Source organism: Leptodactylus fuscus, chromosome 5 (genome assembly GCF_031893055.1).
Source record: "Leptodactylus fuscus isolate aLepFus1 chromosome 5, aLepFus1.hap2, whole genome shotgun sequence".
Classification (NCBI taxonomy): Eukaryota; Metazoa; Chordata; class Amphibia; order Anura; family Leptodactylidae; genus Leptodactylus; species Leptodactylus fuscus.
This window is the reverse complement of record NC_134269.1, coordinates 199,825,674-199,897,762: the sequence shown is the minus strand read 5'-3', so window position 1 is coordinate 199,897,762 and position 72,089 is coordinate 199,825,674. Positions and strand designations below refer to the sequence as shown.

General features: G+C 44.4%; 1 protein-coding gene across 1 annotated transcript; it reads right to left on the bottom strand.

The window, feature by feature from the left end:
• Positions 1-38,518: 38,518 nt before the first annotated feature.
• ETF1 (eukaryotic translation termination factor 1) lies at positions 38,519-61,427 on the bottom strand. Its single transcript, XM_075275031.1, has 11 exons — positions 61,271-61,427; positions 61,049-61,165; positions 52,551-52,726; positions 51,609-51,748; positions 48,498-48,636; positions 46,936-47,126; positions 46,112-46,241; positions 45,603-45,758; positions 45,426-45,490; positions 43,217-43,364; positions 38,519-39,952 (listed from the first exon to the last, which is right to left on the bottom strand). Exons 2-11 carry the CDS (start codon positions 61,132-61,134, stop codon positions 39,870-39,872), a joined length of 1,314 nt encoding a protein of 437 aa, XP_075131132.1. The 5' UTR covers positions 61,135-61,165; positions 61,271-61,427; the 3' UTR covers positions 38,519-39,869.
• Positions 61,428-72,089: the final 10,662 nt, after the last annotated feature.

Sequence of the window (72,089 nt, the reverse complement as noted above, 5' to 3'; positions counted from 1 at the left end):
AAACATTTTTGAAAATTGCTAGGTATATTTTTAGATGAATTTTGAGTGTCTTAAATCTTATGTTTCTGGATGTTTGAAGGTCTCCGGTTGCTATTCAGTAGTATAAAAGGAACTCCTAATAGATTTTTACATAGAAGATGAAATGAGATGATAAAACTTCAGTCTAAATATCAAAACATACCCAGAACATCATGTGTCTTCCCTGGATAGCTATTAAAATTAGATCAAAGGTAAACAGTCCACACTTTGAAGATTTACGTTATTTCTTTTCAAGTGTTTATTTGTCAGTATGCCGTATTCCTCACGGAGCCACTAATAAGTGCCCAATGACAAACATGAGATGTACTTTGCTTATACAAGAGACTCACAGAGAAGGGAGCCGTGTAGAGTATGGGAGATGGTGGCCGCCATATAGGCGCTCATCGCCAACACCCACTGGGGTCAGTTATGTTACAGAAAGCCAACCTACCCATCAGTATATTTTCGGCATATTTATGTGACTTTGCCATTTGACCTACAAATGTGAGGTCACTTCCTGAGAAGAAGACAAAAATAGAGAGAGAGGCACCGAGCTGGCCAATGTGTAGTACTTATCAGTAATGGGGTGAGGTAAGCAAAGGTAATGGCCGCTCACCTGATTGGGTTGTGTGGAACACAACAACCTTAATGGTAAATACACAATAGAAGGTACTGGTTAGTGGGGCAGCGGCTGGAACCACGTCAGGAAGACGTCAAGACAACAGAATTAGGATGGTCCGCCTCTCTCGGGAAGAGGACAGAAGAAAAAACAGCACTCGACCAGAAGAGAACAGAACAGAACGCGTCGTGCAAATAAAAGTTGAGTTTGATCATCCATCTGGGCGAGCGCGTTTTTTTCTTCTGTTCTCTTCCCTCGAGAGACGCTCCATCCTAAGTCTGCTTCCTGAGAAGAAGGCCTCCATGTTTTTGAATCCTGCACAACCCCTTTGATATATAGATTTTGTATTAAATAAAGTTAAAACTTTAAGTCATCATGCCAGTGAAAACTGAGGCCTCTTTCACATCTGCGTTGGTATTCCATCTGGGGGAGTCCATATGAGGACCCCCCGAACAAAATACTGAACGCAACTGCAAGCGGTGTCCAAGTGAAAGAACATGGACCCCATTGACCATAATGGGGTCCATGTGCTTGCCGCCAGATCTCATGCGGACAGGAAAGTAGTTTGCAATCTACTTTTCTATCCACATGATTCATGCAGGCAGCGCACAGCAAGCACACGGACCCCATTATAGTCTATGGGGTCCATGTGCTTTCACTGCACACCGCTTGCAGTTGCATTCGGTAGTCCATGCCTGCGGACTCCCCGAACGGAATACCGAATGCAGATGTGAACGAAGGGTAAGTCTAAAAGCTGTAGATTTCTTATTGTTCAGCTACCAAAATCCAATTCCTTTATGCCATCACCACTCCTACGAAAGAGAATCTAATTTATAAAACATAATATCTAAACCTTCCATAGGACCAATATAAATTGTAAATATAAGCGAAAATGCAACACCTCTTTCATCGGGCATAAAGATTAGCGGAGGTGATTGATTGGGCGGAATTTTACAAGGTCACAAAAGAAATTGTTTTGTGTTCTTGTTAGTGAGGGATATAGAATACATTAGACTGGTGCATGCATTTGCAGTTCTTATTAATCTAGCCCAAACAGTATGCAGGGAATAGGACTATACAACACAAACTAGCTCCTTAAATTTTCATTAAACATGTCATTGAGATAATAAATGCTCCCAACCTCATAAATAACCCCAGGAAAAGTGTTTCTTTTGTATACTTTCCAGCTGCTGTCTCCATAGTAAGAAGCAAGTTTGCGCTCCTTCTTAAGTCAAAACCACTGTCAGGGGACAATGTAATTGATTTATGCTCCGCAGCAGGTGTGCTGTATTAGTTAATCATGTGTACTTTTTCAGAAGTAACAAATTATATTCATTAAGAAAAAAAACTCCAACAGTTCCATAATCACAAGCAAAAGAAGTGAAGGCTTGGCATGGCAGCCGAGTGGCAGAAACTGCTTAGCGCCTCTGTTTTTGGAATTCATTAAATATGTTCATTGTAATTAAGGTCTCATTGACCAAAATAGACTCTGTGTCCTATTTGCATATACAGGGATTGTTAGTTGAGATCTCAGTTTATTAGTCATTTTATACCTTCAATGCCTGGTTGGGATATTGTAAATCTCCCATTGGGATTAATAAAGTGATCTACAATATTAGGGAATTCATCATTGGATCATTGGACTCCTGGCAGTGATCCACGTGGACAAAATTGTTGGTCCCCCTCGTTTAATGAAAGAAAAACTCAGAATGGGCACAGAAATAACGTGAATCTGACAAAAGTAATAATAACCAAACTACATGTTGACAAGCCACAAAGCTTCTGGGAGAATGTCCTATGGACAGAGGAGACAAAAATAAAATTTTTGGTAAGGTACATCAGCTTTATGTTCACAGATGGAAAAATGGAGCATATCTTGAAAAGAACACTGTCCCTACTGTGATACATGGAGGAGGCTCTGTTATGTTATGGGGCTGCTTTACTACATCTGGCACAGGGTGTCTTGAATCTGTGCAGGGTACAATGAAATCTCAAGACTATCAAGGGATTCTAGAGAGAAATGTGCTGCCCAGTGTCAGAAAGCTTGGTCTCAGTCATAGGTCATGGGTCTTGCAACAGGATAATGACCCAAAACACACAGCTAAAAACACCCAAGAATGGCTAAGAGGAAAATAACAAAAACATTGGACTACTTCTATGAGCCCTGATCTAAATCCTATTGAGCATCTTTGGAAGGAGCTGAAATATGTCGTCTGGAACAGGCACCTTCACACCCGAGACAACTGGAGCAGTTTGCTCATGAGGAGGGGCCAAAATACCTGCTGAGAGGTGCAGAAGTCTCATTGACAGTTACAGGAATCGTGTGATCGCAGCAATTACCTCAAAAGGTTGTGCAACAAAATATTAAGTTACGGAACCATCATATCTATCATGAATTTTACTTTTACAAAAAATTCTGTTGAAGAAAAAAGCAATGTCTGACTTTCATTTCTTAATTTTTATAGAATTATTATTTATTATTACAAGAGATGAGTGAACACTAAAATGTCCGAGGTTCGAAATCCGATTCGAACAGCCGCACACTGTTCGACTGTTCGAACGGATTTCGAACCCCATTATAGTCTATGGGGGGGAAATGCTCGTTTCAGGGGTAAGCAGAATTCGATACAATCATACTTACCAAGTCCACGAGTGACGGTCGGGCTGGATTCTCCTTGAAGTCTTCTCCCTGCATCTTCTTCCGGCTGGAATTCACTCTGCCTAGGCATCGGGGCCTAGGCAGAGCCAACTGCGCATGCGCGGGCATGCGCAGTCGGCTCTGCCCGGCCTGAAGCCTGAGCAGAGCCGACTGCATATGCGAGGGCATGCCCGCGCATGCGCAGTCGGCTCTGCCTAGGCAGAGTGAATTCCAGCCGGAAGACGCCGCGGGGACGCTGCACGGAGAAGACTTCTAAAGGTAAGAGAAGAACCAGCGTTGATTGGCAGAATGTATAGCATTCGGCCAATCAACGCTGGTTCTGCATCGAACCTTAAACTTCGAACAGCTAGTAGTGTTCGATCGAGTATGAGTATTTCGAATACCGTAGTATTCGATCGAACACCTACTCTATCGAACACTACTCGCTCATCTCTAATTATTACTTTTGTCAGATTCAAGTTATTTCTGTGACCATTGTGGGTTTTTCTTTCATTAAACGAGGGCGACCAACAATTCTGCCCACGTGTGAAACCGTCAGGAGTCCAATGATCCCAAAATCAAAGGAGCGGCACTAGGGTTGGCCACGTCACAGTTTATCCCTCTCGACTCTTACTTTTTCACGCTCCCTTAAGTTTCTCTACAGCATACTTGCAGGAAAAACCAACCTGAAAATCTTTCGATTTCTGCTTAATATAGTAATTGTAGAAATGGAGCACGGTGTCCTGACGTAACCTTTATGAAGGCTAATTTATTTAAGTATAGCATGTCCCCAAGAATCATAATTTACCATCTCCAATCTTTGCCTTTTCCCAGCAGCCCTGCAATATATTTTTGCAACATTCTGCGTTTTTACTGCCAATCTGTTTGTTCTTTCCCTGCTCTCTAGAGGCCGTAATTGCTAAATCACATGAGGACAGAGCACAGCAGATAATCAGTTGTTTTAAGAGCACATACTAAACTCCAAAAGATAAAAGGCACGACTAGACCTCCCCGACTTCAGTTGCTACATCCTTTTTAAAAGAAGCTCTCATCTTCACTGCTCTGTTCAATGTCTTTCAAGTTAGTTTTCAGGCTGATGCTGCTATTTTCAACTGATTCTTTGATATCAACAAAGGTCACGGAATAGCATTCACCAGAGTGAGAGAACAAATACTCGACATTAAAAAGTGTCATGCTCGTGTGTAAATGTTTGCCAGAAATGGTAATAGGAGAAGACATAGTTATGAAGAGAAAATTGTGGCTTTTATGTGAGAGACAATCTTACCCTACCTTTGTCTGTTTCCATACATTCTTCAACATTCTACATAAAACATTTTTTTAATATAGAACTGCTAAAAAAAAACCTGGTTAAAAAAAAAGTGGGTTTTTTTTGGATCCGTTCCTTCCAACTGTGTTATTTCAACTAAGCAGAAGCTTTATTGATATACACACGTGGACAAAATTGTTGTTCCCCCCCCCCCCCCCCACAATGGTCACAGAAATAACTTGAATCTGACAAAAGTAATAATAAATAAAAATTCTATGAAAATGAACAAATGAAAGTCAGACATTGTTTTTCGCCTTAACAGAATTAAAAAAAAATAAACCTGATGACACAGGCCTGGACAGAAATGATGGTTCAGTAACTTAATATTTTGTTTCACAACCTTTTGAGGCAATCGCTGCGATCACACGATTTGTAACTGTCAGTGAGACTTCTGCCCCTCTCAGCAGGTATTTTGGCCCCTCCTCATGAGCAAACTGCTCCAGTTGTTTCGGGTTTGAAGGTGCCTTTGCCAGACGCCATGTTTCAGCTTCCTGACCTGAATAGGATTTAGGTCAGGGCTCATAGAAGCCACTTCAGAATAGTCCAATGTTTTCTTCTTTGGTGTTTTTAGCTGTATGTTTTGGGTCATTATCCTATTGCAAGACCCATGACCTGCGAATGAACCAAGCTTTCTGACATTGGGCAGCACATTTCTCTCTAGAATCCCTTGATAGTCTAGAGATTTCATTGTACCCTGCACAGATTCAAGACAAGAACAAGAACATAACAGAGCCTCCTCCATGTATCACAGTAGGGACAGTGTTCTTTTCAAGATATGCTTCATTTCTCCATCTGTGAACATAGAGCTGATGTGCCTTGCCAAAAAGTTCGATTTTTGTCTCATCTCTCCATGGGACATTCTCCCAGAATCTTTGTGGCTTGGCATTGGTTGTTATTACTAGAGATGAGCGAACAGTGTTCTATCGAACACATGTTCGATCGGATATCAGGGTGTTCGCCATGTTCGAATCGAACACCGCGTGGTAAAGTGCGCCAAAATTCGATTCCCCTCCCACCTTCCCTGGCGCCTTTTTTGCACCAATAACAGCGCAGGGGAGGTGGGACAGGAACTACGACACCGGGGGCATTGAAAAAAATTGGAAAAAGTCATTGGCTGCCGAAATCAGGTGACCTCCATTTTAGACGAATAGTGGATTTCAAATCCGGGTCATATGAGAATGTGAACTTTGTGACTATGAGACAGGGATAGCTGTACAGGCAGGGATAGCTAGGGATAACCTTTATTTAGGGGAGAATGTTATTAAAAATAACTTTTTGGGGCTCTATCGGGTGTGTAATTGTGATTTTTGTGAGATAAACTTTTTCCCATAGGGATGCATTGGCCAGCGCTGATTGGCCGAATTCCGTACTCTGGCCAATCAGTGCTGGCCAATGCATTCTATTAGCTTGATGAAGCAGAGTGTGCACAAGGGTTCAAGCGCACCCTCGGCTCTGATGTAGCAGAGCCGAGGCTGCACAAGGGTTCAAGCGCACCCTCGGCTCTGATGTAGGAGAGCCGAGGGTGCACTTGAACCCTTGTGCACCCTCGGCTCTGCTACATCAGAGCCGAGGGTGCGCTTGAACCCTTGTGCACACACTGCTTCATCAAGCTAATAGAATGCATTGGCCAGCGCTGATTGGTCAATGCATTCTATTAGCCCGATGAAGTAGAGCTGAATGTGTGTGCTAAGCACACACATTCAGCTCTACTTCATCGGGCTAATAGAATGCATTGGCCAGCGCTGATTGGCCAGAGTACGGAATTCGGCCAATCAGCGCTGGCTCTGCTGGAGGAGGCGGAGTCTAAGATCGCTCCACACCAGTCTCCATTCAGGTCCAACCTTAGACTCCGCCTCCTCCAGCAGAGCCAGCGCTGATTGGCCGAATTCCGTACTCTGGCCAATCAGCACTGGCTAATGCATTGTATTGGCGTGATGAAGCAGTGCTGAATGTGTGTGCTTAGCCCACACATTCAGCTCTACTTCATCGGGCTAATAGAATGCATTGGCCAATCAGCGCTGGCCAATGCATTCTATTAGCGTGAACTGAGTTTGCACAGGGGTTCTAGTGCACCCTCGGCTCTGCTACATCAGATTGCTACATCTGATGTAGCAGTGCCGAGTGTGCATCAGATGTGTAGTTGAGCAAAACTGATTCAGCACTGCTAAGTCTCTGCATTCACATAGGAATGCATTGGCCAGCCTTCGGCCAATCAGCGCTGGCTCTGCCGGAGGAGGCGGAGTCTAAGGTCGGACCTGAATGGAGACTGGTGTGGAGCGATCTTAGACTCCGCCTCCTCCAGCAGAGCCAGCGCTGATTGGTCGAGTTCCGTACTCTGGCCAATCAGCACTGGCCAATGCATTTCTATGGGGAAAAGTTAGCTTGCGAAAATCGCAAACTGACAGGGATTTCCATGAAATAAAGTGACTTTTATGCCCCCAGACATGCTTCCCCTGCTGTCCCAGTGTCATTCCAGGGTGTTGGTATCATTTCCTGGGGTGTCATAGTGGACTTGGTGACCCTCCAGACACGGATTTGGGTTTCCCCCTTAACGAGTTTATGTTCCCCATAGACTATAATGGGGTTCGAAACCCATTCGAACACTCGAACAGTGAGCGGCTGTTCGAATCGAATTTCGAACCTCGAACATTTTAGTGTTCGCTCATCTCTAGTTATTACTTTTGTCAGATTCAAGTTATTTCTGTGACCATTGTGGGTTTTTCTTTCATTAAACGAGGGCGACCAACAATTTTGTCCATATGTGTACTAGATTACCCAAGAGGAGGTCCGGTTAATTCTAATTTTATTTTGTGTATTTCTCCCTTCATCTCTATCTGGAATTCCCAGCTTTCATTTCTTAAGGTTGTATGAATGAGAAGTACCACATAAAAAGAGGGAGAGGAATAGGACTATCTGTGCTTAAATGATTTACAATAAAAGATGAAAAAGAATAAAAGCCTTCATAACATATATTGATGGAAAACAGTGAAGCGGTATTGCGGCCTGCAACATTTACATTATCACTAACAGATGGGGAAGAAGTATTATATGTCCCCATGTTTGCAATAAGTGACAAGGAGACAGAACTGTCACTGCTTACATAAGATATCTTAAGTAGAAGATGGAAATATTATCTGTGCATAAATAATCTACATCTATACAACCCTTACTGCATCACTTAGGTAAAAATACAAGGACATAGTGCTATCTGTGCTGCCTAGATCATTCTTAAGAAAGACTTGCTATAAATACCCCTCCCAAGAGATAAAGCTGACCACTCCCATTATGTGGCCCCAGCAATCCACTAAATTATTGACCATGCAAAATCCAGCAGACTCCTCAAACTATACCCCCTTCCTTACAGATAAATAGGACATGACACTTTGTGATAATCCAGTGACTTTCCATTTCACCACTTCTGAAACAGAACGTCTCCCGTCCTCCCCCCCCCATCAATACTTACGTGTCTTCCTGTCCAGGAATGGCTCCTCCCCTCTCTATCTCTGCAAGCGCTTCCGCAGTCTGAAGGTGCTTGAAACTCATGCACTGTAAAGATGGCACTCCATCTATACTGTGCAGCAGTCACAGGTACTTCAGGTCTGTGCACGCACTAGGAGAGACTCCAGACTGTGCGCAAGTAAGAAGGAGGAGGAGCCGTCTCCCAGAGAGGAAGATAGACAATTATGATGCAGTAGGGGGAGCTGAGTTAGTTAGTGGGTTAGTTAGTGGGTGGGATAGCTTAGTTAGAGAGACAGGGAGGGGGCAGTGAGAGGGAGGTAGTGTAGAACGGCACAGGAAGCTGCACCAGTAAACAAATGCAGAAGATACCAGGAGCTCCCAGAAATCACTCAGGTATATGAGTTTACCTATTAACTCATTAAAAGCACTAACAGACCTTTTTGAAAAAAATAAATAAAACATTTTGCCCAAAAAGCCCCTTGCGACCCCTCCCAACTAACCAAGATGCAGTTCCCCCACTCACGTCTTGTATGAATATGAATACATTTTAAAAGACAAACATTGGCCAGACTATATTTCCTACAATATGTCATAATAGCACTACTAAAGTCCTTTTTTTAAAAAAAAAAAAAAGCTAGAAACTTGATCACCTCCTTTTTGTAGAAAGACAGGCAATGAAGACTGGGATTTTTACTTCGCCCTACCTGACCTCTATAGATAATATAGTACAAAGCAATACATTCGGCCTGCGGGACAGATCTCATTTTAACCTCAAAACCACTTTCTATATAGAACTAGAAAGTCATCTATTAACGTCCAATGACCTCTTCACAAACCTCTTTATATAAATCTCTAGTCCTCAGCACCTCAATACAGGTAACATTATTATTATTATTATTATTATTATTATTATCATCATCATTAGTATTATTATTATTTATTTATTTATATAGCAGCATTAGTTCCATGGTGCTGTACATTATTATAGTAATTCCATAGTTATGTACATTATTATATTAATTCCAGAGTGCTGTACATTATTATATTAATTCCATGGTGCTGTACATTATTATATTAATTCCATGGTGCTATACATTATTACATTAATTCCATAGTGTTTTACATTATTATATTAATTCCATAGTGCTGTACATAATTATAGTAATTCCATAGTTATGTACATTATTATAGTAATTCCATGGTGCTGTACATTATTATATTAATTCCATGGTGTGGTACATTATTATATTAATTCCATGGTGCTGTACATTATTATAGTAATTCCATAGTGCTGTACATTATTATATTAATTCCATGGTGCTGTACATTATTATATTAGTTCCATGGTGCTGTACATTATTATAGTAATTCCATAGTGCTGTACATTATTATATTAATTCCATGGTGCTGTACATTATTATATTAATTCCATGGTGCTGTACATTATTATATTAATTCCATAGTGCTGTACATTATTAAAAACATAAAATAAAAGTTACATTTTACTGAACATCACCTGGTGGCACTGGATTTTTTCGGTTCTTCATATCCATGCTGGTTCGAGTCTGCCTTGTATCCGGGCTTCCTAGGAAGATGTAATACACAAACGGGGTGAGCTGGAAAAACTTCTTTTATTTATCTTTGTTGTCTAAGAATATCTTAAATTATAGAATTTGCTGGTTATGTGAGGAACAAACCCAAATAAATCAGGCGTTTCTCATCCATGTAATTCTACAATATTGTTGTGGTGGTCTTCACTGATCTTTGTTGAAATTGTAGCAATTACAGCAGTAGCATGTATGGCAAGACACCACTAAGGTTAGTGACCATGCAGTAATGGTAAATAAAGATTGACAAGGACCACCAGAGAAGAGTAATATCCAAGGGCATAACTTGAGGGGGTGCAGATGGTGCAGTCACACCGGGGCCCAGGAGCCTTAGGGGGGCCCATAAGCACTGGCATCAGTATTGAGATTGCAGCTTCCATCTGGCCCACAAGCCAAGGAGACCTACAGATTACCCGAACCACACTAAGGTGGATTAAACTCCTTAGCCCCCATAACCATCACTAACAAGAATTCACTGTAGAGATGAGGTAGGGGGCCCTGGACAAAAGATTGCACCGGGGCCCACAAGACTTTAGTTACACCACTGGTAATATCTAACTGGTGACTAAAGGTTGCTTTATCACATTTCCTATGGGTTATGATCATTTACTGTATGATATCATCAGACAACTCTTTGGGAACTATAATTTTTATGAAAATTGCGAAACTTTGTGACATCCGTGGAGAAAAAACTATTTTAAAACCAGAAGTATAGATCGCTCCCTGGTGACATTTGTTCCGCTTTTGCATGCACTCACAGTTATTTTGGCTGTTTACCTTTGTTGGGACGTATTGGTGTAAATCTGCGTTTCCACAGCCACTCATGTTTAATGACAGCTCCCTTGATTAGAACTCATTGCATTTTTAAGAGTCATTGAGCATCTGTCAGTGATATTTAATTCTATACACAGCTGGAGGTCTAACATTGTGCAGAGAGTTCTGCCTTAAAAGAAAGATCAATAGTCACAATTAAATACTTGTGTATCTTTGCCTGCAAAATAGCAAGGTGACTGACTGATAAAACGTCTTTGTGCGAGAGGTGTCAAAACGCTCGGCCTGTTCCATCATTAAACAGGTCCACAATGATGTCAAATTAAGTCTTTGTTAACCCCTTGAGCCAATAAATTTGCAATGTTATGATTTAGTCAATTTCCATTTGGTATTTTTCTAATCCGACCAATAACATGAAAAAGAAGAATAAAAAATATAAAGTAGAAAAGGAAAAACGATACATAAAATAAAAAGAAGAAAGATAAAGCTTTTATCAAGTCTGGCTTTGGAGATTGAGGTAGGTTGAGGGTAGGGTTGAGGGTTGACTTTTCAGGATCGATTTTAAAATCCGATTTCCGATCATTTTTCATTCGAACCCGATCTCGATCCCAATTCCGATCCCAATGCAAGTCAATGGGATTTTTTTTTTATTAATTGGAGATCGGATTTTAAAAGCAATCCTATTCACTATACAGCATGGAATCTAACAATTGAACGCTTTAATTGTTAGAATCCACGCTGTGTAGTGAATCACTAAGTAGCCAGAGGATTTTTTTTTAAATCCTCTGGCTACTTAGTCCCCCCTGGTGTCCACTTACCTGCAGAGATGGCTGCTCCGATGCCCGGTGTTCTCCCTCTTCTTCACCTTGCTGCCGCTCCACGCTGCTCTTCTCGCCTCACTGCCCCCTGCCTCCCAGGTTAGGAGAGTGTGGGCAGGTTAGGAGAGTTTGGGCGGGTACTGGGAGGGGAGACGTCACATCTCCCCGCCCTGTACCCGCCCACACTCTCCTAAGCCACAAGCCCCGCCTTCCTAGCTCTTTAAACACTAACCTGGGAGGTGGCGGCAGCGAGGCGAGAATAGCAGCGTGGAGCGGCAGCGAGGCGAAGAAGAACACCGGAGCAGCCATCTCTGGAGGTAAGTAGCTACTAGAGATGTTAGCTAGTCTCCCATTAGAATGAATGGAGGCAGTCGGTGCGCAGGGGGTTAAGGCTGTGTGCTGACTGCTTCCATTCATTCCTATGGAACCGCAGCGGAGCCTTCACACTGAGTATACACTCTGCTCAGAATGAGCGGAGCGTATACTCAGTGTGAAGGCTAAGCAATTATTGTGGAAAATAGTACCGATCTCAATCCCACCTAAAAAGATCGGAAATCCAATCGCGATTGTGATCGGAATCCAATCTTTTCCAAACACGATCGCTCAACCCTAGTTGATTGACTTTGTACAGATTTCAAGCATGGAGGCATCTTCAGGTATTCGACCCTTTTTAGTAGGAACCTCATACCTCTTTTGGGACCTTCTCACCTGCGACCAGGCCTGGCTTATTACATACACCAAGTTTACAGTGATATGACCTTGCAAGTAATACAGTAACCAGTCCAGGCGTACCAAACAAGAATAGGAAATCCTATAACCTTTAGTAACTCTGGATGGGCAGGTCAAGATTCTACTTGCAAGTAATACAGTAACCAGTCCAGGAATACTAGTAGACATGTAAATTGAGATGGTTCTGAAGGTTATCAGTCTGGATTCTTGCGCTCAGTGATGTGGGATGTGTAATGGGACTTGAATAAAAAGAAGTTTTCCCAATATATAACTTTTCTTAAAACATGAACAACCATTCAGATGAACCATCTGCACTGTACTGTGATCTCACCCACCCCCTATGTACCCTCTCATTCGAGATCTGCACCCCAATAAAAACCATTACACTTTATGCTTATATTGGCCAGAATGGGCCTCCTTACTATGCAGTATATGCAGTATAAGCAACCTTTCCCAGGTATACATTGGTCTGGGTGCTTTCTCACTGCACTACACATGGTCCATTGGTTACGTAGCTCTTACCTAAAAAAGCAGCAATGGGAAAGTGAAAGACAAACTGGGCGCGCTCGTCCTGAATAAAGATGGACGACAGGTCGTATCCATTGAAAACAGTGGTAGGGAAAGGGGGACTCCATTGGGCTTTCATTTCATTATCTAGAGACATAATAGGTGACAGTGATATTTAGTAACTTATTCTTATACGAAATATAATTGTTATAGAGGAAATATCCCTATAACACAAACAGAGGACATATCCATACAGCAAGACATAACCGCAGCCAATGGGATATATATATATATCCTCTCTCTGTGTTTCTTTAATTGAATGTAATTGTGGCTAATTAAGTGTTATTTTTTCTAATTGCTCTGGTTAGGGTCTGTGCACATTGTGTTGTCATTTACCACAGATGTAGATTTTCATATATAATATTCTGTGCCCACAATAGAATCCGTCATTGGAAATAAATCTATTGTTTAGCGCAGTATTTTTCTTACATTAATGACAGCGACAGAGGCTCCTTACAGTGATGCCTGCATTATAAATACAATGTAATCTTCACTTACACAATAGAATTACCGCTATACACTCATATGATTATATACACCTATTTTAGTCACATGCATGTATACAAATACCTGCTAATATGTACACAAAGATCAACTTCATGTACATGTATATTCGCACACACACTTATATATGATCTATGCATTTATAAACTTAGACATAAACTCACTGCTGGACTTGTTAAATCAGTATTATCAGCAGATGCCATCATAATCACTCCCAGTGGTGTAACTAAAGTCTTGTGGGTAGAGATGAGCGAACCCTAAAATGTCCGAGGTTCGAAATCCAATTCGAACAGCCGCACACTGTTCGACTGTTAGAACGGATTTCGAACCCCATTATAGTCTATGGGGGGGAAATGCTCATTTCAGGGGTACGCAAAATTCGATAAAATTATACTTACCAAGTCCACGAGTGACGGTCGGGCTGGATTCTCCTTGAAGTCTTCTCCCGGCGCAGGGTCCCCGGGTCTTATTCCGGCTGGAATTCACTCTGCCTAGGCATCGGGGCCTAGGCAGAGCCGACTGCGCATACGCGGTCATGCGCAGTCGGCTCCGCCCGGCCCAACGCCTGAGCAGAGCCGACTGCACATGCGCAGTCGGCTCTGCCTAGGCCGGATGCCTAGGCAGAGTGAATTCCAGCCGGAAGACGCCACGGGGAAGCTGCACGGAGAAGACTTCTAAAGGTAAGAGAAGAACCAGCGTTGATTGGCAGAATGTATAGCATTCTGCTAATCAATGCGGGTTCTGCATCGAACCTTAAACTTCAAACAGCTAGTAGTGTTCGATCGAGTACGAGTATTTCGAATACCGTAGTATTCGATTGAACACCTACTCGATCGAACACTACTCGCTCATCTCTACTTGTGGGCCCTACTGAAATCTTTTGTCCGGAGCCCCCTACCTTCTTGTTAGTGATGGTTACGGGAGCTGAGGAGTTTACTCCCCCTTAATGTGGTTCGGGGAATCTGTGGGTCTCCTTGGCTTATGGGCCAGATGGAAGCTGCAATCTCAATATGGATGCCAGTGCTTATGAGCCCCCTAAGGCTCCTGGATCCCGGTTCGACTGCACCCTCTGCACCACTTAAAATTACACCCCTGTCCATTCCCACATCCCAGGCAGTGAAAGGGTCTGAACTGTTGTACTTATAAGAAAAAACCTGATAACCAGATGCAGACCTTGGAAAGAAGGAGTCACATCATACCCAGGACAGCAAGTATAGTTCCATCTTCTTGTTCCCTTTGATCTCCTTACTTTCCTATGCTGTGAGCCTTACCTCCTCCTCCTTCTCCTGTTGGATCCAACTGCAGTGTGTAGAGTCCATGCAGCAATCATACCACACAACAGGTGCTGTAACAACCATTGCCACTGCCACAGGTAGAGGGAAGGATGTTAGTGCTTGGTAAACTATATTGCCAATCCGCCCATGCACAGAACCATAGACATGCCTCCTTGGAATTAGACTTAGAAATATTCTGTATTGTAAAGGATGAGGCTACAGATGTATCCACACATAAATGATCCCCAATCTGTTTTTATACCAATTCAACACAATATCACAAATCGCAATATGCTAACCGCACCTTGGAAGGCTGCAACTCATCCCATTGGACATAAATAGACTAGTTAGCATAAGGTTTGGTGATGGCTTTTCACAAGACCATGTAGTATTTTTAAAAGCTGGTTAACTTGTGATAGACACATCAGGAGAATACCAGGCAAGAGGTCACATACTAGTGAAGGAAGGAAGGTAGTACACCAGTACATACTAGAGAAGAAAGGAAGGACACATACTACCAACACATCAAAACACAAGTATGTATCATGTATGTCTTATTAGGGTATGTTCACAAGCAATACAATCCTTGCAGAAACATTTGCAACTTTTCTATATACCTGAACGGACAAGCAGAACCCATGCATATTCTGCAAAAACAGGCATTAACCCAACTACTTTTCCAGGTAGGATTTTGGATAGGATTGCCATTGCCCAGAATGAGATTGTCTTGAATAGGTTTATATTACAGGCAGCACTAGGAATTTTACAATACATTGCAACGTATTAGTATTGTATTAGTGATCGGACCCCAAAGGTTCAATAAAAATAACCGGTAATAAAAGCTAAAAAAAATTTAAAAGATTAAAAAGAGCTAAAAATTCAAATTAACCACTTTAAGTAGAACACATATTAAAGGGTGCAGCACGGTGGCTAAGTGGTTAGCACTGCAGCGCTGGAGTCCTGGGTTCAAATCCCGCCAGGAACAACATCTGCAAGGAGATTGTATGTTCTCCCTGTGTTTGCATGGATTTCCTCCCATTCTACAAAGACATACTGATAGGAAAAAGAAATGTACATTGTGATCCCTACATGGGGATCACAATCTACATTAGAAAAAAAAAAGAACACATATTAAAGGGATTCTACCATTAAAAACCTTTTTTATGTGGATAAGACGTCGGAATAGCCTTTAGAAAGGCTATTCGTCTCTTACCTTTAGATGTGATCTCTGCCGCGCCGTTCCTTAGAAATACTGGTTTTTACCGGTACGTAAATTAGTTCTCTCGCAGCGATGGGGGCGGGCCCCAGCGCTGAAAATGTGATGAGGCATTCCCCACTGCTGCTCGAGAACAGGGTCCTGCGACGCCTCTATCTTCTGCTGGATCCTCCCCTTCTTTCCTCGTCTTTCTTCGGCAGCGTCACCTCCGATGCCTGCGCAGTTGGCTCTGCCAGTGAGACACTAGTAGAGCCGACTGCGCATGCCATATTTCCGAGGCCGCAATTGCGCGCATGCGCAGTCAGTACTAGTGTCTCACTGGCATAGCCAACTGCGCAGGCGTCGGAGGTGACGCCACCGAAGAAAGAAGGGGAGGATCCAGCAGAAGATAGAGGCGTCGCAGGATCCTGTTCTCGAGCGGCAGTGGTCCCCATCGCATTTTCAGCACTGGGGCCCGCCCCCATCGCTGTGGGAGAACTAATTTACATACCGGTAGAAATCGGTATTTCTAAAGAACGGCGCGGCAGAGATCCCATCTAAAGGTAAGAGACGAATAGCCTTTCTCAAGGCTATTCTGATGTCTTATCCACAAAAAAAAAAAAAAAGGTTTTTAATGGTAGAATCCTTTTAAAGTAAAAGATAAGCCCATGAGCTATGCCCACGCCCAAAAATACCCAAACTACAAACTAACATTGTATATTTAACCTACAGGCATTTTTCGGCATGCCCCTATCCATAATCATTGTAAGGAATGGCAGTGAGTTATATAAAGATCCAAGTCTTAGTGTATGCATACAGTTCATATTGTACAAAAATTTTTAGAAATACTTTTTAAGATTTTATCCAATTTTTTTTACCTAAAGTGCACTCCTATACAAGATGTCTTCGATCATATCTCACGTTGCGTTGAGAGTTATGGGTGTGCTTAAAAAGCAACATCACAGTCGGGAATGGCAACGGAAGGAGTACAATACTGTTCAAAGTCATTTGTGTTTTTTATTTTCGGAAAAAAGGGGTGACCTGATCTTTCTACATTCCCATCAGTGAACTTAGCCTCTGCTTGTTTTAAGCATAATGTCTTAGATAATAACTACTAAGGGATCAGTTCTGCTCGGGAAGGTCCTGCTTTTTCGTGAAGCATTTTTTCCTGACCTTTCACTCCAATATACCTCTTCAATGCCTTCCATTACAGCCGAACAAGACCAGCAACAAAGAACCTGTAATTGACTATAGTGTTACTGACGTCCCTTCTCCGTCTTTGCCATCTGTACGGTTTTTTGAGAACAGTACCAATAAGATGACAGAAGAGAGTCTGATTTTTTAGCTCACTTTGAAGAAAATGTTTAGAACCGTTTTTAAGAAGATGAAGCTTGCATAAGACAATATTAGGCATCAAAGAGACAAGCCTTCCATCTAGGTTTGTACTGAAATGACATTGGAAACATTTCACGCTAGTTTTTATTCTTGCCTTGATGTCTGCAGATTAATAGCATTTATTATTCACATCCTATTTAGCAGTTCATCAAACCAATGACTATTTTACTTTTAGCAGTCAGAGAAATAGAAGCCGTACAGTTATTATACCTTGCGATGGCTAAGATAAGTGATGTTACAAAGAAAGCTTTCAAGACTACTTAGGTCTGTTCCTCAGGTATGGTGTAACAGCATAACCAAAAAATACACACTATACTGTATATATACAAAAGAAGATGATCGGTTTGATAAATGAGAAAAACAGTTTGCAAACAAGCAGGGTGAAAGATTTAAAGGGATCCTATCATTAAAACTCAATTTTTTTTCTGCCTACCACTTAGGAATAGCCTTAAGTAAGGCTATTCTTCTAATACCTTTAGCTGTCTTCTCTGCGCTGCCGTTCAGTATAGAATCTGATTTTCGTCTGTATGCAAATGAGTTCTATTGCAGCACTGGGGGCGGGCCCCAGCACTCAAACAGCACTGGGGGCGTCTCCAATGTTGCGAGTGAACTCTCCAGCGCCGCCTCCATCTTCTTCAGGAACAGGTCTCTTTCGCATCTTCTTCCAGCAGTGGCTTCAAACTTGTAGGCCTCGGGCAGCCGACTGCGCATGCCTGCCAGCCACAATAAAATGGCCTCACTGCCCCTGTCTCCCAGGTTAGGAGAGTGTGAGCGGGTACTGGGAGGGGAGACGTCACGTCTCCCCGCCCTGGGCGAGTACTGGGAGAAGACGTCACGTCTCCCCGCCCTGTACCTGCCCACACGCTCCTAAGCCACAAGCCACGCCTTCTTCCTAGCTCTTTAACACTAACCTGGGAGGCGGAGGCAGCAAGGCGAAGAAGAAGGAGAACACCAGGCACCGGGCCATGCATCTCTGCAGGTAAGTAGCTACTAGAGATGATGGCTAGTCTCCCATTAGAATGAATGGACGCAGCCGGCGCGCAGGGGGTTAAGGCATTCAGTCCTATGGATCCGCAGCGGAGCCTTCACACTGAGTATACGCTCCGCTCAGAATGAGCGGAGCGTATACTCAGTGTGAAGGCTAACATTGTTACCTTTTCCCACAATGTTTGGCCAGTAGCAAAGCATTGTGGGAAATAATCACCGATCTCAATCCCACCTAAAAAGATCGTGTTCGGAATTCCGATTGCGATCGTGAAATTTTCTCGATCGCTGATCGGAATCCGATCTTTTCCGAACACGGTCGCTCAACCCTATTTGTCATACATTTTGCAAGTTTACATGTGACCTTTTTTGTTACATCAACTGGGGCAAGAGATCAGGGAAAATAAAACATTAAAAAAAAAAAAAATCTATACTCCACACATCCATACACATCCCCAGGGTTCTGGTGCCCCCCACCGCTGTCTGGTGCAGCAGCAAACGTGTGCTTGTTCTGGCAGAGATCCTCACAGCATGTGACTGCTGAGGCGAATACTGGAAAGATCTAACGTACGCCACCGTGATGTCCCAGGTCCTCTCCTGTGGCCACTAACGCCATTGATTGACCTCAGCGTTCACTTGTGGTGAGGACTTAAGATCCCGGACATCACTGGACTGGACAGAGACTGGGGACATCGGAGCTTCAGGAACAGGTGAATATGTTTGGGGGGTTTTATGTGTCATCTTCCCCAGTTCTGTATTTACTGGACAACCCCATTAATGGACACTAGATGCCAGACCTCCATTCGTGCTATTATACATCATTTTTATGGCACATTTTGACATGAGAAAATCGTTAACTTTGAATCCAGAAGTTGGCGAATCCAACCTTAAAATGCACAAATTGATTTATTCTTTTTTTATGATATCAGACAAAAGGCGAAACATAACGGTTCTACTCATGAAATGCATTCCTACAAGAAAATGGCGAACGCTATTTGTTAGCATCCGTCGCTGCCTGCAGGACCATTTGATTTCTCTTCCACATAAAAAAAAAACAGTTATTCTTTTATATCTGCCCAAATTACCTTTCAGCAAATTTAGCATAGCTGCATGGGTTACAAAAGGCAGCAAAGACTTTCTCTTGTGGAACAATAAAGAGGAAAAATTGTCCCTGGAATATATGAGCAGTTTAACTTCAATCTCTGGTTTCTTATAGGCAATGACAGATCCTTGCCGAGGATAAAAAAAAAATCTGCATTTCAGAAGAAGGATCTGTGTCCACTTCTTTACTTCTAAGACCGTCCGCATAAGCAGGAGTAACAGGTAAGATCTACAAGTACGGGGCAGTAGGATTACATATTAGCATATATGGCAGTAAATTTGCATTCTTGTTATTAGTTTATTTTATTATCTCATCACTTTACATATTCATCTGCAAAGTTATTACAGATTCCTGTAAGAAAATATTTAGAAAAATGCATTTATTGGTATTTTATTTTTCCGAGGCCCGGTACACATCTGCGTTTGGTATTCTGTTCGAGGAGTCCACAGGGGAATACCAAACGCACTGACAAGCGGTGAGCAATGAAAGTGCATGGACCTCATAGACTATAATGGGGTCCGTGTGCTTTCCAAGCAGTGTCTGCATGAGGAGAGGAAAGTACTTTCCTCTACGCATGACTCATGCGGACACCGCGCGGAAAACACACAGACCCCATTATAGTCTATGGGGTCCGTGTGCTTTCATAAACTCACCGCTTGTCAGTGCGTTTGGTGTTCTGTTCATGAGTCCCTGAACGGAATACTGAATACAAATGTGAACCAGGCCTCACTTATAATGTGACAACATATTTTGCTATATTTTATAGGGCTCTCTATCCAAATTTCCTTTCAATATGCTTTTGGAGTATGGGAGGAAACTGGAGTATCCCAAGGAAACCCACACAAACACTGGAAGAACATACAGGCTCCTTGCAGATGTTGGTTGTTGGAATCTCCAGTGTTGCAAGGCAATAGTGCTAACTAGAGATGAGCGAACACTAAAATGTTCGAGGTTCGAAATTCGATTCGAACAGCCGCTCACTGTTCGAGTGTTCGAATGGGTTTCGAACCCCATTATAGTCTATGGGGAACATAAACTCGTTAAGGGGGAAACCCAAATTCGTGTCTGGAGGGTCACCAAGTCCACTATGACACCCCAGGAAATGATACCAACACCCTGGAATGACACTGGGACAGCAGGGGAAGCATGTCTGGGGGCATAAAAGTCACTTTATTTCATGGAAATCCCTGTCAGTTTGCAATTTTCGCAAGCTAACTTTTCCCCATAGAAATGCATTGGCCAGTGCTGATTGGCCAGAGTACGGAACTCGACCAATCAGCGCTGGCTCTGCTGGAGGAGGCGGAGTCTAAGATAGCTCCACACCAGTCTCCATTCAGGTCCGACCTTAGACTCCGCCTCCTCCGGCAGAGCCAGCGCTGATTGGCCGAAGGCTGGCCAATGCATTCCTATGCGAATGCAGAGACTTAGCAGTGCTGAGTCAGTTTTGCTCAACTACACATCTGATGCACACTCGGCACTGCTACATCAGATGTAGCAATCTGATGTAGCAGAGCCGAGGGTGCACTAGAACCCCTGTGCAAACTCAGTTCACGCTAATAGAATGCATTGGCCAGCGCTGATTGGCCAATGCATTCTATTAGCCCGATGAAGTAGAGCTGAATGTGTGTGCTAAGCACACACATTCAGCACTGCTTCATCAAGCCAATACAATGCATTAGCCAGTGCTGATTGGCCAGAGTACGGAATTCGGCCAATCAGCGCTGGCTCTGCTGGAGGAGGCGGAGTCTAAGGTCGGACCTGAATGGAGACTGGTGTGGAGCGATCTTAGACTCCGCCTCCTCCAGCAGAGCCAGCGCTGATTGGCCGAATTCCGTACTCTGGCCAATCAGCACTGGCTAATGCATTGTATTGGCGTGATGAAGCAGTGCTGAATGTGTGTGCTTAGCACACACATTCAGCTCTACTTCATCGGGCTAATAGAATGCATTGGCCAGCGCTGATTGGCCGAATTCCGTACTCTGGCCAATCAGTGCTGGCCAATGCATTCTATTAGCTTGATGAAGCAGAGTGTGCACAAGGGTTCAAGCGCACCCTCGGCTCTGATGTAGCAGAGCCGAGGCTGCACAAGGGTTCAAGCGCACCCTCGGCTCTGATGTAGGAGAGCCGAGGGTGCACTTGAACCCTTGTGCAGCCTCGGCTCTGCTACATCAGAGCCGAGGGTGCGCTTGAACCCTTGTGCACACTCTGCTTCATCAAGCTAATAGAATGCATTGGCCAGCGCTGATTGGCCAATGTATTCTATTAGCCTGATGAAGTAGAGCTGAATGTGTGTGCTAAGCACACACATTCAGCTCTACTTCATCGGGCTAATAGAATGCATTGGCCAGCGCTGATTGGCCAGAGTACGGAACTCGACCAATCAGCGCTGGCTCTGCTGGAGGAGGCGGAGTCTAAGATCGCTCCACACCAGTCTCCATTCAGGTCCGACCTTAGACTCCGCCTCCTCCAGCAGAGCCAGCGCTGATTGGCCGAATTCCGTACTCTGGCCAATCAGCACTGGCTAATGCATTGTATTGGCGTGATGAAGCAGTGCTGAATGTGTGTGCTTAGCACACACATTCAGCTCTACTTCATCGGGCTAATAGAATGCATTGGCCAATCAGCGCTGGCCAATGCATTCTATTAGCGTGAACTGAGTTTGCACAGGGGTTCTAGTGCACCCTCGGCTCTGCTACATCAGATTGCTACATCTGATGTAGCAGTGCCGAGTGTGCATCAGATGTGTAGTTGAGCAAAACTGACTCAGCACTGCTAAGTCTCTGCATTCGCATAGGAATGCATTGGCCAGCCTTCGGCCAATCAGCGCTGGCTCTGCCGGAGGAGGCGGAGTCTAAGGTCGGACCTGAATGGAGACTGGTGTGGAGCGATCTTAGACTCCGCCTCCTCCAGCAGAGCCAGCGCTGATTGGTCGAGTTCCGTACTCTGGCCAATCAGCGCTGGCCAATGCATTCTATTAGCCCGATGAAGTAGAGCTGAATGTGTGTGCTTAGCACACACATTCAGCTCTACTTCATCAGGCTAATAGAATACATTGGCCAATCAGCGCTGGCCAATGCATTCTATTAGCTTGATGAAGCAGAGTGTGCACAAGGGTTCAAGCGCACCCTCGGCTCTGATGTAGCAGAGCTGAGGGTGCACAAGGGTTCAAGTGCACCCTCGGCTCTCCTACATCAGAGCCGAGGGTGCGCTTGAACCCTTGTGCAGCCTCGGCTCTGCTACATCAGAGCCGAGGGTGCGCTTGAACCCTTGTGCACACTCTGCTTCATCAAGCTAATAGAATGCATTGGCCAGCACTGATTGGCCAGAGTACGGAATTCGGCCAATCAGCGCTGGCCAATGCATCCCTATGGGAAAAAGTTTATCTCACAAAAATCACAATTACACACCCGATAGAGCCCCAAAAAGTTATTTTTAATAACATTCCCCCCTAAATAAAGGTTATCCCTAGCTATCCCTGCCTGTACAGCTATCCCTGTCTCATAGTCACAAAGTTCACATTCTCATATGACCCGGATTTGAAATCCACTATTCGTCTAAAATGGAGGTCACCTGATTTCGGCAGCCAATGACTTTTTCCAATTTTTTTCAATGCCCCCAGTGTCGTAGTTCCTGTCCCACCTCCCCTGCGCTGTTATTGGTGCAAAAAAGGCGCCAGGGAAGGTGGGAGGGGAATCGAATTTTGGCGCACTTTACCACGTGGTGTTCGATTCGATTCGAACATGGCGAACACCCTGATATCCGATCGAACATGTGTTCGATAGAACACTGTTCGCTCATCTCTAGTGCTAACCTATGGTCCACCCTGTCCTACTAGTGTTTAAGGAAATCCATGCTGGATGCACCAAGGACGTACTGGCAAATGAATGAGATTTAACCCTTCTCCAGCTACCATAAAAAATTACAGGGGCTCTATCAGCAAAATTATGCTGTATGCGCCACATATGCATACATAGCCTTTAAAAGGGCAATTCAGGCACCGCTAATGTTATTTTACCCCCACCCCCATTTTAAATAAAACCCTACAAAAATGATATGTAAGTTATACTTATTGTGCGTGGTGGGCAGTGATGCCGTAAATTGCAAATCTTTGGGGGGGGGGGGGGGTTATCCCATCCTAAACTTTCTATTTTTTTTCCAGCCTTCCAGTATACCATGTACCATCAGTACATGGGATTTGTCCTGCAATATATAAAGTCCTCACACAGTGGCTATTGGAAGGTAGAGAATGAAAAAGAGAAAAAAAAGGCAGTGGGAAACCACAACCAACAGCACCATGAGATGACCCAAAGCAATAAAGCACCGCGGGGAAAACCATAGCAGGAACGCATCGCGGTTCTTCCCGCAGCGCTTTAAACAGAAAGTTTGTGGAGTTTTCCTCCACAGACTTTCTGTTACAGTTATATCTATGGGGAAACCGCCGGCATTTCCATAGATATAATTGACATAATGCGATTTCCAAAATTGCGGCAGTTTTGTAAATCGTGGCGTGTCCACACCGCGGTTTTTACCACAAAAGGGGCACAGGATTCACCTTCAATCCCATCTTTGCCTGTACTTTAAAATGCTGCAATTTTACCCACAGCGAGTTTTATACATGGGGCCTTAGTCTAAGGCTAAAACAGGAAAGGGATCCAAAAAGATCTCCACGGAATTGATCATGCTGGTCATCCGTGTTGAAACTGTGAGTAACAAATGGAAATTCGGGGATTTCGTAAAAACCAAATCACGGTCAGGTAGACCAACCAGGATTTCGGCCACAACTGTCCAGAAAATTGGTCGGGACGCAAAGAAAAAACCACACATAACATCAGCTGAAATCCAGGACTCTCTGAAAACTATCGGTGCGGCTGTTTCAAGATGCTCAATAAGGAGGCAGAAAAATGGGCGCCATGGTGGAGTTGCCAGAAGAAAGCCATTACTGCGCAAAGAATCTCGCCTTCAGTACGCCAAACAGCACAGAGACAAGCCTCAAAACTTCCGGAACAAGGTAATATGGAGACAAAAATTGAACTTTTTAGCCACAACCATAAAACGTTTCATTTGGAGAGGTGTCAACAAGGCCTATGATGAAAGGAACACCATTCCTACTGAAAAGCCTGGAGGTGGATCACTGGGGATATGGAGATGTGTGAGGGACAGGAAACTTGGTCAAAGGTGAAGGAAAGATGAATGCAGCTGTTATCAGCAAATACCAGAGGCAAATTTGAACTCACCAGCCAGGAAGCTGCGCATGGGACGTACTTGGACGTTCCAACATAACAACGATCCAAAACACAAGGTCAAGTTGACCAGTCATTGGCTACAGCAGAAGAAAGTGAATGTTCTGGAGTGGCCATCGCAGTCTCCTGACCTCAATAGCATTGAGCCATTCTGGGGAGATCTCTAGCCCGCAGGACATGCAAGACAGCCCAGGAAATTACAGGAACAAGAAGAACGGGCAGCTTTACCATCTGGGAAAATAAAGAGCATCGTCCATAACAACCACAAAAGACTTCGAGATGTCATTGACGTTAGAGGGGGGATGGGAACTTTTGAACAGGGTCATTTTGATGTTTTTGGTTGTCATTATGATTTAAAAATAGAAAACACAAAAGTTTGACAATAAATGGCTTCCGGAAAAAAAGAAAAAAAAAAAAAACGCAAATCCAACAGCAAAATTATATTAAGATCATATAAAACTTAACTTTTAATTATAAGAATTATTTAAGAAAAACAACATGAATAAATATTACGAAAAACATCCAAGACATGGTGGAAACATCATACCACAAAAAAAAACATGACAAAAAGAAAAAAAAAAAAACACACACACACACACACACACACACACACACACACACACACACACACACAAACAAATGACGAAAAAATCTGGCTTAGGGTTCGTTCACATCTGCGCCCGGGGTCTCCATTATGCAGGTTTCCGTTTCTTGCCCAAAACTGGACAGGAGACAGAAACCTGCAGCCATTTTTCAAACCCATTCATTTGAATGGGTATGAAAAGTGTCCAGTCGTGAGCGCCGGTGAACGTTTTGTGCTTTCCGCGGCGAAACCGTTTTTTTTTTTTTTAACTGGACACAAAGTCGGACATGCAGGACCGCGGAGATTTCACCGATTTCACCGCGGAGAGCACAAAACGCTCACTGGCGCTCACAGCCGTACACTGCCAGGTTTCCGTATTCTGCCGACAGACCTGAAAACGTAGATCGAGCGTGTGAACCTAGCGTCACGCATTTCAAGGCATTAGCCTCTTAGAAATAAACCCTTGGTATACATAAGCGTCGTGAAACACGCCCAACCAAATTAAACACAACACAAACCAATAAACACTATGACATCATGACATCAACCCAAACGTAATAGAAACCAAATATGAACAACACTAGAGATACACTAAAAAAAATGACAATGGCGAAAATCAACAAAAACAGCGACATTTGCAACAAGATTTTACACAAGAACAAATAAAATATACATATAAAGCCTAAATCACACAAGACAATATACTGAAAGAAACTCGTGTGGTCATTCAAAATAAGATCTCATATAGCGACTACACAGATAAATAGATCGATGAATACAATAGTAATCCACATACCGTATATGCCCAGTCTACTGAATATAGGGGATCTGCAGGGCTCCTGTTCCGTCGGGAAGGGGTTAATAGGAGCACTGCAGATCCCCTATATTCAGCCAGACTGAAATCCAAGTGGGGGGGGGGAACCAGTCCTCAAGCTCAGGGAAGGGGCTGCAGACAGACAACCAAAACACCCCCTCCCCTTCCCCAGCACCTACTGCACCCAAAAACGCCGACCATTTTAATTTTTGAAATTTTCCAGTAGCTGCTGCATTTCCCCCCCTCGGCTTATACTCGAGTCAATAAATTTTCCCAGTTTTTTTGTGGTAAAATGAGGGGCCTCGGCTTATATTCGGGTCGGTTTATACTCGAGTATATACGGTAATCTAAAACTATATGATCAATCAATTAAATCTGAGCGCTCACTATTACCTTCGAAAAGACTGGACTGAAAATGAAGATAAAGCTGAAAACACTAACATGGCAACAACTTGACCAGGGGATCGCAACCAGCTAGACAAGAGATCAGCTGACCAGTGACCACATGATCCTGGGACCCGGGATAATCTAATGAGACAGTCAGCTGACTAATAATCACATGATCCAAGAACACTGGCAAATAGTAAAAAATCAGCTGACAGCAGTCACATGATCCCATAGAGGAAATTCACATAGAACATAGAGAAAACATACGATAAGACCTAATAAACAATATAACTGATACAAAAGCGTCAATAACTACTTTTCTCCAATAAAAACCAAGCGCGGATGGGAAGAACAATCTTAATAAAAAAATAAATAAGATCTGGTTTATAATTTAGACAATCCGGATACTGAGTGCCCAATCCAAAAATCCAAAAGCTTCCCTATTGATAAGCCTTCTTCTCCAATCTCCCCCCTATATTTTTTCCATTGGTATATATATATTCATGTTGTTTTTCTTAAATAATTCTCAACATTAGAAGTTACGTTTGATGTGATCTTAATATATTTTTGGTGCTGGACTTGCACTTTTTGCCTGTAACTCAGTACAGTCAAAGTGGAAGGCCATGCCCACTTTTCAGTAAAAACTGCCCTGTGGACACGCCGCGATTTCCAAAACTGGCGCGGTTTTGGAAATCACAGCATGTCAATTATACCTACGGAAATGCCGGCGGTTTCCCCATAGATATAAAATTGTAACAGAAAGTCCACAGAGGAAAACTCAACGAGCTTTCGGTTTAAAGCGCTGTAGGAAGAAACGAGATGCGTTTCCACCATGGTTTTTCCCACAGCGCTTTATTGCATTTTTACTGACCTAAGCCAGTCCAGGAAAATCTGTCTTAGCGTCACTGTCTCAGCAGCCCAGCACGGGAAGCGAGCGGTGCATTGGGGAGGCCCTGTGGACGCAGCACTGCTCCAGCAGCCATCCCTCACGTGGTCCTCTCCCTGCCTGCTAACGCTGCACCCTCCACTCCACCCCCTCCTCACACGCCTGGTGACGTGGCCACGTAATCAGGCCCACACCCAACGTTTGCCTGCATCCTATGCGTGGGGGGGGCCCCTCTGAAGACTGGACAGAGGACCGGACCAAGAAGAACAGGGAGCTGCAGGTAAGCAGACACCGGTGGGGGGAAGGGGGTTAATCACTACACAGCAGGGGGTCCAAAAATTGAGACAATTTTTGGACTACATGCTGTGTAGTCAGGGGTGAACCTAGTCTTTTTGCCGTGGGGTGGCGGGGATTGGGGGGGAGGGTGGGGGGGGTTGGGATTGGGGGGGCGGCTTTCTCTCTTCCACCTCAGGTGGCAAAAAGGCTAGGTTCACCCCTGCCTCCGACTTCATAGATCTTTTGATTGAGTATCCTCAAGCAAAAGATTTATGAAGGTCAGAGGCAGTTCACAACAAAACAGCAGCTGAGAGGCTCTGCTGACATCCTGCAAAGAAATTCAAGCAGAAACTATCCAAAACCTCAATCCAAAAGTTCAATGGAAGCGAAATTGTGAAGATGTTATCAAAGAAGACGGCCTATGTTAACATGTAACTTGGCCTGTTGAGATGTTTTTGATTGAAATATCTTTTTTTAATAGCTTGACCCCTTAAAGAGGACCTTTCACCATATCTGGGCACATGCAGTTCTATATACTGCCGGAAAGCTGACAGTGCGCTGAGTTCAGCACACTGTCGGCTTTCCCGATCTATGCCCGGTGTGAAGAGCTTACGGTCCGGTCCGGTAGCTCTTCTATGGTCAGAAGGACTTCTGACAGTTAGCCAGAGACGTCCTTCTGCCTCGCGGCGCCAATCGCGCTGTGCTGTGGGCGTTCCTCACAGCTCTCACAGCACAGCGCGATTGGCGCCGCGAGGCAGAAGGACATCTCTGGCTAATGGGCAGAAACGCCCTTCTGACCATAGAAGAGCTACGGTACCAGACCGTAAGCTCTTCACACCGGGCATAGATCGGGAAAGCCGACAGTGTGCTGAACTCAGCGCACTGTCAGCTTTCCGGCAGTATATAGAACTGCATGTGCCCAGATATGGTGAAAGGTCCTCTTTAATGCTACAAATTCAACAAACGACCATTTTCAGTTTATCCATATTCTTGCATTTCCACATCCTTTGAAGTAAGGCTAAGAACCCACGTTGCGGAAACACAGCTTTTTTTTGTTGTTGCAGATTTTGTTGCAGTTTTTTGAACCAAAGCCAAGAATGGCTACAAAAGAATATTTAGAAAGCTCTAACGACTCTTTCACATGGGGGAGGTGAGGCGGATTTTTGCTCAGAGAGTGAGGTGGGGAGCCGCATCACTCTCGGGTCAAATGAATGGGCCGACTCCAGAGATTGCTGCCGCGAGGCGGAAGCCACGGAATCCGCCTGAAGAAAGGGCAGCTCACTTCTTTTTTCCGTTAGCGGCGAAATGCCATTAGCGGAAAAAAGAACGCTAGTGGTCTCCATAGACCACCATTGTATGGAGGCGGATTTTGAGGCAAAATCCGCTGTCAAAATCCACCTCCTTTTCCCCGTGTGAACTAACCCTTATACATCTACCTACTGCACAATCCACTCTTGGCTTTGGCTCAAAAAAACCGCAGCAAAATCTGCAACAAAAAAAAGCTAAGTTTCCGCCTTAGCCATAAGGGGATTTCTGAAATCTGATTTATCCTAACCCTTGGCGCATTTGGATAGGCCTATACATTATGGTGTCCAAGTCATGAAATAAGAAAAACAAAAGCAAAACTTTTTCCAAAACTCAAATTGTCTCAGACTTTTAGGGATTAAAAAGGAATAATATAGATATAAATTATCTTATACTATGTTATAACCAAATTTACACCCCTTACCATGGGAGAAATCCAACAATAACTTCAAGTCAACTGGAAATCTTCCTTTATGAAGACCGTCAACCTTCCATTTATGATAATGAACATGTCCGTCAAAAAGAAGTTTCTCTGGGTTATATACAGGTATAAACCTACCATGAGAGGCACCAGCCAAGGCATTGTACATATGGGAATGGACAAGGGTAGGACATCCCATCATCTCCACTGATTGCGTCTCTTTGTAGCAAAATCTGTCAATTAAACAAACTCCCATCATCCCTTTGCGGTGACACTGACTTGGATGCATTGGCAGGGATTTATGTAGACGCAGCAGTATTTCTCAATGACACTTACAGCAAATGTCAGGGACTATAACAGGAAAGCAAAAATGTCAGCACGCAGTGAAATTCCTATACATGTGTAGATATATATATATAATATGATGAGACTAATTAATAATACATATAGCTGTCTGTATGTCTGTATGTTATACTGGTCAATTTTTTATGTTACTTTGCAGAGAACATGTGTTTTTTAAGCAGCCATCTCACCATTCTGTGATCCCTTTTGCACCGAGAAAAGCAAGAAAAAATGAATACACGTCTAGCCTTGTTTCTGCAGAGAATTAAGTGCAATACATGCCCAGTCTCCATTTACTTAAAGTGTGGAAATTTGACCGAGGCGCCAGAAGGGTTAATGCCCACGATGCCCTTCGACCGTGGGCATTAGTGCATGGTGTCTGCTGTATGAAACAGTAGACACCAGACGGCTATGGCGGCCACCATAGTTAAACACCCGGCATCCGCCGTACTGGTATGACAGATGTCGGGAAGGGGTTAATAGGTTCTACTCAGGGGTGGATTCTAATGCATGAGAAATGTGGTTGCCTGAGACCCAAGGCTGTGTGGGAGGCCAGCCGCAACTGCACACTTGCCCCATTATAATCTGACCTTGTAATCAACTGCCAATAGAGTTGAACAAGGTGGTAGGGTACAGGCATCTACTGGAGGTGAGTACACATTGGAAGGACCTTGCAAGATTCAAGTCTACTGCTACTGGCAGTCTCATTCAAACACCTTCAAACTGGGGTCTCTTCAGAATCCAGGGTAAAATAAGTGGAGGTCCAGAAGAAGTCGACCTTTTCAGGCCTCCTGAATGACATTAGGGACTGGCGAAATGATTCAGGGCAGGTTCACACCAGCGCCCAATCTCCACTTTGTGGGTTTCCAATGAATACACAATGCAGATTTTAAAAAATAATTAACGTCCATTTCAAGTCACTTTCAAACTATTGTATATTTCATTAATCAATAGTGCAGGTGATAATAGAAAAGAAATATATTTTGAGAAAATTCTGCCTTATTTCTCTCCTTCTTTGTATTAATCAGCAGACAATAGAAGTCTATGGTGAGGGGAGGGGGAGGAGCAGGGCAACTCGTAGAGATAGAAGGACTGCAGACAGATAAGAGAACCCTACATGCTATGCATTATCATTTTGCGAGAGAGTAGACTCATTAGATGCTATAGACAGTCTCCTGTCTCTCTCGTTCTCCTTCTCTTCCTTCCCCTCCTCTCCATAGAATTCATTGTAAACTGATCTGTCAAATTCCATTCAGACTATCGGTTTTATTATTGGTACTCAGTGGCGTAACAAGTGTCTTGTCGGCTCGGGTGGAAACTTTTGTCCAGGCCCTCCAGCACTTCCTCCCCCCTCCCAGTGAAATCTCGGGGCAGCTCACTGAAATAGATGAAGGGCCAGTCACACAATCACACTGCCGCCTCATTCACAAAGAGGGGGACTTTTAGACCCCTGTTCTGATCGATGGGAGTCCCAGTGGCATAACTAGGAAGAACGGGGCACCATGGCGAACTTTTGACATGCCTTCTCCCCCTCCCCAAAGACCTCAACCGACCAACACTTGAGGAGGAGCTGAAGGATGCAGACCTCAGCATATGTGATGTCACCAAGTAGGCTCGAAGCCTTCCAAAGCATAGGAGAGGTAAGTAACAGTGTTTTTTATGTTCCCTCACCTCATTATACTCAGGGGCCCTAGAGTATAATGATAGTGTTTTTGGTGTTCATGGGACCGTAGCCTCACTTGCCGATCCAGGCTCTGCAGAAGAAGAAGCACCAGCGGCTGTGAGCAGGAGCCAGGGATTGGTAAGTAAATAGGGTGTGTTACCTGCTGGAGATTATTAAATAAATAAAAATCCGCAGCGGTAGCGGCTGCCACTGAGACCCCTAATGGCCCGGGCCCTGTGGCAGCTGCTCCCCCGGTAGTCAGACATTTATCCAGCTAATAGGAGGTGTAAAGTTAGACTAGATAGTCTAATAATGCAACGGATTTATCAAACATTGGCCCATCTGGCACAGCGTAAGGGAGCCTTCACACGGAGTAAACGTGCGTGTATTTTTGCAAAATACACGTGTAAAAATAAGACTCCCATTGACTTCAATGATATTTTTTACACATGTAAAAATACGCCTGTAAAATGTCATTGAAGTCAATGGGAGTCTTATTTTTACACGTGTATTTTGCAAAAATACACGCGCGTTTACTCCGTGTGAAGGCTCCCTAAGAGTGTTTGTTCATGCGGACAGACCCTCAGATTTTTCTTTTCCTTGGTCATCACATGTATTTATTAGTTCTCTGTTCTGAGCATATATTAAATGGATTTTTGGAACGGAGATGGAAAAAGAGCTCGCCTCTGTCCACTCCAAAATAAAAAAAATCAGCAGGGGAGCTTACTGCATGATGTGCGCTACAGAAACTCTGCCATGAACTTGTCCCTTATGTGCTTTATTTTAGAATAAATCACAATCACTAGGAGGATCATTGACATAGAAATGCATCAAAAAATACTGCAAATTACATTGCAAAGATGTGCAAGACGTGTGCCTTTTAAGAAAAACTGCAACAATTTTAATACTTTACAGAGTTTGGTGAGATCAGCATATAGGTCTATGTATACGGTACGGGGAACGATTACTGGAAGTGAGCCTAGTTTGGCTGCAGAACACTAAATTTCTCTGGCTACACCGAAAAAATTCAGGCACAGGCAATAGTCTGCAATTCAATCAGATTTTTCTCTTCTATTTTTCATGCAGCCTCTGTACATATTGTACCTTTTTGTGCAATCCTCTATATACAAGTGCATGCACGATGCAGCTCTGGCACTGGGATGAGGGATTTTTGTATTATCTCGGCTACATAAAATATTTGTTTTGGAGATTTTCACTATGAAGAAGCAGGAATATGTGAGAATCAAGTGCCCTCTGGTGGCAATACTTGGCACGGCTGGGCTCAGCCTATAGTAAAATAATTTGTGAGCACACAGTGCCCTCTAGTGGTAAATGTTTATACTACATTACTTATCAGCTCTCAGGCCCTATTACCAACTGGATGCAAACCAACATACATTTCTGAAGATAAAAAGAGTCACAAACAGAAAACACTCCAAGCCTTACCGATGTCCAGTCATAAACTAGGCCACCATTTACAGATGTCACTGTGAACGGGTCCCATGGCCTATACCTCCAAATTGTCCAGATGTTGAGTAGGCTTACCAGGGCTCTGCATCCTCTCCTGTTTAGACTTGGCTTTTTGCTTCTCTGGTTCGGGATCTCACCCTCCACTTTCTTTGCCATAACATCATCCATGCCATGCCTGCACCTGGGCAGCACCTTGGCCAAATGCAGATGGACACGCACTTGCTGCATGAGAGGTGTCTCAAAGTGAAGCTCCTTCTCCTCACCACTGGCCAGAACTACTTCATAAATCATTGATTCCTTCCGTCACTCGGGGCCTTTATCAAGACTGGTGTAGGAAACACATTCTGTATTCCATTCCGTCTCCAAGCAGAACACCGAACGCAGATGTGAACCAGGCCTTAGCTGCATCAGAACTCCCTGTACAAATGGGATTTGTGCCATATGGATCATTCAGTACTAGAGATGAGCGAACACTGTTCGGATCAGCCAATCCGAACAGCACGCACCCATAGAAAATAATGGAAGCACCTGTGACGCCGGCCGGCCGCCAGCAAAGTCAGCGTTATAGGTGCTTCCATTCATTTCTATGGGTGCGTGCTGTTCGGATCGGCTGATCCGAACAGTGTTCACATCTCTATTCAGTACATGTTTTATGTACCTCTAAAAACAACCCTGACTTTCTAACCTTAAGGCTGGTCTTACACGACCATAGTGGTTTTTGTGATCCGCAACACAAATTTCACTTTAAAAATTAATTCTGCAGACATCCGCAAAGTTATGCGGATCCGCAATAAACAAAACACACCACAAAACACACGTTGACATCCGCAATTGCGGATATACACTGATGTACGTTCAGTATATATCCGCAAAAATGCAAGCGCATAGACCTCTATTGGACCTTCCATGCCGTGCCGTAAAAGCACAGCCATTACGGACATGCGGTATACTGTCCAGACCACGGTTGCAGCGCGCCACACCACTGACAAAATTTACAGTCGTGTAAGAGGCCTCATAGAAAACTATGGGACCGTAAATGGTCCGCAGTTTTGAACCCACAATTGCGGACCATTTGCGGTGCAAAACTACGGTCGTGTAAGGCTAGACTAAGGCTGGTCTTACACGACCGTAGTGGTTTTTGCAGTCCGCAATTTGCGGATCCGCAACACAAATTTCCCTCTAAAAACTCATTCCGCAGACGTCCGTGTCCAACCACAAGTGCATCTGCAACGTTTCGTGTGGATCAGTATTATGCAGATCCACAAAAAAACAAAACACGTCGGCATCCGCAATTGCGGATATACACTGATGTATGTCAAGTGTATATCCGCATAACTGCACGCGCCCATAGACTTGTATGGGACAGTCCGTGCCGTAAAAACACGGCCATTACGGACATGCAATATACTGTCCGGACAACGATTACGGCATGCCACACCACAGACAAAATCTACCATGGTGTAAGAGGCCGCATAGAAAACAGTGAGTCCGCAATTTAAAACCCACAATTACGGACCATTTGCGGTCTTAAACTACGGTCGTGTAAGACCAGCCTAAGGCTTTATTTCCGCCACCATGTTCTATCCATTAAATGGTCTGTGTGTGTGGCGTATATTTCTTGGCTAACACAACCGCTACTATAAACACAACTGACATGGCAGCCGTGGGTCCAGAAACACTGCCTACACACGGAACATTTTATGGACAGACGTATGTTAGCTCTTCTGCACATCAGATAGATGGATGGCGGTGAGGGACAGATATCTATACAAGTCTGGAGTGTTCCAACAATGAACGGGTAGGGTTACATTGCGCCCCTGGGAGATATAACTGCTTGATGGGCACAGGAGACAACTCGGTGCCTACTCAGAGAGGGAGGTAGGGTAAATAAAGGGGTTTAAAAAAAAAAAAAATTACACTGGAGGGAAAAGTTTATTTTTTCCAGTGATAGCTGTAATGAGCTCCGATCAGTTAAAGTTTTACTTTCTTCTTTGTAGAATAACCTCTTTAATGTAGATTACAGGAAGGAATCAATAAGCTGGAAGGAACTGAATAAGACTGGCATTTGCTAAACTAGTCCTAATCAATTCCAGCGCTGGCGCGACTTGCACCTGAATTATTAAGAGGCCCGGCATCTTCATTCTGGCAAGTTCAGGTACTACAGTTTTCATAGTACACGATTCTGCAGCTAGTTATTTGTTCAACCACGCCTTCTCAGTCAGTGTGCCAAGCGGCGTTGATGCGGAAGGTTTCGTCTACCCGCAGTGAATTTTCTTACAAGAGCTGTTTTGTCCAGCCGTCGTTTTTCTTCATGAAGACGTTTTATGAGCAGCGCGCGGCTGAGAAGTTTTGCTTTCTGCTCGGGAAAAAAGCATTGGAAACCGTTCAAATGTTGAAGACCGCTTACAAAGATGACGCTATGTGTCAAGCTCAAGTTTACTCGTGGTTCACCCGCTTTAAAAATGCTGAAATGTCAATTGATGATCAACCGCGTTCTGGATGCCCGTCGACTTCCTGAACAGACGAAAGAGTCCAAAAATTAAAAAAAAATAATAAAAAAAAAATCAACGAGCTCGTGCGTGAAGATCGACAACAAACCATTGAGGGACTCGAAGAGTTGTCTGGAGTGAGTTGGGGCTCGATTCAGTGAATTTTATCGGAGGATTTGGACATGTCACGGGTCGCTGCAAAGTTCGTGCCGCGGCTCTTGACTGATCAACAGAGAGTGTCGCATCGAAACATGCCATGCCATGAAAGAACATGCCGAAACCAACCCAGAATTTTTTTTCTAAAATTATTACGGGATTTGAGTCTTGATGCTATGCTTACGTCCCGGAAACCAAACAACAATCAAGCCACTGGAAGACACCATCCTCGCCCCGCGCCAAAAAGGCGCGTCAAGTTAAGTCCAATGTGAAGACAATGGTCATTTGTTTTTTCGATTCAAAAGGGATTGTGCACTCGGAATTCGTTCCAACAGGTCAGACCGTCAACCAGATTTTCTAATTGAGGGTTCTCAAGAGGTTGTGCAACAGTGTGCGGTGAAAAAGGCCTGAAATGTGGTAGTCTGGTGATTGGTTTCTCCACCACGACAATGCCTCAGCCCACACCGCCATCTCTGTGACCACTTTCATGGCAAGAAACGGCATGGCTGTCTTGCCCCACCCACCCTATTCATCCGATATGGATCCCAGTGACTTTTGTATTCCCACGAATGAAGAGAAACCTCAAGGGAAAGCGTTTCGCCGATGTGGAGGAGGTGAAGAGGGAAACGACGGAGGCGCTTGCAGACATCAAAGTAGATGAGTTTAAAAAATGTTTTGAGCAATGGCAGACGAGATTTGACAAGTGTATTGCCGCTAAAGGAGAGAACTATGAAGGAGATTGAAGGAATTTTGTACAAAAAAATAAATACATGCTTCAAAAACAACTTTTCTGGAAACTTTTGGGTCCCCCCTGGTATGAATGGCAAGCACAGACTAGGCATGTGTACACTAAAGTAGTCAGACGCACACACCCTTACCTGGAGGTAGTCTCCTGGAAAATACAAAGTAGATCAATTTCAACATCGTCCAGGATATTACATCCATATTTACTTCTGTATTCACCCTAGGGCACTGATGGTGTACCTTTTAAAGACCGAGGGCCCAAACTGCACCCCAAAGCCAACTAAGGGCGGGTTCACACCTGCAGGTTTTTTCGATGCAAAAGGGATTGTGCACTCGGTCTTCTGCCTGAGAAACTGGACAGGAGACGGAAACCCGGCAGTCAGTTTTCAAACCCATTCACTTGAATGGGTTTGCAAAGTGTCCACCCATGAGCGTCTTCTGCCTCTCCGTGGCAAAATTTTTTTTTTTTTTTTTTTTTTTTTTAAGTGGACACAAAGTCGAACATACAGGACTTTGTGTCTCGTTTAAAAAAATTTTTAAAAAAAGTTTTGCCAGAGACCAGAAGACGCTCACGGGCGGACACTGACTGCCGAGTTTCCGTCTCCTGTCCAGGTTCTTGGGCAGAAGATGGAAACTCACAAAGCGGAGATCAGGCACAGGTGCGATCCCTCTCTAATTTATCGCAAAGTGCCAACGCAACAATTTAACCTGAATGCAGACAATTACAGACTCGCTAAATATGGTCGTGTGAATGGGGCTTTACAGAGCTTTCAATGATACAAAATAAGTTTGTACTGCTTTGTTTGGAATGAATTTGAACAATTAATGTTCACTATTTACATTGCGTAGGATATGTTTTATAGGGACTGCAATGTTATTATTACTATATTATGTCTGCTATAAAACAGATCCTGTGTAATATTAATAAGAACACAGTACAATTTGCTCCACAGTGATCCCCCAAACAGTACAATTTGCTCCACAGTGATCCCCACACAGTACAATCCACTAGGAAGTGGCCCCACACAGTACAATTTGCTCCACAGATGGGTGCCCACAGAGAGGGCTCCCAATGTCCCCTGTGGCACACGTGCCATAGGTTCGCCATCACGGCCCTAGGGTATGAATGAAGATCGTAGGACAATGTTTAATGAAGAGATGAGCGAACACTATTCGAAACGGCCATTTCAAATAGCACACGCCCATAGGAATGAATGGAAGCGGCCAGCACGCAGCCTTTGCCAACGGCCTGCCGCTTAACCCCCTGTGTGCCAGCTTTGTCCATTCATTCCTATGGGTGCATGCTATTCGAAACGGGAGTTTCGAATAGTGTTCGCTCATCTCTATTAATGAACCTAAAAACTTTCATGCAGCAACCAGATGCCATCACATCTCCAAGTGCTAATTGCCCTGCTTGTGGGCATTAACATGAGGTTGAGACTGTAAAAAGGTAGTATCCTAGAACGCCGTCAGGTTACGTCAAGCTGCTCAGCACAAACCATTCCGCTATGCACTGTGTTAGTACTGGATGTGGATGAAAACTTGCAAAAATAACGCAACGTCCAGTGTACAGCCTCAGCCACCCGAAGAACGCCCAGGTCAAACCAATGATCAAGGAAAAATTTGTTAGATTATTCCAGTATTAGCATTTCTTAGCACATACCGTAACGATAACCTAGCGCTACAATATCCGATCCCACCGCTACAATGGATAGAGCGTATAAAAAAAATAAAACCCAGAAACATCACTATTCTTAAATATGGTTTAATACTTTTCTCCATTTCTGTACATCACAACACCAAGTTATTACTGCTTGGGAACACTCATTTCAGGATATATAAGGTTAAGAATTGTACCCCATTTTATTTGTACATATATGTATATGATGTGCCACTGAAAAGAACACATTAAAGAAATACAAAAAATTTGGCATCATTTCCAAATATAGCAAAAAGGAAGAAAGCTACCATGTTAATTGTGTGTCTGAAGTAGAACACCTTCCTAAATCAAATGCAAATTTACATCCATTTTTTTTTCTTAGAAACTTTAGAACAGGCCCATGTACAACAGCATTATGCAAACTGTCATTTCGGAAATAGAGACACTGCAAAATACTTATTTTGGAAGCCATTAGAACTACAAAATAAGTCATGGGGGGGCTGTCTTTAAAAGGACAGATAAGATTCCACCTACATTAGTCTATGCGGCGGGAAAGAAAAAGTCAAATTTTATTTTTCAAGAGATTTGGGTTAAGTTTAAAGGGATCCTATCATTGGATACCCTTTTTTTTTCTGACTAACACGTAGGGATAGCCTTAAGAAAGGTTATTCTTCTCCTACCTTTAGATGTCTTCTCCGCGCCGCCGTTTGGTAGAAAGCCAGGTTTTCTTCAGTATGCAAATGAGTTCTCTCACAGCATTGGGGGCGGTCCCCAGTGCTCAAACAGCACTGGGGGCGTCCCCAATGCTGCGAGAGAACTCTCCAGCGACGCCTCTATCTTCTTCTGGAACGCCCTCTCCCTGTGTCTTCTTCCGTCCTGGGTTTCAATCTTCTAAGCCTCGGGCAGAGTTGACTGCGCATGCCCAGGCCACAAGAAAATGGCCACTTACATAGTAAGCAGGTGTACGCGGCCATTTTCTTGTGGCCCGGGCATGTGCAGTCGGCTCAAGGCCTAGAAGATTGAAACCCAGGACAGTAGAAGACACAGGGAGAGGGCCTTTCAGAATAAGAGAGAGTTCTCTCGCAGCATGGTGGACACCCCTATTGCTGTTTGAGCACTTGGGCCCGCCCCCAGTGCTGCGAGAGAACTCATTTGCATACCGAAGAAAACCCGGATGTCTACCGAAAAGGTAGGAGAAGAATAGCCTTTCTTAAGGCTATCAATACGTGTTAGCCAATGATAGGATCCCTTTAATCTTTAGAGAAATGGGCCGACAATATGGAAAGAACCAAATGCTCTCTTATGCAAAAAAAATAAAAAATTAAGAAAAAAAAATACGGTATGTATATCCCAATTTCAGCGTCAGGTTATTACAGAAGCACAATGGCAAATTAAAATGATTCGTGTCGGACTCTTACTGACCTATCAACAGGAAAAAGTCTGTACGAGGGGGGAAGAAAAACTCACCGGAAAAAAAAACAAAGGAAAAAAAAAAAAAAAAAAGTTCAAAGACTTATGTGTTTTGCATATATCAATTGATCACTTTATTAGGATACCGTGTGGGCTGGGAAGGAAGGCGACCACCCACACACTCCATACTTTGTCAGTAGATGTTTGGTTACGAGCACTCAGGGCTGCTGGAAAGCGTGATTAGTGTGCGCGGTGCTATATGCATGCTGTGTGCCGTTTTTACAGGATCATGCAGGGATATATCATCGTCATCACTGACCCTGTAAATAAGGTTACGTTCTACCCTTTCATCTTAATGCTAAGGTCGTACTTACATTTGGGTGCCTTTCCGTCCACTGATGTCTCTAGCGGATCAATGGACCCCGTCTGCTACAAACCAGAACTTACATAGCACATAGAGAGTACAAGAGGACTGTCGAAGGTCTGATTTGCTGTATACATTGTATAGGTTTAGTGTGAGGTCATCCATTCTTTATTTTGAAAAAATCAAACATATTAGAAATGGATAGCGGAACAATGTGTTATTTTCCCCCCGACATAAAATAAAATAAAAAAAAAAAAAAAAAAAAAAGGACGCGTAATGGTGTCTGAACTTTCACTGATCTCGGAAGCAAAACTAAATTGCCTGTCTAGAAAGATAAAATGAAAAGAAAACATTTTTCTTAAAATACAAGATGAACTGATTTCTTGGTAAGTAAAAACGGATTCTGTCGAACATGTCCAAGTGGCATGAGGAAATCTTGCAGCTGCGTTTTACCATCATGACAAAAAAAAAAGAAAAAAAAAAGTTTTCATTTTTTCTTATCCAATGCTTAGAGGCAAAGTATTGGAAAATGTTCAAATTCTAAGGCAAGGACCAATTTTTTTTTTTATTTTTTTTATTTTCCACCGTAAATCATCTTCTTGGGTTGGATGCTGGAGGGTTAGGCACATTCTGCCAGACCCATCTCGACTACCTAGTAGTCATCCAGGTCAAAGAATTCATCGTCTCCTCCTTGGTACTCCATTCCTTGAAAATCAACTCTGTACCTCAAGATTCCTGAAATAAAAATAAGGTCTTAGCAAAACATGTGAATGGAAAAAAAAACACTTCTAGTCACTAAATCAACATCAGGCTAAGCGAAGATCACTCCGCACAGAGAACTTAATGATCCTGAGTCTTTCTTTTCTTCTTAGTTACTATGACTCCTAGTATCTCTTCTATCTGCTTGTATGTGTTCTTTCTTGTAATATATTACATATTATCCATCCATACTGTATCTAATGCTGCTGTAAACTCACTGAATTTCCTCATGGTGGGACTATTAAAGGATCTTATCTTAAAGGGATCCTATCATACAAACAAATTTTTTCTTAGGAGATGAATAGCCTTTCTTAAGGCTATTCCGACGTGTTACTACCTTTCGTTGTCTTCTCTCGCAGCACTGGGGGCCGTCCCCAATGCTGCCAGAGAACTCTCCAGCGCCGCCTCCATCTTCGTCAGGAACGTCCTCTTCATCTTTTTCCGGCACATGTCTCAGACTTCTAGGCCTCGGGCAGAGTCGACTGCGCATGCCCACAGGCCACGAGAAAATGGCCGCTTACAATACTGGGTAAGCAGCAATTTTTTTGTGGCCTGTGGGCATACGCAGTCGGCTCTGCCCAAGGCCTAGAAGTCTGAGACCTGCGCTGGAGAAAGAAGATGAAAAGGATGTTCCTGATGAAGATGGAGAGAGTTCTCTGGCAGCATTGGGGACACCCCAGTGCTGCGAGAGAACTAATTTGCATATAGACAAGAACCGGGATTTCTACAGAATAGCGGCGTGGAGAAGAGAACAAAAGGTAAGAGATGAATAGCCTTTCTTAAAGCTATTCCATCGTGTTACTAAGGAAAAAAATGTGTTTGTATCATAGGATCCCTTTAAAGGGATCCTATCATTGGATACCCGTTTTGTTTTTCTAATTAGCACGTAGGAATAGCCTTAAGAAAGGCTATTCTTTTACCTTTAGATGTCTTCTCCGCGCCGCTGTTCAGTAGAAATCCGGGTTTTCTTCGGTATGCAATGCCTCCATCTTCTCCGGAACGACCTCTACCTGTGTCTTCTTCCATCCTGGGTTTCAATCTTCTAGGCCTCGGACTGAGCCGACTGCGCATGCCAGTGGCCACAACAAAATGGCTGCTTACTCAGTAAGCTGTGTAAGCACCCAATTTCTTGTAGCCGCTTACACAGCTTACTGAGTAAGCAGCCATTTTTCTTGTGGCCGCGGGCATGCGCAGTCGGCTCTGCCTGAGGCTTAGAAGATTGAAACCCAGGACGGAAGACGACGCAGGGAGAGGGCATTCCAGAAGAAGATGGAGGCGGCGCTGGAGAGTTCTCTCGCAGCATTGGGGACGCCCCAGTGCTGTGAGAGAACTCATTTGCATACCAAAACAAAAACAGATTTCTACCAAACGGCGGCACGGAGAAGACATCGAAGGCTATTCCTACGTGTTATTCAGGGAAAAAAAGGGTATCCAATGATAGGATCCCTTTAAACATTACTCAGTGTGAACTGAGAACAGGAGGGATGTTGCGAAAACATAGCCTGAAACACGCCAGCATTCTTCTATATACCTCACACCAGTGCCTTTATGGACACTTTTCCCCTATATAAAGGTTGTGCCCAATTGCCAAATTCCCCCAGTGATCAGGGGGACTACAGACCGACTCTGCTTGATTGCTTACCCAAGATTCATCTCTATATTCAGCGTCACACACAGACCTCTATGGAGAAGGGAGGATGGAGGAGGATGAGGAGGCTGCTGGTTGGTTAATAAATCATTATTACCTCATTCTGTGCACTGGTAGCCTAGTATCTAACAATACAAGAGGTGTATGGTGCACACTCTGATCGTGGACCCAGCAGCTACGGCCCACTCAGGTTCTGAGACCGCACCAATTGCAGACCAATAAACAAATCAACATGCCATGGTCAGATTACAGCTCTCCCTGTGGCAGGGCTCAATAGCAATGTTATGATTTCACCATAGACTACTATGTAATGATCAGAGGTGCAAGTCTATATCCTACTAATATTATAAATGTGAAAGTTTGTGTGTTTGTTAGTCAATCAAGCAAAAACGGCTGAATATATTTTTATCCCGGGAAATGACATGGCTTCACGACTGTTATGAATTTATGTTCACGTACTATATTACACTGCACCTGCAGCAGCTTATGTCAGGTCCCAGGGCTCTCTGTGTAAACACACGCCAACCGTCAGTGTACAAACATTTGCATATTATCTGATCTGCAACAGGCACTGCAGACAAAGTGACACGGGCAAACACCTTTCATCCAAATTGGCAGTTTGTCAATTTTAAACATGCTGGGAAAAAGATATTCTAATTTGTCGCAAACATGCATTATATGGCGTCAAAGCGAGCTGCTGAGATGTCGGAACAATTACAGGCACGGTGCGAAGAACAACTTGAGCTGCTGAAACGCCGGACCAGGCGGATCATCAACACCATCAACACGCTCATTATATGGCTTCCCAGCAAGCTGCTGAGATGCTGGAACAATCCTGGGCACAGCCCGAGGAATGCACTCAGTGACTGGCCAGCTTCACAGTTGTCGAAATGCCGAGCAGGTGGATCATCAACCCCAACAACACGCTCATTATATGGCGTCCCAGCGAGATGCCGGAACAATCCCAGGCACGGTGTGAGGAATAAGTTCTGCAGCAGGACAGCTTGAGAGCTGCCAAAACGCTGGAGCAGGCATACCATTGACGGGAGCAATTTGCTGAATATAGGCAGATCCTCAACACCAATAACACATAGACGAAGTCTCAAACAGAGGCTAGTTATATAATAAAACACACAGAAACTGTTTCATACTAAGCTTGAAAAAGCACCTGAGAGGTGCCAAACAATTGTCGCTGCTGTTTTTCATCTCTGCATGCCTCTCTCCCGCTGTTGTTTTTAATGAAGTGGAATAAAGCCTAAAAAGTTTTAAGGACGCCTTAGGTGAGGGCCCATATTATTTCTATTTTTTTGCTGTGGACTATATTAGATAATATTTATTATACTTTTTAAGCCCAAAATTACCCCCTTTCACTGGCGAACATAAAAACATGAAGGAAAATATAAAATAAATTTTAAAAAAAATTAGGTATCCCCCATGTCCAAAATATTTATCCCATATGGTAAGTGCTGTAACAGTAGCTGCACGAGGTGCTATAACTATTTGATTTCAGTAGCCCCTCAGGCGTCACTCATAACCTGAATATATGTCTTACAGCAACAGACCAAACCTTCAAAACCTTCACGTTCATTTACCTCCGATCCCACCGAATCCTTTGACAAACTGAGATCCTTCTTGTGACTTGTCTGTAACAATCTCCAGTGTTGCTCCAAATTTTTTGTAGTTGTTAGCAAACCATTCTAGTAGAGGCATGCTTTCTATCAGTTCATGTTCTTGTCCAGTCTGGAAGAGAAAGACATCAGATATTTAAGTAGGTAGAGGAAAAAGCGCTCAGTTTGGGGTTTACTTTTGATTTTTACATGTTATTCACCGATTATTACTCAGTTTCCTCCCACACTCCAAAGACATACCGATAGGGAATGTAGATTGTAAGCCCAATATGGGGCAGTAACTGAAAATCTAAAGTGCTGCAGAATATGTTGGCTGTATGCGCCAAGCAAGATAAAACTTTCCTAGAGGCAGCCATATTGGAGACCAGTAGAGAAAGTCGTGTACACTTTAATGAACTGAACCAAAGTGGATATGTGGGGGGACAGCTATTGCTCCAAAAAGGTAAGCAGCAATGCCCTCATTGCTCCAAAGGGCACATTACAGAGCTTAAATTCCACATCAAGCACCAACACTACTGATCTTGTTGCTCAGGAACAGCGGGGGCTAGAGAGAAAATTCCTCTGTACCAGAATCAGTGGAGCAGCGCCTATCAACAGATGCCAAGAACTTGAACTGGAATGAATTGAAGAGTCTCAGACCCTAGAAAATTCCTGTATTCATGGTTGTATTCAATGACAGCCAATTAAAGACAAAAGGCTGTCACCAGTAAGAAGTTTGGCAAAAATCTTTAACACTGCAAAATTTTCATAAATTTATTTTTACAGATGGTTTAACTTAAAGGGATCCAATCATTGGATACCCCTTTTTTTTCTGACTAACAAGTAGAAATAGCCTTAAGGCAGGCTATTCTTCTCCACGCTGCCGTTTGGTAGAAATCCTGGTTTTCTTTGGTATGCAAATGAGTTGTCTCGCAGCACTGGGGGCGGTCCTCAGCACTCAAACCGCACTGGGGGCGTCCCCAATGCTGCAAGGGAACTCTCCAGCAACGCCTCTATCTTTTTCTGGAACGCGCTCTCTGCACATCTTCTTCCTTCCTGGGTTTCAATCTTCTAGGCCTCGGGCCGAGGAGACTGTGCATGCCCGGGCCAGCTTACTGTGTAAGCGGCCATTTTTCTTGTGGCCTGGGCATGCACAGTTGTCTGTTCCTGAGGCCTAGAAGATTGAAACCCAGGACGGAAGAAGACGAAGGGAGAGTGTGTTCCAGAAGAAGATGGAGGCATTGCTGGAGAGTTCCCTTGCAACATTGGGGACGCCCCCAGTGCTGTTTGAGTGCTGAGGACTGCCCCCAGTGCTGTAAGAGAACTCATTAGCATACCGAAGAAAACCTGGATTTCTACCGAACAGTGGCACGGAGAAGACATCTAAAGGAAGGAGAAGAATAGTCTTTCTTAAAGAGGACCTTTCACCACTTTTGGGCACATGCAGTGTTATATACTGCCAGAAAGCCGACAGTGCGCTGATTTCAGCGCACTGTCGGCTTTCCCGATCTGTGCCCGGTGTAAAGAGCTTACGGTGCCGGTACCGTAGTGCTCTATGGTCAGAAGGGCGTTTCTGACCATTAGCCAGAGACGTCCTTCTGCCTCGCGGCGCCAATCACGCTGTGCTGTGGAGCGGGGAGGAACGCCCCCTCCCTCTGCTCACAGCGCTCGTCCATAGACGAGCATTATCAGGAGCGGGAGGGGGGAGTTCCTCCCCGCTCATACAGTACAGCGCGATTGGCGCCTCCAGGCAGAAGGACGTCTCTGGCTAATGGTCAGAAACGCCCTACTGACCATAGAGAAACTACGGTACCGGCACCGTAAGCTCTTTACACCGGGCACAGATCGGGAAAGCCGACAGTGCGCTGAACTCAGTGCACTGTCGGCTTTCTGGCAGTATATAACACTGCATGTGCCCAAAAGTGGTGAAAGGTCCTCTTTAAGGCTATTGCTACGTGTTAGAAAAAAAAAAGGGTATCCAATGCTAGGATCCCTTTAAATCTGAAGTCTACAAATCTAATTATGGTCATTTGTGAGAATACCCCTTTAAGGTAGTGGAACCAAGCTTTCCACAATGCTACAACCATAATTCTACTTTACTTTGCACATCTCTTTACAAGTTTAGCGTTTATTTTCCTAGTTACGCGTCTCTGTTCCCGGTGGTCAGGCGTTTACCAGCTCACACATAGCGTACCTCTTTGTCAGTGAAGTGCGATTTGTCTTTTTCTTGTTCCGGTGTTAGGTAAAGAACTTTCTCTTCTAGAAGGGCGAGAGACAAGGCAAAAGTCAGTCTTCCGTTAGTGCTCAATGTGGCCTTTAAAAATTTTCTTTATCAAGGAAGGAAAAAAGAAAAAAAAAAAAGAAAAAATACCTTCGGAGCCATTACATCGTAAGACATATCTCATGATATCCAGGTTCTCGTATACTATCAGAATTTCCACTGCTCCCATTTCCAATGCCTTTAGGGTGTCTTCAACCCCAAAACAGTACTTCCCCGTGTCCTGACTGATTTCATCAAAGTATCTTCCTGTTAAGGGATCAAATCGACTTTAAGTCACGACATAATACAATGGGCATAATAGGATAACGCAACAAGGAGTGGCAACCAACCTACTGACCATACAAGTCACAGCTTATCTTTGCAAAGTAGGCGCTTTGCGTGATCAGTGTCAAATGAATGGGAAACCTAATACAGAATAATGATTCTCTTATGAAAACCTTCCACTTGTGGTTGCCATGTATAGGTACGGCAGCAAACACACACATGACAAATGTGACAATCAAACATCCAAGTTTCTCTATGGGGGGGGGGGGGGGGGGGAGAGTGCCGAAAGTTTACAATTGTATTATTTACATCTAGACGGTCTATATACTTCTTACCTATTAGCTTCTTTTCTTGGATAAATTTCACATTTGAAAGGACTTCTGTCGATAGTTCAATGGCTTGGTTAAAACCATTCTCTCCGCCGTAAGAGATATCTACTAGCTTCAGAACTTTGGATTGCAATCGCTAGGGAGAAGCGAAACGTTTACAGTCAATTAAAAGCAGACGATCTACATTCACAAGAGTGGGCATGTATACAGGTGTGATGGCATCTTACTCTGTTAGAGTGCCTATAGGGCTAGTGTTATATGGTGCTGTTGTAATACTACCAAAGGATACAAGCTCACAATACTGTATATAACTGTAGCGACCCTTTGGTTCAGGAATGACTGTGCATGCCTGGGCCACAAGAAAATGGCCGCTTACACCAGTTTACTGTGTAAGCAGCCATTTTCTTGTGGCCGCGGGCATGCGCAGTCGGCTCTTCCCGAGGCCTAGAAGATTGAAACCCAGGACGGAAGACAACTCAGGGATGGAGGCGTCGCTGGAGAGTTCTCTCGCAGCATTGGGGACGCCCACAGTGCTGCGAGGGAACTCATTTGCATACCGAAGAAAACCCAGATTTCTACCGAACAGCGGTGCGGAGAAGACATCTAAAGGTAGGAGAAGAATAGCCTTTCTTAAGGCTATTCCTACGTGTATCCCTTTGATACGCAACTTAGAATAATAAAAAAAAAAAAATCCTCCTTTTCTGACAGCTACTACCTCGTATTCAAACTTCTGACAGTGTCTGTATCCAATTGCTGGTGTCAGTCTGTAACGTGTATGGCACGCACCAAGCCTCAGCAACAATGAACTTTAACCGTAATAAACCTCTTACCTGATCAAACATATCAGACTGACTTAGCTCCGTTTTGAAGTCAGCTGATCCAGCCAACACGAGACCGGCTACGTTCACTTTGTCACCAGAAATGAACAGCTGCACAGCAGTTTCTGCTACTTTCCTGACGTAGTTGTGACGTTTTTCCATTCTTAGACGTGCAAAACGCAAAGCAGACTGCCCTCCTCTGCCTGTAGGAGGAAAAATAAATAAATGAAATTATAGAAGAATACAGAAAAATCCAAGTATATCTCAATGTATCCTGGCCCCCTACTTCATTCTTCCCTGCTGGTACAGTACACACCAGCAACACACAGAAGTGAATGGAGCAGCCAGGATGAGAGCCCATATCTGCACAACTGTATTAAAGCATTCCTAGCTAGATTTAAAGGGATCCTTATTGGTGTTGGTGGTTTGAGAAAAAGACATTCCTGGAGAGCCTTTAAAGAGGTTATTCTACTACTACCTTCTTTTTCTTCCCGCCGTTCCGTTGTAATCCTGGCTAATTACATTATGTATCTCAGCCCACCGAGCACCCTGGGCATTCCCCAGGGCCTGCGAACACCCCAACGTCATACCTTTGACGTCCCTCCATTGCTTGTGCCCCGTCTGACCCTCCTCCTCCCTGGATGTTCCCCCTGCTACATCGCGCTGCTGCATTTGAATTCTTGGACATGTGCGGTTCCGCTCTGTTCAGAGTTGTACTGTGCATGCCCAAGCGCCATTTTGTTGTAGCTCAGCATACTGCTCAGTACGCTGTTCTATGGCGAGCTACACCAAAATGGCGCTTGGACGCCCGATAATGCGCATGCCCAAGCACCATTTTGGTGTAGATCGCTATAAAACAGCAGACTGAGCAGTATGCAGAGTTCTATACCGAGCAACAACAAAATGGCGCTCAGGCATGCGCAGTACCGCCCTGAACGGAGCGGGACTGCGCATGCTCAAGAAGTCAAATGCAGCAGTGCAATCTGGCAGGAATAACAACGAGGGAGGAGGAGGGTCAGACAGGGCACAAGCAATGGAGGGGCGTCAATAAAGGGTGTTTGGTGGGCCATCCAATAATGTCTATCTCAAAACCACTGACACCAATGATAGAATGCCTTTAATTCAGCAGAGATTTAAGTGAAAGTTGGGACTGAGAGTATAGCTCCCCAAAGCAGAGAAATCTGCAAACATTCTCTTTCACGATACAGCCAGGTTACTATCTAGCCTTCCCCTGACAGAAAGGATTCCATCCATTCTATAGACTGCTTTATAAGCTCTCTCACCCATTCCCCACTCCTCTCCACAGACTATTTTAAACAAATCTGCTTGTATATATCAATCAAATAAAAGTAGAGAAGTAAACACACAGGCACTTTAATAAACTACACTGCAAGGTGCCCCCTACTGGTTTATGAACGGTGCCAATTTTGTGTTGCAGATTTTATTTTTCACTGCAGTTTTTATTCCGTAGCTACATACCGGATTTATACCTTTAACAATGTACAAAGTAAACATATAATTCTATAAATCTGTAGTTTATGAATATTATCCCCATTGATGGTAACACCGCTTACCGTGCTTCTTTGGAAGATCCACAGTGAATTTGTGCAGCACTTCTCTTGTGTTTCCTTGTAGAGTTCCAAAAAGAGCTCCACTGCCATCTATTACTATAAAGCCAAACTTGCTGTCATCAGAAAGTAGAGCTGTAAGAGCCTGAAAAAACACATTAACATTAAATACCATTCAATGGATTATTCCCATCAAACAGAACCTTTCTGCAAAACTCCAATCATAACATACACTCTACAATACAAAGCCAACTACGGTAGCTATATCCCTACAGCAGTCAATAAAGTACCGTAGTACCGTGGACTATAAGACGCACCCAGGTTTTAGAGGAGAAAAATAGGGAAAAAAAATTTTCAGGCAAAAAATGGTAAAATATTTAATATATGGGAGTTGTAGTTTTGGAACAGCTGCAAGGCCACATTGACAGGTGACCCTGCAGCTGTACGGGGATGTATAGGGCGTTTTTTTTGTGGGGCCAGGTGTACTTTTTAGATATACCATTTTGGGGAATGTTTATTGCTTAGATCACCTTTTATTTAATTCAGAGGCAAAACAGAGAGAAAAGCACTTTTGATTTTGACGTTCACTGTACATAAAAATATTAGTAGACCGGGCATTTTCAGACACAGGGATACCTAATGTATATGTTTCACAGTAATGTTATACTTTTATATGTATTCTAGGGAAAGGAGGTGAACTTTTATTTATTTTATTTTTTAATTATATTTTTTTAAGTGTGTTTTTTTTTTTTTTTTTTTTTTACTATTTTAATATCCCCCGCCTAGGGGGCTTGAACCTGCAATCATTTGATTGCAAGTCCCATAGACGGCAATACAAGTGTATTGCCGTCTATGGGAGATTCTATACATTACTATCGCGGAGGGTCATAGACCAGCCGCGATAGTAATATATATCTATGACAGGCCTGGGAGCCTTCATTAGGCTCCCGGCTGTCATCGGAACAGGCCGGCTCCTGCGGCCTCGCCTTGCAGGAGCCGGCCTGCATCGCTAAAGGTATGGGGCCGGGGGGGGGGCTAACTAACTGTCGGGACCTGCGGAGGAGCAGTGGGTTTGCAGCATGGCCGCGCTACTGCCACCGCTGGTTTTCTTCAGCGGCAGTAGCGCGGCAATCCGCAGGCCCCGGCAGCTAAGACACTCCCCGGCATCCGCCGGTCTATTACAGCAGATGCCGGGGACTGTCTTAGCTGCCGGGGCCTGCGGATTGCCGCGCTACTGCCGCTGAAGAAAACCAGCGGTGGCAGTAGCGCGGCCATGCTGCAAACCCACATACAGACTATAAGACGCACCCTCATTTTCCTCCGAAATTTGGGGGAAAAAAAATGCGTCTTATAGTCCGAAAAATACGGTAGCTAGTCTAAGATTTAGTAAGAGAGTGGACTATCATGGAGGACTATCATGAACGTCAGATCTTCCAACACATACTCAGCTGTACAGAACATTATCCAACTAGCATTGTGAAGGTAAACCTTGCTTATAGGGATCCTATCATTAAAATGCTATTTTTCTGACTAACACGTAGGAATAGCCATTCTTCTCCTCCCTTTAGATGTCTTCTCCACACCGCCATTCAGTAGAAATCCGGGTTTTCTTCGGTATGCAAAGGAGTTCTCTGGCAGCACTGGGGGCGAGCCCCAACGCTCAAACAGTACTGGGAGCGTCCCCAATGCTCAGAGAAATCTCCAGCTCCATCTTCGTCTGGAACAACCTCCCCTGTGTCTTCTTCCGGCGTTGGGGTCAAACTTCTACACAAGCACAGCCAGCTCTGCCATCCGGCCGAGCCAACTGCACATGCCCGCATTTTTTTTTATTTTTTGAAGACGCTTACGCTCTGTACTCTGTTAAACAAAAGAAGTGTACCGCACAAGCGCAGTAAGCTCACGTAAGCAGCCACAAAAAAAAAAAAAAAAACGGCTGCAGGCATGTGCAGTCGGCTCTACCAGAACCGACTGTGCATGTACAGAAGTTTAACCACCAGCGCCAGAAGAAGACACAGGGAGAGGCCGTTCCACACAAAGATGGAGGCGGCGCTGGAGAGTTCACTCGTAGCATTGGGGACGCACCCAGTGCTGTTTGAGCACTGAGGACTGCCCACAGTGCTGTGAGAGAGCTCATTAGCATACCGAAGAAAACCCGGATTTCTACCGAACGGCAGCGCGGAGAAGACATCTAAAAGTAGCCAGAAAAAATAGCATTTTAATGAAAGGATCCCTTTAAAGCTTAACTAAAATTTGGAAGAACATCATTTCCTGGCAGTATTTGCATCATTAATACATTTTGTAATATACTTTATTGGCTCCTTTATGTGAAATCCTGCATATCTTTACTCTATTCTTTATACCACAAGCATTGTAAAATGGCATCTATGAAAGTTCCAGAGACATAATCACTAGTTGTAAATATATTGATACATCTATATGTAGATGCAGATGCTGCCAGTCCCGTGTTCCCAACTGATATTTCGGAAAGTGATGCCAGAAGCAAGTGTCAATGTTTTATAATGACCGAGATAGGGCTGAACAATTCATTGTGAACTAATCAAAAGTCAGCTCAACTGATGAACGTGAACTTAGCCACATTGATTATTCTGTGTGCCATGCTTTGTAGTGTGAGAAAATCAGAGCACTAACCAATGTGCGGCCCCTTACTCTTACACCATGTGTCACTAGGTGTAGCTCTACTATAGCAGAGTATTACCGTATATACTAGAGTATAAGCCGACCCGAGTATAAGCCGAGGCCCCCAATTTTATCACAAAAAAAAAACCAAAAAAAAAAAAACAGGAAAACTTATTGACTCGAGTATAGGTGGGGGGGGGGGGGGATGCAGCAGCTACTGGAAAATGTTAAAAAATAAAATGGTCGGAGTTTTTTGGTGCAGCAGATGCTGTGTGCTGGGGAAGGGGAGGGGGTGTTTTGGTTGTCTGTCTGGCCCTTCCCTGAGCTTGAGGACTGGGTTTTTACTTTGGCTTATGCTCGAGTATATACGGTAATACATTAAACATACAAGCTTACTCCCACAGATCTGAGATAAGGCAACGACTCATAAAACCTGACAAATGAAGTGAATACAAAACTGAACAAGTCTCAAGGCCTCACCTCTGTATGAAATTTGTTGTCGCATAAATACAAAGATGTGTTGATTGGTTTGAAAGGCTCAAAGTCAATGTTCACTTTCTTCTCCTTTCCTTCTTCTGTTACAATTGTTCCACAGTAAACCACTAAGCCATTTGGTGGTACTGAAAGAAAACACTTGTGTCGTCAGATGGGCATAATGAAAAGCAAAGCCAAGTTTCGCATTGACATCATTGCGAGTCAGACTATGGCGAGACTAGTGCGACAGTTCGGGACTCCGTTCCCCATTCCACTTCAAAATATACAAAAGATAAAAGTCCTACAAGGAGGACTTAGCTCTATGCGGATTTCAGGTAATAAATCCAGCAGAACCAATCAGTCAGGGGTAGGGAACTTTCGGCTCTCCAGCTGTTGCAAAACTACAACTCCCAGCATGCATACTGGCTCTGCTGTTCCTGGAACTCCCATGGAAGTGAATGGAGCATGCTGGGAGTTGTAGTTTCACAGCAGCTGGAGAGCCAAAGGTTCCCTACTCCTGGGATAGAAGATAAATACTGTATTGGTGGGGATTTGACCACTAAGACCCCCACTGGCTCCAGAAACGGGGACTATATTCATATTTCATATTCAGCCTGGCCATCATGTCACTTGGTTAATGGACAAAACCCAAGCTCCCATTCACTCTACAAGGAGTGCAGAATATAGCAGAGTGCTTTACCCCAACTATCTCCAGCACGCCCACTGAAGTCAATGGGAACATCATCCAGCAAGTGACAGACCTACAACCAACCTGAATGTGCAGTGCAGGAGGAAAACCGCCCCGTTGCTGAGATTTACGGGGGTCTTAATGGTCAGAGCCCCCACTGATCAGGTGATCATATTTAAAAGTGTACTGGAAAAAATTATTGGGGTGCAAACAATTATTTGATGAACAACAAGTAGGCAAGAACCCCCCAATCTGCTTACCTTTATTATAGAGCTTAAGCCTCTGTTGGACAGATGTAATTGCTCCCAGGACAGACAGACGGTTCACACGTGACTTGATGTTAGATGCTGTACCAAACTCATCTGCCAACATCTTGGCCACTCTTGAAATTTGGTCTTTGGGAGGAATGATCAAAGAGATCATGCTGGTGCCATTTCTGGAATGAGACGGTTTTAAGACTTTAGTATGCACATTGAGCACATGGACTTGATGTGATGGCTCCGCAGGGCAGGGCAATAGTCACAGCCAGTTTTGGGTGGAGTCAAAAAAAAAAAAAAAGTACCTTATATACTCGAGTATAAGCTGACCCGAATATAAGCCGAGGTCCCTAAATTTACCACAAAAAAATGGGAAAACTTATTGACTCGAGTATAAGCCGAGGGGGGGGGGAATGCAGCAGCTACTGGAAAATTTCAAAAATTAAAATGGTCGGAGTTTTTGGGTGCAGTAGATGCTGGGGAAGGGGAGGGGGTGTTTTGGTTGTCTGTCTGCCCCGTCCCTGAGCTTGAGGACTGGGGTTTTTCCCCCCCACTTGGAATTCAGCCTGGCTGAATATAGGGGATCTGCAGTGCTCCTATTAACCCCTTCCCGATGGAACAGGAGCACTGCAGCTCCCCTATATTCAGTAGACCGGGCACTGTCAGACACAGGGATACCTAATGTGTATGTGTGTCACAGTCATTTTCTACTTTTATATGTATTCTAGGGAAAGGAGGGATTTACAACTTATCTTTTTATTTTTTTTTTAAAGCTTTTTTCCCCACTATTTTAGGGGAGAATCTATACATTGATATTGTGGCTGGTCATAGACCCCCTCCCTAAAAAAAAATATAAATATATATATATTTTTATTTTTTTTTTGCTGACTCAAGTATAAGCCGAGGGGGGCTTTTTCAGCACAAAAACAATGTTGAAAAACTAGGCTTATACTCGAGTATATACGGTATATCTTACCAATTCCAGCACATCAGAGTGCAATCAGTTATGCACTTACCTCTACGGAGGCCTCCAATTTATTCTGTTCAGATAGGACAGGACATGCTCTATTTTTATCGGAACAGAATAACGGATGTTAGAGTCACACTGGCTATTAGTTCTACGTTGTAGGGTTATAGGTTGGACTTGATGGACTAATGTCTTTATCCAACCTCATCAACTATGTAACTATGTTGCTTGGGACCCAAAAGATGGAGACCCTGTTCACATAAAAAGCAGTTATCTGCAGACCCCCATAGACTATAATGGGACCCACCCGGTTTCTGCCAGTTTTAGGGCAAGTTCACACGGGGGGTTTTGGTCAGGATTTTGAAGCCATATCTGCCTCAAAACCCTGACCAAAAAGACGTCTCCCATTGAAATCAATGGGAGCCGGTCCGTTCTTTTTTCCGGGAGTCGTTTGTTCTGGACACGCTCATTCTTCAGGCCGATTCGCCTCGCGACATCTGCCTGAAGACACTCCCTCCCGACTAGGCCTATTCATTTGGGCCTAATCCGGAGCAGAGTGGGCGACTGTGCACCGGCATCCAGTCACAGCTACCCGTATTTTGGTCCGGAACCTAAGGCGGAGGACCAAAAAAAAAAAAACCCTGTGTGAACTTACCCTTATACTGAAACCAGCAGAAAGAAGAGTCCGCCTTGCAGTACTTTTCTCTCCACCGATTTTCAGCAGAATCTCTAGTGATGTCTCATATGGAGACTCCAACACAAGTGTAAATCTAGCATTAGTATGAAGTAACGTATAGACTCCATCAGCAGCCAAAGTCTGTGCAAATAGTTCCAGTAACCAGCAGTAACCAGCAGCAGGTCATAAAGCCACACACTATGTGGAGAAAGTTACAGGGACACATCCCATTCAATTATTCTGTGACACCTGCAGACCATTCCCTTTTTTCCATAGAAAAATTTGGAAGTGTAATAATTAAATAGTGCAGACTTAGCGTGCAACTAATTTTTTGAGAGAAATTTATCAAGCAAAGTCAAAATCTGGACAGTGGAGGTCACAAGCTCACACCGATCCGCAGGTCATCCCTGTTCTATATTTCGTCCATTTAGCACGAGAGGGGCTATACTACAGACCTTCAGTGTAACAAAGGGGGTTGGACAAATTTGACCATGTTCCACAGAAAGTGTAGCTTCCTTTGACAATGAGCTGAAATTGTTGAAGACTCTGCTGCCATATAGGGATTGTAACACAAACAAGTGACACAACAGTGTGTATGGACTGACACTTATCTCCATATTCACAGGATAAGACTAAGGCAAGGTTCACACCTTCGCACCAAACCAGTTCTGTGGTCAGTCGAAAGATCATAAAAACTGATAGAGGCAGAAGCCCCACGTGGTGTAAATGCCGGTATGAACGCAGCGTTTTACAGTAGATGGGAGTCTCGCGAACCTTGTGGGAAAATTATGTCTCACCCCTCGTTCACATCTGCATTTGGATTCCATCCAAGGGGGTCCACATGGGGATCCCTGAACGGAATACCAAACGCAACTGCAAGCGCTGTGCTGTAAAAGGACACAGACCCCAAAGACTATAATGGGATCCGTGTGCTTACCGCCAGATGTCCACATGATTCGTGAGGGCAGTGCGCGGGGTCCGTGTGCTTTTACAACATAGCGCTTGCAATTGCGTTTGTATTCCGTTCGGGGGGTCTCCATGCGGACTCTCCCCAGACAGAATACAAAAGCAGATGTGAATGAACCCCTACTTGGTGCCTTAGCCTAGAACGGGTTATTAATAGAGAGGAGCGAGTACTGCTCGCATAGAAATGAATGGAAGTAGCCAGCACGCGGGGGGTTAAGCGGCCGGCCACTGTCAAAGCGGAAGTACCAGGTGCATCCATTCATTTCTATGGAGCGTGCTGTTCAGATCAAGTTTGAAATGGAGGGGGGAGGGTGAGATGGATTTGCTGAAAACCGATACTGACACAGTTTGTCAGATACCCACTGACAGATCCAACAAAAGAGATGCATTATGATATACGCTGTGAAAGTTTGTGTGTTGGGGAGGGGGGGGGGGTGTTGTAGTTTTTTTTTAGATTGATTCACAACAGGAGGATACTGGGGGGGGGGGGGGGTGAAGAAGTGGGATCGCAACGCTCCTGCAGCGTCAGGAGTAGAGCAATGCTGCGACCCCGGCCTCCGCTGTGCTAATACAGCGGTGTCAGGTATGTAAAGCTAATCGCGACCGCTCTGCTGCAGAGTGGTCGCCATACCAATATGCGGAGGACCGAAGCTAACTCCTGCAATCAGAATGCAATCAGATTCCGGGCATTATAACAAAGTGTAAAAACAACCCTGGGGCCGGTCCCCACCGGCCCCATACCTTTGATGTTGCAGGCTGGCTCCTGTGCGGCGGGGACGCAGGAGACGACCTGTTCTTGTGACAGCCGGGAGCCTACTGAAGGTTTCCAGGCCTGTGATAGCGATATTACTACTGTGACTGATCTATCACCAGCCGCAATAGTAATGTACAGGATCTCCACTTGTATTGCCATCTATGTAACTTGCAATCAAATGATTGCAGGTTCAAGCCCCTAGATGGGAGCTAATAAAAAAATAAAAAATTAAAATAAATAAAAGTTGTAAATCCCTCCTTTTCCTAGAATACATATAAAAGTAGAAAATTACTGTGATGCACATATACATTAGGAATCCCTATGTCCGAAAATGTCCGGCCTACTCATAAAATATTTTTCCTGTACGGTGAACGTCAAAATCAAAAGTGCCAAACCGCCAATTTTTTCCTGTTTTGCCTCTGATTTAAATAAAGCAATAGACATTCCCCAAAATGGTACAACTACGGTAAATCTGGCCCCGTCAGATTGTCCGTGCAAAAAAAAAAAAAAAAAAAACGGTTATGCAGGCGGAGAGGCCACATACGGACACCGGTGGTTTGCTTTACAACCCATTCATTCATTAACAAGTCGTTGCCTGTCCAGTTTCTCCAGGGTTTAGGACGGAAACCCTGGGGCGGACAGCGGCGGTAGTGTGAACCCTCCTTTACAGAAAAGATGGTTCAGGACTGGAAAGCAGATAAAAAAAAGCATTAAAGAGTATACTAAGGAGTAAGTGTGCATTAAGTAGAGCTACCCTACAGAAGAGGGGTCGTCTTATATGCCCAGTCGTCTTATACAATGGACCCTTCAATGCAGCGTGCTTCTAGGTATTGAGTTTTTTTTCTAGGCTTTTTTTTTTTTCGCACATAAGCTCCTCTATAGAGAGGAAGAAAAAAAAACAAAAAAAAAAAAAAAACACCAAATGATGAAAATATACTTTAAAAAGCCACTGAAAAACACACCTATACGACGGCAAGAGGGGGAGGGCTTCAGTTATCATATATCCCACATTTATGCAAGAAATGTCTCTGAACGACGTCACAAACCATCCGCTCTATTAGCCATGTGCTTGTCTCCTCCAGCCATAGCAAGCCAAACGTTTCTGCTGCAAAACTCAGATTATAATTATCAAGGGCCCTGCAGAAATGAGCGATATCCCCGCTCTCCCGCCAACAGGTTTGTACATATGTGCTGTATGGGTGTAGCCATCAGCGGAGCTACAGATCCCATTGTTATATATATATATATAATATTATACCAGCATATGTAATACATACACTCCACATCTAAGAAAAAACAAACACTGCAATTGCAAGAGACTATACATCACGCTGCATACTTTTCTCAGGAAGGTGCTGGTATGTAGAGGTTAACTACAGTACGCCATGGCGGGAGAGGACGCCCACTATTATTTACATACAAGGTCATACAACTTTACTAATGTGTTTTCCGTGCGGTGTCCACACGAGTCACGCAGAGAAGAGCAGTTCATGAAGTATTTTCCTCTCCAAATGACATGTGCGGAGACCACGCGCAGAAAACACGGACCCCATTATAGTCTATGGGGTCCGTGTGCTTTCATAAGCTCACCACTTGTCAATGCGTTCGGTATTCTGTTCGGGGAGCCAGACACGCCGAACGGAATACCGAACGCAGATGTGAACCGGGCCTAGATGATCACAAAAAAATTACACAAAAATTATTTATGCCATTAACAACAACCTGCCACATATCACAGCCTGCGCCAAAACATAGCACCTCCATACAGACATTACAATGGTTATCCGGCTTTATATGATCAAGGTCCCATTGTTGGGATAGGACATGAACTTTAGATTGGAGGGGGCCGACTGCCAGAATGGCCGCAGGTCAGTTGTTTCCCTGTGACTACAACAGCTGCAGAGCTCCCTCCCTGTCATTTTAACAGAAGCCACAGCGATTACTGCAACGACGCTGCAACTCTCACCGGTATAGGGCGACCGCTTATCTGCAGTGGAGGCAGCAGTCTGTGTCCCAATGATCTAAAACTGATATTATACAGATAACATGAATTCTAAGAAACTATAACAAACAAAAAAAACTCAACCACCAAAGACCCCCCTCCCTTTGTTAAAATAGAAGTGGGACAACCCCCAATCCACTTTAGTCAATCATTTTGTATATCAGTACAGACGCTAAAAGTGAAGGGTAAAAGGCCCTGGAAGGTGGAACCAGAATATCAAGTGATGGGCAACACGGTGGCTCAGTGGTTAGCACTGCAGCCTTGCCGCACTGGAGTCCTGGGTTCGAATCCCGCCAGGAACAACATCTGCAAGGAGTTTGTATGTTCTCCCCATGTTTGTGTGGATTTCCTCCATAATACAAAGACATACTGATAGGGAAAAATGTACACTGTGAATACTATATGGGGCTCACAATCTACATTTAAAAAAATAATAAATAATAATAATAATATCAAGTGATGGGTGAAGTAGAAGAAGGGGTTTCTAGGACCGGTATTGAGGACCTATAGCCACAATACAGGTCCCTGTCACATGTGCGCCTTCTGCTGACAGCTAAAGATCGCCTAATGATATCTTGGTGGAGTCAGAGAAGTTGCTGATATTTTCATTTTTTTTCTTCTTCAACCAGAGCACAGGCCATTATTTAGGCCTCTAAGACTTTAAGCCCAACTACAGAGAGACTTGGAGAGTCTGCCATCCTATGACTAATATAAGAACCAATATGGTGTTTGTCCACAGCATGACATCATGTTTCATGACTAAGACTTGTTCACAACAACAACCTTTGTATTCCTCTGGGTGCGATGCATGCAGCAGTGGCAGGGAGAGCTTGCAGTTTACCACGACTTGCAATTGTCACAAGTGTCACCTCTACCGCAACAGACCACAAACGTTACCTGCGGCCACTAATCTATGTGTAAAAGAGGAGATGACAGCAGATACTTTCCCTACAAGTCTATACATTCACTAACCTTACTGAAAAGATATACTGAGGATAGATTGTCACTAGAGATGAGCGAGTATTATTCGATCGAATACCTCCCCGCCATAGGTATGCGTGAAAGCGGCCGAACACCAAGGGGTTAAACGCATCAATATTCGATGTGCTTAACCCCTTGGTGTTCGGCCACTTACACGCATACCTATGGCGGGGAGGTATTCGATTGAATAATACTCGCTCATCTCTAGCTATCACTATTAGATTGGAGACGTCCGCTTCACAGACCATACAATGTCTATATGTATATGCAATGGTTACAATGACACATTAGTTATTTTGCCTGTATGAAGCTCAGTCCCATTCAAGTGAATACGGCTGAGCTGCAATACCCAGCGTCGGACGAGAAGTTGCAGCGCTCAACTGTATACTATAGTCTCTTGACACTGCTGGCTGTGTGGGTGCCCGCTGTCAGATCTCCAGTGATCTAAAATATTGACCTAATATACTAATCAATAATATATACAAATGTATCAGGGGCTGGGCAATAGTTGCATTAAAAAAAAGTTGCAATTTTATTCAAGCTCATGGGCAATTCTCAATTTTAACCTGTTTTTGCTTAAGCTGAGCAAGTTGGCATAAAGGGAGACGTCAGGTATATTTTATATAGGCTTCCTCATCCTAAAACCGAACTACAGTGAAGAAGCTTGTGATCCCAGTCTGCGGCAGTACGATAAAGTCATTAGGAATATATAAGACGATAGGACCGGGTTATCACCATTTCTTTTTTTTTTTAAATGTAGATTGGAAGCCCCATATAGGGATCACAATGTACATTTTTTTGTCTTTGTAGTACGGGAGGAAATCCATGCAAATACGGACAGAACATACAAACTCCTTGCAGATGTTGTTCCTGGCGAGATTCGAACCCAGGACTCCAGCGCTGCAAGGCTGCAGTGCTAACCACTGAGCCACCGTGTTGCCCCAACATAATTTCATGACTAATGAACATCAGAATGATTCTTGAAAATGGTATATTAAGGGCTCAGTTCACATCTGCGTTCAGGTTTCCGTTGTGGGAGTCCGCTTAGGGTCCCCCCTGAATGGAAACCTATTCGCATTAAAAAGTGGTTAACTGGGAAACCTGTGGACCCCATAGGGGTCTGTGTCGTTTCCGGAGGAAACATTTGGAGAGAAAAGTGCTGCTTACAGGAGTTTTCTCTCTGCATGTTTCATGTGGAAACCACACGGACCCCATTATAGTCTATGAGGTCAGCGGGTTTCCCGGGTAACCGCTTTTTAATGCAGATAGGGGGGTCCCCAAGTGTACCCGAATGCAGACATGAACAGGGCCTAAGTTGATTTGATTATTTGCACAGCCCTTGTTGGAACCTAAAAAAACAGAATTAACCCGCTTCCATCCTGCACCAATCCAGCACTGGTTCGCTAGCAGACCCTGGACGCTGTATAAGCACATAACTGCGGCAGCTAAAAAGTGGTGTCGAGGGTAGAGATGAGCGAATAGTATTCGAAACTCTAGTTCCCATAGGAATGTATGGAAGCGGCCGAACACCAAGGGGTTAAGCGCCGGCCGCTTCCATTCATTCCTATAGGAGCGAGGTATTCGAGGTGCTAGAGTTTCGAATACTATTCGCCCATCTCTAGTCAAGGGTCAGGGGTCACATACACCGACATCACCCAGCAGTCTGGTCACTGACTCAGAGAGGTGCGCCATTGTTGACAGCTTGTAAACAGATTAAAATGGTAGGGGGTCAAAGGGAAGGGGTCAAAGGGTAGGGTGGGGGGTATACAGCATTTGTGTCTAATCTAACTTCCCATAACCTGACGCTCGCCACCCCAATCCGTCAGCTTTCTGCCCACGGCCCGCACAGGTAGAGGAGGTTTCATCCTCGTGTCCATGCCGGATTATAATATTCCTATTTCAAAGACTGAGCCACAGCCATCTAATCTTTGCAAACAGGGATTAAGACTGCATTGTAATCCCTACAAAGGGGAAATGGAGACGAAAATCCCCAAAGTGTCAGAAATAAAGCGTCAGTGTACAGGATGTCAGCCTAGGGCGCTGATCACACTGGTAACATGTGGTGCGGCTGAGACGCAGGAGGCGCAGCCTGGACATGCCGAGGCCTCCGAGCCGGGGACTGTCATGGCTGCAGCCGCCTCTCTCACTCACTCACCCTCTGGCCGCCTCTAAGCTTTTGATCAGCTTCTTGATCTTCCAGATTTCCACATTCCTGTCTGCCGCACTCGGATCGTCCGCCATCTTCTCTCCTCCTCCTGTCTGAAGCCGAAAGCTGCCCAACAAGAAAAGCCAACGGTTGGTCACAGCACGCCCGCGATGACACAGTGCGAGGCCTTGCCTCCTCCGGGCTCCTGTGGCACCGCGGCGCGCTCCTTACCTGTCCCCTTATCCCGGCTTTCAGTCTAGACCACGACGTCCGATCTCAATGGAGTCAGCCCCAGCTCCCAGAAGTGACGTACAAACCGGCTTCTTTCTTCGCCGCGGCTGCTGCATGTGTTGCAATCCAAGCTTGCTCACATGGGGTAAGCGACGTCACTTCCTGCCGCCGCCAGCACCTCGCGCCGCCATTGGACGAGCGAGTGGAAATAAGGCAGAAGCTGATTGGCCGTGACGGCGGCCTCACGGGTGACACCTAGTGGCTGTTGCGGCTTAGAGCGTTGGCGGAGTCCTTCACGTGTGGTGCAGCTGCTGTGTAGGACAAGGCCCGAGCGTCCATGCAGGGAGGGACGGCGGTCTAGGCAATAGGATGTGCAAGATGGAGACGCTTTGTGTCGGGGATTTACCTCAGACAGTGTCATTACAAGAGTGGCCTGCAGCCATAGCAGGGGGCGCCATAGCTAATAGCACACTGCCCCACCCCTGTATTCATGTGTTCATCACTCTCCATTATGGTTCAGTCACTTCTTTAGGGGAACTCTGCACCTGGTCAGACCACCAGCAGGGGGGTAACTAAAGTCCTGCAAACAGAACCCCTACCCAAACTCCCCGGCTTATTCCTCATAGCATTGGTTATGGGGGTGCGGCGGTGCCCCATAAACTTAGCAGAGATATAGCTGTAGTATACAGTGAGTAGGTACACAAAGCTGAAGGCTGCGGCTCTGACAACCAGCTCTTCCTGATTCACATCTGCGTTAGGGCGAGTCCAAATGAGGACCCCCCTCCGAATGGGCTACCGAACGCAACTGTGAGTGGTCTGCAGTGACAGCACATGGACCCCATAGACTATAATAGGATCCATGTGCTTGCCACCAGATCTCCACAGGGATCATGCGGACAGGAAAGTAGTTCACAATCTACTTTCCTGTCTGTATGATTCATGCGGGCAGCACATGGACCCCATTATAGTCTATGGGGTCCGTGTGCTTTCACTGGCACATGAGTTGCGTTCAGTATTTTGTTCGGAGGGTCCCATGCGGACTCCCCTGGATGGAATACCGAACACAGATGTGAACGAAGGGTAATCCTGATACCCACTCCAATCTAAAATTAAAGACAGGCCTTTTTTTTTTTTTTTTTTTTTTGAAAAGTGGATAACCCCTTTAAGGCTAAAGTCCTATGCAACAACAAAAAAAACTGCGAGAAAACCGCAGTAAACACATCATGTTTTTTTTCCCCGCAATATTTTTCACAGAAAGTCTGCGGAGTCCTTTTTAGGCCTTGTTCACATCTGCGTTCGTTATTCCATTCGGAGAGTCCACTTGGGGAATTCTGAACGCATTGACAAGCCGTGAGCTTATGAAAGCACATGGACCCCATAGACTATAATGGGGTCCACACAAATCATGCAGAGAGTCGAGTATTTCATGAACTACTTTCCTCTCCACCTGACTCGCGTGGACACTGCACGGAAAACACACGGACCCCATTATAATCTATGGGGTCCGTGTGCTTTCATAAGCTCAACACTTTCCAATGCGTTGGGTATTCCATACCCAAACGGAATACCGAACGCGAATGTGAACCAGGCCTTATACCTATGTGAAAAACGCCAGCATTTCTGTAGGTATATTTGACATTCTGCGATTTCTACAACGTAGCCTAAAGGGGTATTCCAGTTCCTTATTCAGGATATGTCATCAATAAGGGATATGTGGGGGTTCAACACTTAGGACCCAAACTGATAGATTTTTGAATGGAACATAGCACTTGTGACTTGTTCACTGTTTAGATCGCACCCCATGTAGTTACATGATAATACATATGGTGTGCAGTGTGAATACTGAAGGGGTAACAGAGGTCTTGCAAGTGCCACAATCGATGATCAATCCTGAAAATACATAATCCAAGACAGAGGAGAATTACAATCTACATCCTCCTCCTGCTGTATATAGAGCTCTGTATACAGTCCTTCCTTTGTAGTCAGCCATCGCTGCACCTCGTTGTCATGTAAATACGGCCTCTCTTTCTGTGATGTCATTCCCCTCACAGCACAATATACAGTCCATGCCCTCTCCATAATAGATTATGCAGTTCATATTTTTCCATAGGGTGATCATACACTCAGGCAGATTCTGGAAATGAATGGGAGTCAGATTTCAAATCTTTCAAAATCGGCTTCAAATTCCTGAAGCAGAAATTTTGCGCCTGACAGATTCAGCATCATTGGTTGTTTACCAACAGCTATTCCTCCTGTACCGATACTCCCCCTCCTCCCCTAATACACATGCATGTAATCAATAAGGAAAGGCAAATGTCCTCTGGGTGCAAGCAGCTCCCTCCAGGATGGTCATTCTGACAGCTGCTGGATAACCTTTCACTGATTTTACTGGCCCTTCAGCAAGGAATAGCACTTCTTTGTGCCTTCTGTGCTCATGGCATTCCTGGGCATGTTGCTCGATATGCTCCTTGTCAAGTTTTTTCCTCCAGGAGTCTGAGATTCTGGCGCCCCGATCCAGTGTGTCCCGCCTTCTGAGGATCCCTTTGTGCTCTTTTCGCTCATGCCTGCGAGTCCTGAGAAAAAATGTCTTTGTACCGTGTTAGCCAGTGGATATGAAATGAAAGAAATTTTTTGAGAGAAGTCCTCAGTAGTTGAAGAGACCTCTATAGAGTCTCGAAAGTTCGATATGTCATCAAAAAATAATTTAAGTTAGCCATTAAAAAAGGTATCAACTACTGAGGACTTCTCTCAAAAAATTTCTTTCATTGCGAGTCCTGGGCATGGTAGTCTTGACCTTCGAGGTTCTGCCTTTGGCTCAGTTCCTTTGACCCCTTGCAATTTATTTTTCTAGACTGCTTAGACTAGTCTGTGTCCAGCTGGTCTGCCTGTCCCTCCTGCCTCCCCGGGTTCGCTGAAGGCTTCTCGATTGGCTCTCCTCTCCAGGACTTCCTCAGGGGAATTTTTTCCCCCCTCCTTTCGCAGGTTATCCCCTGATGCCAGTCTCCTGGCCGGGGAGCAGTCTTTGTTTCTTTGATAGTTCAGGGCCTGTAGTCTATAGCAGGGCCCTCCTCCAGATCTAACTTTGGAACTGGGGGCCATCTTTCTAGACCTGTCTCTTAATACCTTTCTCCTCCAAGGACGTCCGGTCAGTGTCCAGATCGGCGGCTCTTCCACGGTCACCTACTTGAACCTTCCGGTTAGCTCCAGGACGCCGTGCGGCCTTCTAGACGCCTCCCGCTCGCTTCGGTGGGTGGAGCATCTCGTTTCAGCTATTTCAGAGGTCCACATTCCAGATGTGGACAATTGGATGGTAGACGCCCTAAGCCTAGTATAACTAGTGGATCATCCTCTAGTTATACTCTCGGTTGGGCATGCTAGACTTCCTTCTTAATCTACCGCCTAAGGCACAGGTTGCCCTGCTTCGGCCAAGTCCCTGGGCCCTTTGGCCAACCACTGACGCCGCGCTTGTGATTCCCTGGTCGAACATCCGCCTTCTGTGCCTGTTCTCTCATCTTCTTCCTTGGTTTTCATGATGCTCAGGACCGAGGTGGTTGTGTCATGTTGGTGTCTCTGGAATGGTTCCACCGGGCCTGGTACGCAGATCTCATGTTCCTTCCAGTGGACACCATTTGGCCTCTTTCTCTGCAGGTTGAACTTCTGTCTAAAACAATAACACATAAGGGAATCCAGCACGATGACAGTTCCAATTTCAATAAAACTTAGCTTTTAATCATAAATGAGCATGTCCATAAAATCACCAGATACCAAGAAGTGGTATGAAAAAGGAAAAAAAATCACAAAAACATGGTCAGAAGACATACAGCTCAGGAGACACCATAATAAAGAAATCTACGCGTTTCAGGGCGTGTGCCCCTTACTCATGGCATACCTTGTATGGATTTAGAGTGCTTGGCTCCGCCTTGCGCACCCGAGGAATTTATCAGGACGACTACAGGATGTAATATCATCATAAAACCATATTTCCTTTGTAGTTTTGGCTACAGTCACAAAGTCTGCTGTTTGTGTACTCAGTGGTCTTGCCAGACACCTGGTTGCAGGAACTCCTTGCTGTTATAATGAGTTTAGCACGGGTATACAGATCTTGGAACAACAAAAGGGTTTGATTCCAAAGCAGACATTCCTGAAGCCAAAAGGGTTAATAGGACCAATAATACACCAAAGAAAAATACATGACTGGAAATGCATAACTGGGGCTCTCATCATCACAAGGCCACTGTAAGCACTTCAGTAACAGCTATAACATTGAGGGCTATAGCATTTTTATCATTTGGGTTATTTAACTAATTTCTGCGTTTTTTGGGGGGTGACAGGGCTTTATTTCTATTTTGTTCTTATTTTTGCATGTGTATTAGTTTTTATATCTGGGAAATTATAAACAAAAGAGGAAGGAAATCATGTCTGTTTTTCACTTTTTTTTTTATTTAATAGCACAAAGTGCTACTAAAAAACTTAATAGTTTTTCCTCTCCATTACGGTCATTTTTATTTGGTATGGTGTTGTCAGGGGTTGGACTAGGGCGTCATATTGACATTTATTTTATTTTTTTTGTATTTTATTTTTACTTTTGTTTTTGTTTTTTTTAACATTGTGTCCCCATAAGGTCATAATAGAACTTTTGGGAAATCTGATCACAATTATTTTTGGTGGGGGAACCTGATTTCCTCTGTAACTGGGGCTGGTACATTTAGCCCCAGTTGCAGGAGGAATAGATCCTTCTGCCCATAACTATAGAGCTGATCTGGGTCCTGTAGGAACCAGCAGCTCCAACAGACTCTGAACTCGGTGGATCACATGAAAGCTGGGACAGAGGGAGCTGATAATAAACCTTCCGTGCTCGAGGGGAGTTCCAGCTGTAGTTACAGCCAGCTCTCTGTTTCAGCAACTGCCTGGACTTACTGGTATGTCCTTGCAGAACAAGGAAGCCACTATCCGGATGTAAAAACCCAATGGGCGGTCCGGAAGTGGTTAACTGTAGGCAGTTGGTGCATGTGCATTGGGATCTACACTCACCGGCCACTTTATTAGGTACACCATGCTAGTAACAGGTTGGACCCCCTTTTGCCTTCAGAACTGCCTCAATTCTTCGTGGCATAGATTCAACAAGGTGCTGGAAGCATTCCTCACTGATTTTGGTCCATATTGACATGATGGCATCACACAGTTGCCGCAGATTTGTCGGCTGCACATCCATGATGTGAATCTCCCGTTCCACCACATCCCAAAGATGCTCTATTGGATTGAGATCTGGTGACTGTGGAGGCCATTGGAGTACAGTGAACTCATTGTCATGTTCAAGAAACCAGTCTGAGATGATTCCAGCTTTATGACATGGCATTGCATTATCCTGCTGAAAGTAGCCATCAGATGTTGGGTACATTGTGGTCATAAAGGGATGGACATGGTCAGCAACAATACTCAGGTAGGCTTTGGCGTTGCAACGATGCTCAATTGGTACCAAGGGGCCCAAAGAGTGCCAAGAAAATATTCCCCACACCATGACACCACCACCACCAGCCTGAACCGTTGATACAAGGCAGGATGGATCCATGCTTTCATGTTGTTGACGCCAAATTCTGACCCTGCCATCCGAATGTCGCAGCAGAAATCGAGACTCATCAGACCAGGCAACGTTTTTCCAATCTTCAATTGTCCAATTTCGATGAGCTTGTGCAAATTGTAGCCTCAGTTTCCTGTTCTTAGCTGAAAGGAGTGGCACCCGGTGTGGTCTTCTGCTGCTGTAGCCCATCTGCCCAAAGTTGGACGTACTGTGTGTTCAGAGATGCTCTTCTGGCTACCTTGGTTGCAACGGGTGGCTATTTGAGTCACTGTTGCCTTTCTATCAGCTCGAACCAGTCTGGCCATTCTCCTCTGACCTCTGGCATCAACAACGCATTTCCGCCCACAGAACTGCCGCTCACTGGATGTTTTTTCTTTTTCGGACCATTCTCTGTAAACCCTAGAGATGGTTGTGCGTGAAAATCCCAGTAGATCAGCAGTTTCTGAAATACTCAGACCAGCCCTTCTGGCACCAACAACCATGCCACGTTCAAAGGCACTCAAATCACCTTTCTTCCCCATACTGATGCTCGGTTTGAACTGCAGGAGATTGTCTTGACCATGTCTACATGCCTAAATGCACTGAGTTGCCGCCATGTGATTGGCTGATTAGAAATTAAGTGTTAACGAGCAGTTGGACAGGTGTACCTAATAAAGTGGCCGGTGAGTGTATGTCAGTAGGGACCACCTCAGCTTGCATGGACTGCACCAACAGACCCGCATCTCAGGTTCTAACCCACTTTCCTAGGTGGCAAATAGCGATTTCAGCTCTATCTGCATCCTTAGTACACAATAAAGTTGAATACAATGGTGGATGGTGTCTCTGTGACATGCAGTGAGATCCTCCATATTCTGGATCTCCTCCACCTTACGGATCCAATGTAGGAGTGAAGGTGTGGTAAGAGACTTCCAAAACGCCGGGATGCTGACCCTAGCCGCAATGATCACGTAATTCAGAGAGGATTTGGGGGGCAACCTGGTAGACTTTACATATAATCCAGTGTACCCCATCCCAAAAGCCCATCAGCTCAGTGCAGTACCAGAAGATTTGCAGAAGTGTCCTCTCCGTGCCGCACCACCAACATCTCGAGGAGACGGCCAGGAAGCTCTTGTGCAATTTAGATGGAACATGGTACCATCTTGAGAAGATTTTATAGCCCGACTCCTGATATTTACTCGCAACCGAACTCTTTGAGCACTGTGAGTCTGAGAACACCATATTCAGGTCCACTTCCCACTTCATGAGAAAGGCAGGGCTGCGTCCTGGAGGAGGGTACACCAGTAACAAGTAAATATATGGAAGGGAGTGTCTGACCGGGCCAAAAACCAAACAAATTAGCTTCGGACAAACAAAAGTGGCCATACTATGAGAAAATGGCTGTCGCCACGTGTTTGACTATGAGATACAGAGAATACATGTGTGCAATGATTCATATATGGTCTATGACGTTTTAGCAACATCTGAGCCTTTCAGCCAATAGACAGTGGGCGGTGGACCTTACAGTGCTGATGTCATATGGTGTATAAAAAGTTGGTGCATTCGCTTTCAGCCTTTAGTTGCCTTAAAGGTTAGGCACTCAAACAGATGTGTGATCCGTCTCACTGCATCATAGGCTATAGGCTTCATAAGCACAGTTCAGAAAACGCAATAGGAATATCAGCCATAGTTAGAGGACTAGGACAACTTAGAGAGTCGAGCAATTACATAGGGCAGATTAATGCTATAATTCAACAGAGATAGGAAAGGTTAATAGACAGTGGGGGAATCTGTGCCTCCTTTGCTGCTGCTTACACAAATAGTGTAACCCTTTCATCGACAATGATCACATTTTCTGACACTTGTGCAATAGAGCAATTTCATGTCTGCCCGCATAGATATTAAAAAAACAACAGTGTTATATACGAGCGGCTTCTTGTTGTTCACCCAATATCCAGTCTAGTCTGTGGTAATATTACAATAAAAAAAAATTGTAAGTTCATTGTTTATTTTCCATTCTGGCAGTGGTGGCCATACAATGTGATGCAGCGTTGCTGTTGTTAATCTGAACAAAATATTTTAAGAGTTTTTTTAAGAGTACACACGCTCCGTTATTTCAGCATTTCTTTTTTTGGGTGTGTTCACCCAATATAATCTTTAAAAAAGATGTAATTTATTTATTTTATTCCCACTCAGTTGTGGTGAGTAAACTATACACAATGTGATATTTTAAGTGCTGCTCTGTATGTGCAAGTGCATATATATATATATATATATATATATATATATATATATATATATATATATATATACACAGTAGTGCATCCTCCATTAATGTAAAAAAATAATTTCTGTTATGTCAGCGTTTTCATATGGCTAATAATAAAGCATTGTCTGTGGCCATTAAAAAAAATGGCTGGAAAAAAAGGCAGGAGATAGACAAAAGGAGGAGGAAGAAACACTTGTGCAAGTACTAAGCATAAGAATGTCGGTGGCAAGAGCAACACTGCTTCTGGTTTTGGTGGCTTTGCAGAATTGTTGTACTTCTTGAGAATGAAGATTAATTTTTTGATTATCTAGCTGGTTCATCTGCCACAGGAGGATATTGCCGAGAGTGACGCCTTGTGATGCCTCAAGGCTCTGCAGGAGGGCAGTGGTGACGTGCAGATGACTTTTTAGCAACTCCTCTGAGTGCGCTGTTAGCAGCCAATTGTCCAAGTATGGGACAGCCCTTGAAGCCTGAGAAAGGCGGCTGTGTCTCTCCTACATAACACGTATTTTACGGAAAGGCCTTTCTGGACTGTCAACCGTGTCACTTTGACAGCTTAACAATCTATTTCTCCTAGTCAGAGCAGCCTTCCTCTTCTTGATGAGCTGGATGATGGATGACAGCTGTCAGCATTGTGTGCAAACAGAGGAAGAAGACATGAATGACTATTGGTGGAGAAGGAAGTAGTAGTGGAGGGGGGTGTTGTACTACTACAATTGGTAGACATTCTGGTAGGGGAGCTAGGGGGATAATGGAGGTGAAAATTCTGAGGGTGTGCATGACCATGATGATGTGTTAGAAAAAAGCGGGAAAGATGATGACATTGTTGATGATAATTCATTTCTGGATAAAACCCGGCAACTTCATCTATTGCACAGTCACTACATCCAAGAAATCTGCCCAAGGAAGACTTAGGGGAATCTCGCAGGGTGGTGGGAGTGGCAGACATATTTACGCTGATGCTGGTGGCTGCAACTATACATGGTCTTCTCCCATGTGGTCATTTTTTGTACATTGCTAAACAATAAATCATTGGCGATGTGCAAGATCTGTAAGCAGAAACTTGGCCATGGCCATGCAGGAACAAATGTAGTAATGACAGCGCTACGTACTCACATCAAAAGGCATCAAACTCTTACTTGGAAAATAGACGTGGCAGTGGAAGTGAGCAAGGCTGTTCTCCTTCTCCTCCCTATGGTCTTCTTCTAGGTAGGCCACATCTACACCTAGCACATAATCATTGTTATCATCACAATCACCAAGTCTTTCTCCTCTTCCTCTTCCACGCCATTGTAAATCATCCAGTCATTCAGCAGTTGTGCAACATAACTTGCACCTGGCCAAGCTGCTGGCACCACTGAGTGGATTCCACTGTATTTCGCCAAATGATGACCTAGATTGAGGTTACCTTTCCGCCATTTTTTTCTAGCAAAGCTGTCCCTACTTTACATTCTCTCACCATGTGGCAGAGAATATGGGACTCTCCTTGGAATACGTCAGTCTGGGGAAAAATGCACACCACCGTCAATATGTGGAACAGCAATTATGGACAAGGTGTAAGGGAATTGCTAGAGGAGCAATTCCCCAGTGGCTGCTGGTGAACCCTGGGGGAAGGGGCACGTCAAGACTGAGCTTTAAGCTGAATTCCCCCTGTCCCTGACTACTTGCCTCACTGCCCTAGGTGGATGAGTTTATATCCTCTGTTTAACATTCAGAAAGCACAGGGGGCGTCCCCTGTACTCCCCCGAAGACTCTTCAGCGACATCTCTGTCTTCTTCTGCTGATGCTTCACCGCCACGTCATCAGCTGGTAGAGCCGACTGCGCATATCAGTTTGGCCATTTTCCTGTGGCCGAACAGACGCCCATGTAAAAGGCCACATTAAAATGGCCAAACCAACATGCGCAGTGGGCTCTGCTGGCTGACGACGCGATGGAGAGGCGCCAGCAGAAGAAGATAGAGGCGTCGCTGGATTGTCTTCGGTGAGCACAGGCGATGCCCCCTTGTGCTTCCTGAAGACTCATTTGCATAAGGAATAAAAAAGGAAATTCTCAGGAACGGCGGCGCAGAACAGAAAACGAAAGTAGGAGAAGAACGTGGTCTTTGTCTAATGCTAGAATCCCTTTAATATGACAAAATTAAATATTTCCCAATTCTTTAAAATACATTTCAATTAAATCTTAGTTTTAAAAATAGACCATTTTTGGTGACACATTCCCTTTAAGGCCGGGACCCAATGGGAGGGAAATGCCGCGATTTGCCCACAGCAGAAACGCTGCGGGAAAAATTGCGGCATTATACAGTAACAGCAAAGTGGATGGGATTTTATGCGGTAAAATCCGCAGCGCGACCACAATTTGATTTCCAAAATCCGGCGTGGTTTTGGAAATCGCAGCATGTCAATTATATCTACGGAAACGCCGGCAGCTTCCCCATAGATATAATTGTAACAGAAAGTCCATGGAGGAAAACTCAGAGAACTTTCTGTTCAAAGATCTGCGGGAAGAATTGCAATGTGTTCCCACTGCAGTTTTTCCTGCAGCGCTTTAGCACTGCAGATCGTCCCGTGGGGCCTTAGCCTAAATCTCTGAAGTGCAGAATGCTTTTCGTCTGTATGGATACTATTATTGCAGAATAGCAGAGAGTAAGCACACATACCATGTTCACAGTATTGCGGTGTAATGTGTACACTTCTAAAATTAACCTTGATAGCCTTGTGCTGAATTCCCACGCGTTACTGTACTTGGTACATGAAGGTCAAAAAGAATATAAATTTTCTAGCTACGTACATGGAAGGTTGAAGTTTAACAGACTTTTTATAGAAGTGCCCAAAATTTTGTCTCTGTTTAAGTCCTAGGGGCCAGTCAGTAGCCCGCTGTTTGGTTCTTGCCTTGGACTAGGGACCTCTTATCATTTAGAGCCGAGGATTTGTGTTCGCACGGCTGCAGACCTCATACAACAGAAGGTTCTGCAAGATGCTGGAGACTTGGCTCCCTG

What these genes read in the sequence shown, in the direction of transcription:
- ETF1 (XM_075275031.1), bottom strand. Translation starts at nt 61,134, where the DNA reads ATGGCGGACGATCCGAGTGCGGCAGACAGGAATGTGGAAATCTGGAAG. An exon ending in ACGATGTAATGGCTCCGAAG is followed by an intron (nt 45,491 to 45,602) that starts GTATTTTTTCTT and finishes TCGCCCTTCTAG; the next exon opens with AAGAGAAAGTTCTTTACCTA. An exon ending in AGGATTCGGTGGGATCGGAG is followed by an intron (nt 39,953 to 43,216) that starts GTAAATGAACGT and finishes TTTTTATTTCAG; the next exon opens with GAATCTTGAGGTACAGAGTT.